Source organism: Mus caroli, unplaced genomic scaffold, assembly GCF_978045245.1.
Source record: "Mus caroli unplaced genomic scaffold, Mus_caroli_1 scaffold_4, whole genome shotgun sequence".
Taxonomy (NCBI): domain Eukaryota; kingdom Metazoa; phylum Chordata; class Mammalia; order Rodentia; family Muridae; genus Mus; species Mus caroli.
This window is the reverse complement of record NW_028227259.1, coordinates 95674890-95742206: the sequence shown is the minus strand read 5'-3', so window position 1 is coordinate 95742206 and position 67317 is coordinate 95674890. Positions and strand designations below refer to the sequence as shown.

Here is a 67317-nt window from a genome sequence, read left to right as displayed (position 1 = left end):
TTACAATTAAGAGATTAAAAATCATTTCTTAAGTCCTTATTGATATCTGAAGATCATATTTTGTTAGACCTTGGTGAGGAACTAAAGAAGTCGATGCTGTTCAGATGAAGTCTCTAGGTACTAAGCTAACATGTTCTCTTTTATCAATGCGCAGTATTTAGTCTCTTCTTACAAGAATGTCATTTATGTAAACATGCTAATGTGAAATCAATTTATGTACTTTTGGAGACCATGGGCTTGCTGTGCCCACCTGTGTTTTAAAATGAATAAATATTGTCTAACTAAGCACGATATATGGTTTTAATTCATATTAAGAGATTATAAATAATATACATACCAGTGTATGGTATTAATAAATAAAATTGAAATCGTTTTTTCCTCTCCCTTTTTGTAAAGATTCCAGATATAGGGGTGGCAAATTAATTTTTCTTGTACGGTTGTTGCTATATGTAGACAGTATTGTAGCAAAATAACATTTTATAACAACTATCTAGCAAGAGGAGGGTTAGAGCCTGGGTTTTGTGTGTGTGTTTGGAACTTCAGGCTTCCCACTGAAGAGGGAACATGGAAACATTTTCTTAGGTGACTCTAAGTTCTGCTTGTTTGTAATCTTAGTGCCATATATGGCTGGATCTGTATTAAGCTGTTGGTTGGACTATACTGAAAAATGTGCTTGAATATTTTTAAGGCCTTCTCATGCAACCAGGGAACAGGGAAGCAGTGGCCACTGGAGTCCCATTCCAGGGTTTAGGCTTATCTAGTGAGTTCAAATAACATTCTCTGATATTGGGGTTTTTTGTTTTTTTGTTTTTTTTGAGACAGGGTTTCTCTGTATAGCTCTGGCTGTCCTGGAACTCACTTTGTAGACCAGGCTGGTCTCGAACTCAGAAATCCGCCTGCCTCTGCCTCCTGAGTGCTGGGATTAAAGGCATGCGCCATCACACCTGGCTCTCCGATATTGTTTTTGTTGAGTGTGTTTACCTCAGAAAGAAACCCTTAACTCTTCTACTTGTATAAAAAGTTATGTTCCCATATTTCTTTTTAATAGTATGATGTTTCCCCTCTTCTTAGCATCAGGCATGAAGTAACTTGAGACTGCCTTACCCCAGCTCCTCTCCTTGTAACATTAGTTTTGGACACCTGATACATTACACACTGCAAACTTTCTTCAAAACAAAAATATCATTTTACTTTGGTTTTTGTGAAAACTTGTCTCCCCCCACACCCTGCCCCATTTTGGAGCCTTCTCTGATTCTTTCATTATTTACTTTGCCACGCAAGATCATTTCTTGTAGAAGTAAGATAGATTCCAGTAACATTCTGGGAAAGCTATGTCAGCAAGATAGGATCAGGGAAATGAAAACATTGTATCTCAAGTCTCCACATTTTCCCCATCTCTACACTAGGGCGAGGCCTCCAGTCAGTGGACAAGAATATCCTAGTGTCACGGCCGTGGTGACTTTTCCTTGTCCCCCAAGATTGGGAAGCAGGGCTTATTAATGTGTTTCTCTACTAGAGTAGCAACAGGAATAGCAGCTGAAGGCCGAGATATCATCCATAGTCTCTATGTAGATAGGTTAGACAGCTTAAAGAGGTTGCTATTGATAAGAAAGCCAAGTGGTATTTGTGACATAAATTATGGTTATGATTATTGACAGCAGAAAACAATTTGTAAAACATTTATTTAGATAGATGAAGGCCCAGTGGCTACAAGTTCCGGCTGATTTCCCAGAAGACTTGTCAGCTCACAATTGTCTATAACTCTAGTTTCAGTGGATCTGATGCCCTCTTTTGGCAAAATACCCATACACATAAAACACGAAGTTTTACTAGCTTATGTGAGCTTTTGGTGTATAGACTCCTGGTATGACTTGCTTGCTTATCCACTTCTAAAGGAAGAAATGAGAAGTTTCCTTAGTCATTAAGCAAAGCTTCAGTCAATGGCTACTGTACTGATTTTCTGCTAAATTCTATTCCCTTAATTATCAGAACTAAGAGGAAATGGGATTATGCTGAGTGGGTTGTGTTAGCAGCACCATATCTGCAGAAGTGCATAGCCTTTACACTGTGGTGAAGGCGAGGGCAGATGCTGGAGGGACGGTCATGGTGGTCTCCAGAAGGCAGCATTTGAAGCTAAGAAGCTTTGCAGGAGAGTTCTGTGAGTTCAAGGTCAGCCTACATGACATGGTTTCACCATGTCCAAAAAAAAAAAAAAAAAGTATGCTTCATTTTAGTTTTGAGTAATTCTGCCAAATTTTACTTCAAAAAGACTCTAGGTAATTAGATTTTTTTTTTTACATTACATATTATTATTTTTGGTATCTTAATTTTATGTGGTGAGCTGGCGCGTAGGTGCTGGTAACCAAACCCAGGTCTAGGAGAGCAGTCAGTGCTCCTTACCACTGAACCATCTCTCCAGTCCCTAGCTAAGATTAATATATTTTCTTTATTATATAATTTATAATTTGTAATACATTATAATTTATTATATGTTAGTAAATTTTATTTCAGTTTATCTGATCTCTTTGATTTACACTTTCTTGGCTATTGCTCATGTTAGCAGTATTTTTACATCTTTAAAATCTTTTTTTTGTATGTTCAGTGGCTACTCTGTATAGCCCTGGCTGTCCTGGCTCTCACTTTGTAGACCAGGCTGGCCTTGAACTCAGAAATCCGCCTGCCTCTGCCTCCCAAGTGCTGGGATTAAAGGCGTGCACCACCACGCCTGGCCGGCTATTTAAATTCTTATAAGTTAAATATATAAAAGGCTTTGAAAACGAAGAGATCAAAGCATATTTGGTCTTGAATATTGGAGAGTTTTCTCTGTAGATATTTTTTCCTACCCCTAAAAATAAAGGGAAATGTCAAATGCAGGTAATATTTGTATATAATATGATTACATCAGATTGTTATGGGTCAAATATTAATACGGAGAAATGCAGTCTAGTCAGAAGAAAGAAAGGACAGAGCCCAATGCCTCTCTTGGGTCTTGGGCAGAAAATAGGATGAGAATAAGCACTTCTCGACTGAAGGATGATGTCACTGCTGCACTGAAGAGATGATGTCACTGCTGCAGGACTGGGCAGAAGTTACTGAAGAAGAGTTAATTACTGCAGCTGGCTCTGTCCCGGACAGCTGTATTCTGCCAAAGCATATTCCAGGAGGTGGCAGTAAAGTTCTACTCCCAGAAGCCATCTCCACCCAAGGGGGAAAGTTACAATTTGTGATGAGTTTTATACAAGTGCTAGTGTCTGTTCCCTTTTGTCCACGCATCAGAAAAAATGGTCAGTTTCTATTTTGAATTATATTTAATCACGTGTGTATGTACACGTGTGTGAGTCTGTGTGTGGGTATATACATGTGTATGTGTGTGTGTGCCTGTGGACACGAGTGGCATCAGATTCTCTTCGGTTGGAGTTAGAGGCACTGGGAACCTAACTCACTGGGCTATCTCTGCAGAACTCTTTTCAGTATGTCGATGTTTTTCATTTTCTCAGGGCACAGTGTGGTAAGGTGAAGTTAACCACCTGAGTCATGGGATGGTCCAGGGGACACTGTAATGGCATCAGAAAGAACCACCAGTGCAGGGGTGCTCCCTGGCAAGCACTGAGAGCACACTTCATCCAGGCTCAAGAGTTCTGAGTACAAGATGAAGGGTTGGCACGGTTAGGAAAGTCGATTCCTTCCCAAAATGAAGCTGCGGGGGGAGGGGGCGGTGCCTGAAGGCAGAGTGACAGGGATGCTGAACAGACCATGTGAGAGTACCAGTCTTACCAGGCTGTGAACATCTTCAGACCTGACTAGAGACATGGAAAGCAGAGGTAGAGTGTAAGTTGGTCCTTACAGTGAATGGACACTGGAAAGAGAATCCACGCTGACCACGGCTCTCTCCCTGGATTGTTAGTTTGCACAATATAGCCTCAACTTTGAAGGCAGTTAGCAAATACAGCTGTCACCTGTCCACCAAGACTCAATTTTAAAAATGCACAGCAGAAGTTTTTTTTCCATGTCCTAAAACAAAAGTCTGAAAAAACAAGACACTGATGACACCTGGATGGGGGTGTGGGGTGGAAAAGGAGGGAAGTGTCTGTAATATGGAGACTGGAGGGTTTTAAACCATGGTTAAAACATATTTCTACTACTGTGCTCCTGACAGCTACTCCTGTCCCAAGCAGAAGAGTGTCTGATCCTTTGAGTGAAGGAAAGTGCAAAAGGCATTTCCGAAGTTAAAATGTTCATTATGTGTAGACTATACAGGGAACGACTGTCTCTTGTGCACTGGCTCTTGGATGTCCTGATACTTCAGGGAGGACTCTGACACTAAGCCACACTCCTCACCTGTAGACATATATCTTGACCTGGCCTTGCAGAGGGGTTTTGCAAAGAGGATTTGACTCAGAGTTTTAAGAAATACTTGTTTTTAGTTTTTGTATATGGGTGCTGTGCCTGCACGTGTGTATGTGTGCCATATTCACACCTGGGGTCCACAGAGCCCAGAAGAGGGCGTTAGATCCCTTGAGACTGGAGCTATAGACAGTTGTTGGTTATCACACGGTGCTGGAAATTGAACCCAAGTCCTCTGTAAGAACAACAAGCCATCTCTCCAGTCCCCACCCCACCCCATTTTAAAAAAGTGATTAATGTTGCTAGGAAAAGCCTGAAAAACTTTAAAGTTGTGTGCTTATTAGACATGGGCTTCTTTGTCTCTAGCTACCATTCCAGCTTCTCCTCTAAAACCACGGAAGGGGAAACTGAATCTGCACTGAAACGGAGAAAGGTTCCTTTTAAGCCTCCTGAAGGGTTGAAAGCCCTTGCCAGCGATCCCTGACTATTTTATTTGGAAGGAATGTGTGTGTCTTCCCTTTCTCACAAAAGATGTTCTTTGTTTTCTGCGTGAAGACTTGAGACGTGGCCAGGTAATATATAAATTGATGAAAACTCTAATAGGGTTCGACGTCAAATGAATCTTTAGATTCATTTGCTTAAAAACATAATTGACTGCATTCTTATTGTGTTCGGGAGTTGTTCAAAGCTTAAAGGAGAAAAGAATGAACAAGATTGACAAAGTTCCCCTTAAATAACAAGACTATAGATGCCTGAATATGTGTGTGTGTGTGTTTGTATGAATGAATGAATGAATGAATGAATGAAATAACACTTGCTCGTAGGAGTAACAGAGAGAACACATACAAGGAGTGGAAGTTAGCCTGTGCTTGCCCATCTCAGTTGGGGTCAGGGAACTATCCAGTGGCATTCTATGGACATCACAATGGAAGCTTTCAAAGCAGGGAGTGTGGGCACATCTTAGAGCCTTAGAGAGTCCAGCTAGAGAGCAGGCCCTGAGGAGGAAGTGGGTGTGGGCTGCTGTGGCCTCCCTTCCCCCAGCCTGGAACCTGCTTGCTCAAGGGTGGAGCTACCGGCTCATTCGTCCTGCCACGCCCACTGCTGGAACCTGCCTTTGCTGCCTGGAGGCACACACGTGTTCGTCCTGCTACTGGACCCTGAGTTACTTGGCGAGATATTGGGTTCTCTCCCCCCTATTAATTAAGTTTAAATAGGCAATGCTTAACAGAGGTGATCAAATGATTTTTTTTTTTCATCCATAGATGAGTGGGCCTTTAACCTTGACTTGGGTGGACATTGACCTGATTCCTCCCGTGAGCATTATAACAACTCACATCTGTGGCTCTTGGTATCTTTTGGGGAGGGGAGGCAGAGCCTTAAGTATTTTTGGTTTTTAGCTGGAGTCAGATACCAACCTCTTTCAAATCAGGTGTGTCGCACAGGGAACTCAGAAACGGTCAAGCTGGACCTTCCCTCCGCAGTAATCTCCTGCACCAAGCGGTACCCATACTGTATTCATATGATTATGAATCAGTAGCGCAGTTCTGAGTTTATGCGCGGTCTCTATATGAGACTTGTCAACCTCAGATTTAACAAGGCCTAGACAAGAATTATGTCAGTATTAACACCATTAATTTTGGTTAAACTAGGAGCTGAAAGTCTTTCCTCTTCATCTCTGTTATTTCCAATAGCCTGAGAAACTAAGGACACCTTGCAGTAACAGCAAGGGTGAAAAGCCAGAGGCCAGCTAAGGGACTAAGCCCATCTCTATCAAAATAAGAACTAATTTCTGTAAATATATATGAAATTTCTACTTCCCTAGCTCTCCTGGTAAATCTAAATGTGGCCTCCCTTCCCCCAGCCTGGAACCTGCTTGCTCAAGGGTGGAGCTACCGGCTCATTTGTCCTGCCACGCCCACTGCTGGAACCTGCCTTTGCTGCCTGGAGGCACACACGTGTTTGTCCTGCTACTGGACCCTGAGTTACTTGGCGGGATATTGGGTTCCCTCCCCCTTCCTTTATAACTGAGTGTCTGGAAATAGTAAAATTGAGCTTTGATCAGGATTTGTCTTAGCTCCATTGTTTCTTCCGCCCCGTCTAGATTCCTCTCTTTTCAGCGAACTGCCATTCTCAGTTGAACCGTTCGTGTTGTGGACTGCGGGCAGGCCGCAACAGTTGGCGCCAGAACTGGGACCTGAAGAATGGCAGAGGGATGCTAAGAGAAACGACTGCTGTGTGGAGCTCCACAAGAAAGGAAAGGATCTTCGTATCGGAGGAGCATCGGAGCAACGGACAGGTACACATGCTAGCGCTAGCCTAAAATTTCAGTTTTGTAAAGTGTTGCTGAGGATGCGGTAGGATACGAATCAAGTTTGAATCAGTGCTGACCCAACACTGTTTCTGCTTGGGGTCAGTAGTTCGTTAATCGGAACTAGATACGGAGACAGGCGGTGTGCCGCAGCTTTTTAGAAAGCTGCTTAGGTGGAAGAAGGAAGGGTTCAAAGTCATGGATCTTTTAGATAAGATAGATAGCTGTTGTCCATGGTTCAAAGAAGAAGAAACGATAGATTGTGGAACCTGGGAGAAAGTTGGTGAGGCCCTGAATATCGCTCAGACAGATAATTTTACCCTAGGTCTCTGGGCGCTTGTAAATGATGCTATAAAAGATGCAACTTTTCCAGGGCTAAATCGCCCTCAGGCGGAGCTTGTGATATCTCAGGAGGAGTGCCTATCAGAGAAGGCCTCCTCAGAAAAAGATCTTCTTAACTCAAAAATTGATAAATGTGGAAACTCTGATGATGGACTAAATTTTAACAAAAATCACTCAGATAGAGGAATTGCACATTACCTTAATGAGAATTGGTCCTCTTGCGAATCTCCCACTTCACCTATAGTCACCACTTCGGGAGGTGCTACGCATAGGGACACACTGCTAAGCGAGTCAGAGTTTGAGATTAAGCTTCAGAGGCTGAGTCTCTTAAGATATTTCTAGTTTATATAATGATTAATGTGGTTCCTATCCTAAATAGTAAAATTTAAGATAAGATATAAAGCAATGCCTCTTTATTAAAGCGTTAAAGCTTGCTTTAATAGGTATTCATAGGTATTAATTGATATCCAAACTTCGTAATATGATAGTAATGCTTCTAATATTGATTTTAACAGTGATAAATTGTTTTAAACATAGGTTTTGCTTTCCCAAAGTTGTAGATATTATCCTAACCTTGCACAAAAACTTAAAAATTATGGTTAAAACTGCCATTGTTCCATTGACTGCAGCTTGCAGTTTGATTGCAAATTTAAGATTAATGCTCAGATTAAAAGGTATTTTACCTTTGAGTCAATACAGGGCTCTGGGCAGCCCCAGAGCGGCTTGTGGCTCTTTCTTTTGTTTTGCAAACAATGCCTAAAAAAGTTTTTCCCTGTGTTCAAAAAAATTTCTTTTTAACAGTGTTACAGATCTATTCAGATGTTTAAAATAATGCTTAAATTCAAAGATTTTTGCTTCTAGTAAACTGGTAATCACTAAAAAATTTTGCCTCTACGTATGGCTAATATAGCTTTACATTATGTAAGAAAAATGTTTATTGTTTCTGCTTCTTTACAAGAAGCCAAAAGTTTTAATCTTTCAGTATATATTGTTTCCTAAGTAGAAAGTATTTTATTAACTAATGCTTCTCAAGGGAAGTTTACCTTAAATCCTTGCTTGTCATTTTTCCAGTTTAGACTAGCTTCTAGCCTTTTAACTTTATGGCAATAGTACATCAGAGACTGTATATTCAGACTTAGTAAAGTTAGTCATTTAATAGAGTCATGATGATTTTTCACTCTTCTTCAGTGTGACCAGCCATTCTAACTCAATCTTAGACTGGTCTAATATTCAGTTCAATTATTAGAGATTCCTATATTCTAAATTACCTAGCAAAGTTAATTCAGAGCATTTCCCCCAAGGTCACCAAAGGCTCATCTTGCCTTCACCTTATTTGTCCTAAACTTTTTGCAAACTGACATTAAAGGTCAGTCTGCAGCGGAACGCCACTGGCACCCAGTTACTTCTAATTCTTATGCATTGGTAAAATGGAAGGACGCCCTGACTAATAAATAGAAGGGTCCAGATCCAGTTCTAATCTGGGGAAGAGGCTCGGTTTGTGTTTTTTCACGAGATGAAGATGAAGCACGGTGGCTACCAGAGAGATTAATTCGTCAGGTAAACACAGATTCTGTCTCTTCTCGTAAGTATCATTCTAAAGACTAAAATTCCTCTTGTGCTTAGATTTCAGCTGGGAGTGGAAGCTCTCAAAAAGAAAAACTGTTTTCCTCTGAGCCAAATCCCCTACAAGAGGCCAGATTAACTTTAGCTTTACAATTTGCATCTAAATAAAGTACCTTGACTTCTCCAAACAAAACATTTACATTGCTACACTCTCATTGTTTAGAATTCTTCCTTTTCTCAAGCAGGTCAATCTACATTCTCCAGTTCTCCGCCCCTAAGAGCAAACAGGTGGTACTGCTAATCTCCCTTTCAAGGACATCCCAGCATGTGGTTTTCAGTCTAAGATAAGATTTAGATTTACCAGGAGAGCTACGGAAGTAGAAATTTCATATATATTTACAGAGATTAGTTCTTATTTTGATAGAGATGGGCTTAGTCCCTTAGCTGGCCTCTGGCTTTTCACCCTTGCTGTTACTGCAAGGTGTCCTTAGTTTCTCAGGCTATTGGAAATAACAGAGATGAAGAGGAAAGACTTTCAGCTCCTAGTTTAACCAAAATTAATGGTGTTAATACTGACATAATTCTTGTCTAGGCCTTGTTAAATCTGAGGTTGACAAGTCTCATATAGAGACCGCGCATAAACTCAGAACTGCGCTACTGATTCATAATCATATGAATACAGTATGGGTACCGCTTGGTGCAGGAGATTACTGCGGAGGGAAGGTCCAGCTTGACCGTTTCTGAGTTCCCTGTGCGACACACCTGATTTGAAAGAGGTTGGTATCTGACTCCAGCTAAAAACCAAAAATACTTAAGGCTCTGCCTCCCCTCCCCAAAAGATACCAAGAGCCACAGATGTGAGTTGTTATAATGCTCACGGGAGGAATCAGGTCAATGTCCACCCAAGTCAAGGTTAAAGGCCCACTCATCTATGGATGAAAAAAAAAATCATTTGATCACCTCTGTTAAGCATTGCCTATTTAAACTTAATTAATAGGGGGGAGAGAGGTTGGAGACCTTGCTGTCGTAAGGGCAGGCCCTTCACTGCCTCCCACCCAAATAAAAAAGCCAACTGGCCTTGTACTAAAGAGCTGGTCTTGCCCCTTCACACTGTTTCCCCTGCCTGTCACCCAAAATTGCGGAGGATTATCAGCTCAGTGTTATTCTAAATTTGTTTAGTTAAACTCAGCCAGGGTTCCAACGCCCTACTTAAAATGCAAACAGGTAGCTACCTATTCAGCACTAATTAGCATTATAAAGTCAGAGCCTACAGCCCAGCGCTGCTATTCTGTCAGTGCTTTAAAGACAGTCTTAGCCAGATACAGTTTACCATTAGAAAAGTTAGGGAATCCCACGGAAACAGGTTTTTTCTTTAGCCCTAAGAACTCAGGCAGAACTATTGAACATAGATAATTTTTCTGCCTCAGGCCACCCCCTTTTTTATTTTTGTTTTGTTAACTAATGGGAGGAAATGTGGCCTCCCTTCCCCCAGCCTGGAACCTGCTTGCTCAAGGGTGGAGCTACCGGCTCATTTGTCCTGCCACGCCCACTGCTGGAACCTGCCTTTGCTGCCTGGAGGCACACACGTGTTTGTCCTGCTACTGGACCCTGAGTTACTTGGCGGGATATTGGGTTCCCTCCCCCTTCCTTTATAACGGAGTGTCTGGAAATAGTAAAATTGAGCTTTGATCAGGATTTGTCTTAGCTCCATTGTTTCTTCCGCCCCATCTAGATTCCTCTCTTTTCAGCGAACTGCCATTCTCAGTTGAACCGTTCGTGTTGTGGACTACGGGCAGGCCGCAACAGGCTGCAGAGCAGCAGCAGTGACAGTGTGGAGTGCTGTGAAACAGGAAGAGAGTCCAGTGTTGGAGGGACAGGGAGGAAGTGTGGGAGGGACAGGAAGGAGGTGTGGGAGGGACAGGAAGGAAGTGTGGAGGTGGTCTATGGGTCGCTGGAATTATCTCTGAGGGATCTTCTAGAATGTGTGTGATGGTTACCCTTTATAGTCACATCATTTAATTGCTGCACCTTAATCTACATGTACCCTAATATTCCAGTGTTGAAAGTGAGGGAGGCACTTTCTGCTTGACCCATGTGTCTCTGTTCATGGGGCTTTCAGCTCGTCAGATATATGAAGTATAGAGTTAGATTTAAAACTATGAGAAATGTAGTTGAGTGAGGTGGGTGCAGTGGCAAACGCCCAGAGGCAGAAGCTAAAGGAGTTCTGCGTTCCCGGCCAGCCTGGTCTACAAATCTCATGCCAGGCCCTCCAAGGCTACATAGTGAGACCCTGTCTTAAAACAAACAACAACAATAACGGAGAGAGAGAGAGAGAGAGAGAGAGAGAGAGAGAGAGAGAGAGAGAGAGAGAGAGGGCGCAAGCAAAACTCTACCACCACCATTGTAGTTCAAATCTGCCTTAGTAGGGGAAGGCATCTTTCTCCTCTCTCTCTCTCTGTCTCTCTCTCTCTCTGTCTCTCTCTCTCTCTTTCTCTCCTTCCTTCCTTCCTTTCTTTTTTTCATTCATTCATTCTTTTTGAGGCAAAGACTCACTATGTAGCTCTGGCTGGCCTGAAATTGTTATCCAGAGGCAACTGATCTGGACTCAGAGTGCCTGCCTCTACCTCCCAAGAACTTGGATAAAAGGCATGTGCCACCACACCTGTCAGGGAAGGGAGATGGTATTGGTTCACACTAAGACTATGCTAGGGGAATTCTATTTAGTCTATTCTTGCTAGCTGCTGGTCAATGGACTATTCAAATGCTTATTTGATAAACAAAAGCTACCACTATAATTAGTGTGCATATACCGATTTCCTTTATATTGTAGTAGTTTTAAAAAAAGAAAACTCCATTGATGGGTTGGCGAGATGGTCAGTGGTTAAGATTGATTGCCCTTCCAGAGGAAGTAGCTGAGGTGGTCATCAGATGACTCAAAAGGTAAGGGCCTGCCACAAGCCTGCCTGACAGCCTGAGTTGGATTCCTCCCCCCCCCCTCTCGTGTGTGTGTGTGTGTGTGTGTGTGTGTGTGTGTGTGTGTGTGTGTATGGATGGATTCAGTGTGTCACAAACCAGTTATTTAGTAGCAGACAGTCTCAGACCACACACATCCTTCCTCCAGCCTAGATGCCCATCTCTTGTTGGCCACTTGCAGCCTACAACATTTTTCTTCCTCCCTACTGAGGTGGATTCCCTTTGTGATGAAGCCAGTGTCCAGTGTGAGGCTGAGCAGTTTCCCAGGTGTAAATGTTGCTGTATTTTGACTGGGAAGGGTGCAAGCAAGAATGATTTCTGTGTGGAGATGAAGGTGGTTCCTGCCCCCTTCCCCCAGTCTGTGTCATCTTTGGCCTCTTGGCCCACAAGCAGCTCTGTTACGGTCAGAGGTTCTAAAATCTTAAAGATATTTTTTCACGTCTAGTATTCATCACCAACAGTGGAAGCTCAAATGTAACCCAAATGGGCCTAGCTGCTATTGGTGGTTATGGGTCAATATGATCTCTCACCCCCTACTTTTCCCTTTGAGAACTGTGCTTCCAGGCAAACCTCCCCTTCCCCCAATTAAAAAGTAGCTTCTCTGACATAAATGCTCACCATGTCTCACTTCAGGCAATCTAGACTACGTGTTCTCAACCTGTGGGTCATGACCCACTTGGGGGTTGTAAGACTCTGAGGAGATTTAACTACTGAGAACTCCCTGTGTGAACCACGGGAGCCAGGGATCGATGCAAAAGCAAGAGGAATTTATTGTTCCAGTGCGCTGGGGCTGTCCTGCACCTGAAGGAAAGGCAAGGACCTCCGGCTGCCTATTCTGCGAGTTTTTATACACTTTTCAGGGGCAGAATAGAGCATCAGCAACTAGGCACAACATGATTGGTGGAACAGTGTACCCTCTAAACTGTTTGGTGTTTAGGGAATGAGGTAGTAGGGGCTTCCCATATCTGCAGGCAGCCAACAGTCAGTCTGTCCTGCAGTTTTTCTGAGGAATATAATCAGCCCCTCCCTTCCAGAGGGGAGGGGTGCCTATGTGCTCCATGACCTCTCTCTTCCAGGAGGGGAGGGGCCTTCATGTTCTGGGGCCTGGTGGAATTTTCCAAAGGCCCTGAGCTGACCTCTTTAGGGTCAAATATCTAATATGTGGGTCACATTAGATATTCTGCATTTCAGATATTTGTATTATGAGTCACAACAGTAGCAAAATGACTTAGAAACAATTATGATTGGGTGTCACCACAACACAAGGCTACGCTGAAGGGTTGCAGTGTTAGGAAGGTTGAGAACCATTGGTCTGGATGTTCAGAACTCTTACAGCTAATGTGAGAATCATTAAGAGGCTGGCAGTGAGATCTGTGGGGGTGAGGTTTTATTTTTTCACTTCTCTTTAAGGCAAGGATAAATATAAGAGTAACTTTTATGTGTGTGTGTGTTTTAAAAAGATTTAAAAATTTTTTAATTATGTGTATATGTGTGTTCTTGTGTATGTGTGCACACTCGAATGCTGGAGCCTTTGAGGTCTGGAAAAGGGCATCAGATACCCTGGAAGTGGAGTTACAGGTGGTTGTGAGCAGCCTGATAAGGGTGCTAGGAAGCAAATTCAGGTCGCTGCTGTGTATGCTTAACTGCTGAGCCATCGACCCAGCCTCTCTGTGTTATCTTTAAGAATGCTTCTAGGCTCAGCGGTTAAGAGCACTGACTGCTCTTCCAGAGGTCCTGAGTTCAATTCCCAGAAACCACATGGTGGCTCACAACCATCTGTAATGGAATCCGATGCCCTCTTCTGGTGTGTCTGAATACAGCTACAGTGTATGCACATACATGAAATAAATAAATAAATCTTAAAACAAACAAACACATGAAAAAGACTTAACTGGCATTAGATTTCTATGAGTTGGAGACCAGCCTGATCTAAGAGTGAGTTCCAGGACAGCCAAAGCTGCTACACACAGAGAGACACCTTGTCTCGAAAAACAAAAAAAACAAAAACCAAACCAAAACAAAAAGAATGCTTCTAAATTATCATTTTGAAATGATGTCACAATATAGAAGAACAGCAAGAATTTCATATGGCCTTTACTTTCAGGCGTATCAATTGTAAAAACATTTTATTATCTACCCACTTAACCATCTACCTACCTACCTATTGTGCATCTATCAAGTTCATTTTTTTTTCCCTTGAATGATCTGAGATTGAATTCTTGAAATTAGGCTCTCATTCTCCATCAAATGCCCTAGAATCTCTTCTCTGAGAACATGATATTCTCTTCCAGAATTGCAAATTTAGAAACTGAACTGGTATAACAGCATTACTAAATATATTGTTCATATTCTAAGTTTGCCAGATCATTTATGGCCACCCTCCAACCCCCAGCCCTTACTGCCAGCCTTCCCATCTCAGGATCCCACACTACATTATCTGGCAAGACATGCTCGTTCATTTTCTTTAACCTTCTCCTTTCATGGGGTCAGCATTTTTGAAGATGCTAATTTTGAGCATATCCCTCCCTTTGAGTTTATTGTAGGATTAAACTGAGCTTATCTATATGGGATATAGTTAGAACTGTAGACTTACCTGGTTATTCACACCTCAAAGCCAAAAATACATGACAGAATGCTCATATCCCTCTGAAAGACCCCTTTGCTCCCAAACCAGCTTCATGTTAAAAAGAATGCACATCGGAATGCCCTGGAGAAGCTAGATCCCTAGAAGGCATTGGTGGCTGGAGACACTCCAACACAACACACTTGTCTGGAGTCACCATATTTTAGAAGCAAAATTCATGAAGCCAGAAGAATGATAGAAATGTGTTTAAGTCATAAGAGCTCAAAGGTTTGAGTGCAAGTGTGTGCTGCCTAGCATAGAGGCATCTTTACCCATTACAGGGAGTGGGGCAGTGTTATCTCACTTTACCTAAAGAAGATTCTGTCAAGCCTGGAAGAATTAGCCAGCTTTCAGCAACAAACACAGTGACTGATACACCAAACCTGCCATCCATTATTACTATGTAATCTGAGGTTTACACACCACCTAACAGGGCCTCGTAAGGGGTTAGACTTTAATTGTTAACTTGTATTTACATTTATTATTATGTGTGAGAGGTGTCCATGGAGAGGGGAGGCACAGGTGTCTCGGTGTCAGTGTGGAGGTCAGAAGATCACTGGTAACCGGTTCTCTCCACTACCTTCTATGCCCAGAACTATTAATTTTTTTAAAAAAGATTTTATTTCTTTATTTTATATATATGATGAATACACTGTTCCTGTCTTCAGACACACACCAGAAGAGGGCATCAGATTCCATTACAGATGGTTGTGAACCACCATGTGGTTGTTGGGATTTGAACTCAGAACCTCTGGAAAAGCAGTTAGTGCTCTCAACCGCTGAGCCATCTCTCCAGCCCTTAATTTTTTTGTTTTGTTTTGGTTTTTGTTTTTTACGAATCAGGGTTTCTCTGTGTAGCCCTGGCTGTCCTGGAACTCACTCTGTAGACCAGGCTGGTTAATTTTTTTTTTTTTAATAGCAAAAGTTCTAATATTTGGAAAGGAAATGCCCCAATCAAACTTAGGGTTGGTTTGAGACAGCAAGGTTCTTGGAGACTGCCAAGCACATAGGTGTGCTGTGAAGAGCCAGGGAGAGACATGAGATTAAAATCCAAATCTTTATCTTTCTTCATGTTTGTCTTTTTCTGGTTTGTTTTTCCTCCCCACCAAACAAACAGAGAATGTGTAAAGTTCATTTCAAAATATATTTTCAGGATTCAAATAGGCTTTAATTTAAGCGTCTAAATTTGAAGGAAGTATCCCTTCTTACACTACTGGCTACCATGGCTTAAGTTTTATCCTTTCCCATTTGACACGGGAAAGAAGCATGCCGGCATGACCATCTGTCTTCTTTTCCTGGATGTCCATTCCCAGAATTCTCACGCATTTGTGTTTTTCTGAGTTTTCTTTCTTTGTTTGTCACAGCAATGACAGCAGCAGCGTTTGCACATAATTCTTGAGAACAAGAAGGAGTCACTGGCCTCATGCATAGAACCCCGGTTCCCACATCATGGCAAAGTGAGTGGCACAAGCGAGAGGCAGGGTTTGCTAGAGAGGCCAAATGGACAAGGCCTTGTCTCTCACTCCCCTGAGAGCACAAGGCCCTCATCTTGAGATGCAGTCAACTAATGTCCAGGTAATTTTAAAGCCCAGTTTTTGATTCGAGCCATGTTGAAAGTTTGAAGAGAAGTATGTGTCTATGTGACAATCACAGGAGAAACAATGACGCATTTGTCTAATTAATATGAGTAAATAGTAATACTAAAAATAAGTTAGGATATGACAGGTAAAATATTTTGAGTTGGGTAGTTCCCCGTAAAATTAGAGTATTACTTAGAACCATTTTCTCTAGATGGCTTTTTGCTTTAATCTTTATAGTTTCTTTTAAAGCTCTTTGTAGATCCATCTGCTCTCTAAGATTCCCGTTGAGTACGAAGAGTGTCACTAATGGTTGCATTTGGCTCATAACGGTCTCGTTAAAATGCCCTTCACTCTAATTGCAAGTGGAGGTTGATTAATACTGCTGGTGTCCAAGTACGGATAAAAATTATTAGAACAGCCCACTAAAAGACTTTATTTGCACTAATATCCTGTGGAATAAAACCGATGCCGTTACGGCCAGATTTTGTAAGCAAAAATGTGTAATCCAAACTCTTTGTTGTTGATTAAAAAAAAGAAAGAAAAAGAAAAAAAATCTCGTCACTGTCATTGAGGGTACTTAATCTTCCAATGCAGGGATTTTAGGTTGGCGAGAGAAACAGTTTCATCACCCTTTCCAGAGGCGTCGATTCTTGGGCTTCTCAGTTCTCCCTGCTCTCCTCAGATGAGCTTCCGCTCTGGTGCTGTCTTCTAAGGAACAATCTCCAAGGGATCAGTCTACCTCGCGGCCAGTAGAAAGGCCAGAACTGGAAGCGACGGGTGTTTGGAAGGAGGAAAGGGAACCTCGGGTAGAAGCCGGGCCCCCTTGGTGGAAAAGAAAACGTGGGTGTTCTTGGGATGGGCTGGGCCCTTGTTACCAGATTCCTTGTGGTGGGCGGAGGAGTGAGTGTGAAGATCTGGCAGTCTGTAGGCTTTGCGTTATTTTGTGAGCCGCCAGGAGGGGTGACTACATCTTGTCCTGTGGAAATGAAAATGTAGGTCAGGAAATGGGCCTAGCAGCAGAAGCAAAAGACAGTTAGATCCCTCAGGGTGAGGCTTGGAGAGAGATAAGAATCAAACAGAGACATTTTAAAGTATGACTGAACTGCAGTGACTCAAGGAGATGACGTATGGACACAGCTAATGATCCACATTTCTATCTGGGGAACTGATCCAAAAGAAATAAATACATATTTATCAAAGACACTCGTAGCCTAAATAGGTTACAGTAACCTAAACAATCCAAATGCCCCCATCAATAGGAGGATGGCTAAATAAACCATAGACTTCATACAATGAAACAGTCCCCGGAATGAAAAGCAAAACCAGCCAGGACCTAGACACCCAGATGAATCCAAGCTACAATAAACAACGGAAATTAAACACAAAAAGGTGTACAGTGTTCATGAATAAGCAAAGTGGAGCTAAGGTAAGAAGTCAGAATGAGGATCAGCACAAATGTGATTTCATGGAGGAGTTAACCAAGAACTCTGTAGCAATGCTCTACACTTTGATCTCAGTACTCATTAAGTAGATTTGGATATGTGTAATATGCATACACATATGTATACCAGTATAAAATGTGGTGAAGCCGTACCTTTAAGACTTAGGGTTTTTTTGTTTCTTGGGGGGGGGGTTGTTGTTGTTGTTTTGTATATCATTTAAGACTCCGTACTGGCTGGTTTTGTGTCAACTTGGAGTTATCACAGAGAAAGGAGGTTCAGGTAAGGAAATGCCTCCTTGAGATCCAGCTGTGGGTCATTTTCTCAATTAGTGATCAAGGTGGGAGGGCCCATTATGGGTGGTATCATCTCTGGGCTAAGCAAGCCAGAAAGTAACATCCTTCCATGGCCTCTGCATCAGCTCCTGCTTCCTGACCTGCTTGAGTTCCCAGTCCTGACTTCCTTTGGTGATGAACAGCAACATGGAAGTGTAAGCTGAATAAACCCTTTCCTCCCCAACTTGCTTCTTGATCATGCTGCTTGTGCTGGAATAGAAACCCTGACTAAGAGAGACTCACTGAAATAAAACAAAATTTATTTACTATCGAGAAAATAAAAAATAAAGAAAATAGTGCCAAAGACCAGTGCACACATCTTGATTTTGAGAAGAAATTTGGATGTAGCCAAGGGTTAGTTGTTCCCGTGCATGAATTACCCAATTGAGTTGGTCTTGCAAAAGTAAGTTCTGCTGTGCAGAGTTCTGTGGCCTAGAACATATCAGTCTAGACATGAGAAGACTGAACAGATGTGAATGCTGGAAACATGAACATCCTCCAGGAAGCTGAGCGTTCTGGTGAATTGAAAACCAAAACCCAAACCCAAACCAAACCAAACCCAAGCAAGCAAGCAACCAATCAAAAACCCCTCTTCTTCTCCCAGGACAGTTGATTTGAATTTCTTGGCCACACTGGATATAATTATCTAGCTGCCAGAGACCTTAGTTCCTTTTTTTTTTTTTTTTAAGAATTTGTTTATTATATGTAAGTACATTGTAGCTGTCTTTAGACACCAGAAGAGGGTGTCATATGTCACTACAGATGGTTGTGAGCCACCATGTGGTTGCTGGGATTTGAACTCAGGACCTCCTGAAGAGCAGTCAGTGCTCTTACCCGCTGAGCCATTTCACTAGCCCCTTAGTTCCTTTTTAAACCCACAACTCTTAGATATGTCAGCTTTGAACACCTGGCTGTGGCTGATTGGGCTATTGCTAGATACTCAACACAGTCACCAGCTAGTCACTGAGGAATTAAATTCTCACTTGAGAATTACTGTGAAGACACAGTGGGAGATGTTAGTAGGAGGTGTAGGACAGTGGCTATGTGTGACTTTTTGGCCAGTTGAAATTTGATGGAGAGGTCAGCCTCCATGTAATAGTATGGTAAGCAGCCTTCTTTCCCCTCTCCCTCCCCTGCCCCCCCAAGATAGTATGTGTATGCATGTTCACATACATGTGTGCCTGTGTGGGCATGACTATGTATACACATGTGTGGAGACCAGAGATTGATGTTGGGCATCTCTATAACTTGATCTCTACTTTATTTATTGAGGCAGGACCTCTCACGGAACCCAGCACTCTCTGATTCAGCTGGTATAAATTAGTCAGGTTGTCAGTGACTGCTGGAGAGGAAGTCACTGTCTTCAGTGATGGAGCCACCAACCTATGCTCTAGTGGAGACCTTCACACCCACATCTACTTGGTTGGCCTTGGTTAAATCCGACAAAACAAGCACAAAGCAAAACCAAAACGAGACTTGAAAGTGGGATGGAGATTTGTGGGAGCACCTGAGAGGGGTTGGTAGTTGATAGTGGGAGATGGTAAAAGAAGGTAAAAGGATGGCTGTGGTTAGACCTGTATGTAGTTGTATACACTGTCATACTTGTAAGATAATCATTTTATAAGGTTGGTAATTTTCCCCACACCTATCCAGACTACTGAATATTGAAACGATATGACTGAAATTAGGTCGAGAAACATCAAATTATAGAAGATAACTAAATCCCACAATGTTCATTCTTTCTGATAAATTCCTAACTTTTGTAACATGAAAACTTTATATACTCAGAATCTAGCCACTAGGAGAGAAGTTAGCTTTGCTGGGAAGTTTCATCCTGATAGCTGGCTAATAGGTCAGGCTCAGCAAGGCCTTGAGCTCTGCCATCCAGTGAACTATCCTGCTTTATAAACATCCTGACCACCACTTGCTGCATAGGCTCATCTTGTTTCTTGATGCCCTGAAGCTGACCTCTAAATCCCATAGTGGTTGGTGCTAGAGCATGCAGAAGACTTTTCTACCAGGCTGAGGTGTTTAACTTCGTGCTGTCTTCTGGGAATCCACAAGCAGCTTCCCTCTATCACCTACCCAGGACAGTCGACGAGACCATGTTTTGATATTTTCCCAGCAAGCTAATCACATGATGATTACAGTGGGTTACTACTTACAAGTTATTACTACAAGTGTCCTCAAACGTAAGAACTGGAGCTGGAGCACTGGCGCAGTGGTTAAGAGCCCTGGCTACTCAGCCAGAGGACTCAGTGTGATTCCCAGTACACACATGGTGTCTTACAACTATCAGTCTGGTTCCAGGGGATCTAACACCCTCTTTTAGACCCCTAGGGCACCAGGCATGCAGGTGGTGTGCAGGCAAAACACTCCTACATATAAAGTGAAAATAAAGTGTGGGAGCCCTAGGACTTGGTTTGGCAGTCTGTCTCAACAAGGTCAAGACTATCTATGTGAATTGATGCTATCTGGCTTCTTCCCCTCGCTCAGCTGACTCCGCCTACCTATCTCTTTAACCTCTCTCACTTCCTGACATCATTATCTTTGTTTTCTCCTCAAACTGCCTTGAAAATACCATCTCGATTTATTTGAAGAATTCTACCTCTCTAAGTTTACCTAATGTCACATTTCAGAGTGAAAACTTGGGCAATCTCTAATAACATCTTAGGTTCTTCTTTTGTTAAAGAGGGCTGTAAGCTTTGTACCCATTCAAACAGTTAAACAGTGCTGTCCCCTCTACCCCAAAATGCTGCTTTGGCAAAAGTCCTTAATATTTTTGGGCTTAAATTTTGGCTTCCGGTGCCTAGAGTTCCTCTTGTCCTGGATCTCTCATGTAGTGCCCAAGTCAGACCTCCTTAGGGAGATCTTCCCTGCCTGGACGCCAGGTGATGGGAACTTGCAAAACTTCCATAGCAGTCTTGGCCCACCAGCATTGAACTTATGAACCATGTCCTTAGCATTCCTGAAATGCCCATCAGACCATCTTACAGACTGGCCCTACACCCAGGGCCTGTGGAAGAATTAAACCGATGGAGAGAAAGCTTCATTTCTATAACAGCATAAGTTTCTATGTTCCTACCTATTAAGGACAGTGTGAAGATTAACATGTATTTCCCACACTGACACACCAGCAAGGGCACTGTACATCAAAGCTAAGCATCCTGAAAACTTAATAAGACCAAAGTAGGTCACACATTTGAATGTTGATTAAAGAACATCTGCCAGGCAGTTGTGGTGCATGCCTTTAATCCCAGCACTTAGGAGGCAGAGGCAGGCAGATCTCTGAGTTCAAGGCCAGCCTGGTCTATAGAGTGAGTTTCAGGACAGCCAGGGCTACACAGAGAAACCCTGTCTCAAAACAAACAAACAAACAAACAAACAAACATCTGGAAAGGCAGGGCAGTGTGATATTCCAGAGGCAGGGTCCCTGCTTCTAATACTGTGACTAAGGACAGATCACCTCACCCCTGAGGGTTTTTTTTTTTTTCCTTATTTGAAAGATGTAAGAATAGTGTGGTCTAGCCAATGGGCTTATGAAATTATCCAAGATAAGATATTAATGGTTCTGGGAGATTCCCTTTGCATAGTACACATTTATTAAGTTAGCAGTTGTTATTGTTAATTGTTAAGGTTGTGAATGTTATACAAGGATTTTTAGCAGCACAAGCTTCACTTCTTAGGTTTATCTGTTTATCTTTTATATAAGATCTGTGTGCATCAAGGTAAGGGTAGGACTAAAGTACATCATAAGTCTAGGAACTCTGTGAAGATGAGGAATTATTGATTCTGTTGGTCATTGCTGGAACACTCCCTGGATGACAGTGTTATCCTTGAAGACTTGGTGTATCTCTGAATGACTAGGCAGACACTGGATGTTCTTCTCGGTGTTTTTGTGGTACTCAGCGAGAATTTAATTCCAGCCTTAGAGTGTTTTAAATAATAATTTATATTTAAAATTATAGTATTGTATAATACAAGCCAAAATATTGTTTGAAGTTTGGATATCAATCTTAAATGGGCTTATTATAGTCTAGACGTGAAATCTGTAACATACCCCCAAACTAGCTCGATTTTTAAAAAAAGAGGTAATGATGAGAAGATCTTTTTATAATTACCTGTGCTCTGTGGTTTATCTGGGCAGTCAAGAGCTGTTTTGTAGAGAGCTGTAGTGATTTTTATAGCAGCAAGCCTGGGTCTACCCACGCCATTCTTCCTTACAGAGCAAGCACCTGGAATCTTAGATTTCCCGTGCCCATTCAGACTTCAACCACAAAGAAATACCAATGCTGTGGTTAACTGACTCATAATAACTGTAACTCAATTCATTTTGTGGACACCAAGAATGATTGGCTATTTTTGTAAAATTCATCACTTGAAAGATAAAGAATTTAGAGCCCAGAAAATGTGCTTAAGCCCCCCTCCCTCCCTTCAGGATGTTCTATGTCGGGTCAGCAGTGTGCACATCCCATATCACATACTGAATTAAACGCTGTGAGGACAAAGACACAGTGCCTGCTCTGAGGATTGGAAAGAGATTAGATACAGACAGATCTGCCAGACAGGCATGGAACATACACTGGAGGTGAGGTACAGACTGCTTTGACAATCCAAAGATGTCAGAGAAAAACGATCTATTTTACAATAAAGTGCCTCCAGAAAGATTTGTAAGTGTGATATTACAGTAGCATTTAATTGCTGTTACTCGAAGCAGAATTGCAGAGAGCAGATGTGAGGCAGGAAAGGAGCAGGTGCTCTTGGAGGGTGAAGGGCACAGGGACCATGTGAGCCTTCCTGCTGGGCAGTCAGTCCCAGAGGACAAGTAGAAATGAGTGATGACCTAGAACCTGTGCTGCCAAGCTCAGAGACCAAATCTCACCTTTCTTTTTTTGTTTTGGTTTTTTTTTTGTTTTTGGAGACAGGGTTTCTCTGTGTAGCCTTGGCTGTCCTGGCACTCACTTTGTAGACCAGGCTGGCCTCGAACTCAGAAATCCGCCTGCCTCTGCCTCCCAAGTGCTGGGATTAAAGGCGTGCGCCACCACGCCCGGCAAATCTCACCTTTCAAACGACATTTTTATTTGTTTGTCTGGGGACATTGTCTTACTATGTAACCCTGGCTTTCCATTCTGAAACTTGCTACATAGACTAGGCTGGCCTTGAACTCACAGATATCTTTCAGCTTCTGCCTCTGAGTGTCAGGATCAGAGGCACACACCACTGTGTTCAGCCCTCAAAGGATAGTTTTAGATATAATTGAAATCTCTAATCTCGTTATAACCTATTTAGCCATTTCCAAAGCTTCGAGAGAACAAAACAAGAGATGTCAACAACATTTGTTCTGTGACTATATGCTCCCCATAAACTGGAAAGAAGGTGGCCTCTTTTTCAGCAGATGTCCATAACCTTGGGAATTGCTGTAGTCTGTGCAGAGGATGGGTTAGGGGATCTCTGGGTATCTAACAATAAGTTCTGATGCCTCTCTCTTTCTCCAGTCTGTCTCAAACATTGTGTGAACAACTGCAGAGAAAATGTTGGAAGATGAATGAAGTCTCACTGAACCCCTTGAATTCCCCTAGGTCAGGAATGTAAGTAAGGCGAGAGGCTCTGTCTGACACTGGATCCCTCCTCACTGAACAGCACCTAGTTCTGCATTTAAAGTCAATTACAGAAACAAATACTAGATGCAGGGCCCCCAGGTTCTCCTTCCTATTTCTTTTCTCCTATCTTCCATATCTTCCCTTGGGTAGGGACTTGAAATCCAATGTCAATGCTCAGAGCATCTGCAGGTTCAGTGGAGAGCAAAGGGGAGGCGTGCAGGGTTGGGGGGGGGATAGGGGGCAAGAATAGGAGCAGGGGAGAAATTAGCCTCAGGAAATCTGCTCACCTTGGTAGAGCCAAGACACAGCTCATCAGGTATGATTCATTAAAGCAATAAACAAAGACTCAGCCTGAACAGCTGGCTGCTGGGGATGAAAGGAGGCGGACAGTGCTGTAATTCCACATTAACACTGTTAGCTCCATAACCAGTAACTGTAGTAACAACAGTAACGTTGATGCAGTGCTTTTAATGTGAGGCTTTTGCATATAGCTCAGTTGTCCTCTCCAGCCCCACAACAATGCATAATCATATATAATGCTCAAGTATACCCTAAAATCACAGAGGTAACACTAAGACTGGGATCCAGGTCTTCAGGTGAGCCACCCCAGCCTTTCATTTCATTCACACAGGCTGATGGTAGCAAAGAAACATTTCCAACGTATGGAAATCTGTAACCATGGAAGACACCTTTGTTTTCCCGTATGGTATTATTTATCTAACCCACACACAGTAGGTAAAAACTCAGACTCTTACCTTCTGCTGTAGTTACCACCAACCAGCTGACCAGTAACCAGGAGACATGGAAAGCTGGAGCCATGGCTTCTGTCCTGAGCACTCACTGCTCTGGGCCCCAGGCTGCTTTAAAGGAGAGTGAGTGAGTTGGCAGCAACCTGAGTCAGGCAATTTGCATTTGCATAGTGGACCACAACCACCGGGACCTGTGGTGGGAGAGTAAGAAACTCTCAAGGAAATACCAGACAGTCTTTGTCAACCTAAAGCTTCTGGTAATGCCAGGCAGGCGTCACGCACCTCTCCTTCGCTCTGGACTGAAGGAAGCCACCTTACCTTCACTGTCCTGCCAGTTCCAAACACTCCCCACCTCAGTGCCTTCTCTTTCCTTGTAACCATGGCTCTCCAGCTGCAAGGGAAGGTATTTTGGTTTCTTTTCTACTGCTATGACAAAACACTATGACCTGACCAAGGCAGCTTATAGAACAGGGGTTCTCACCCTTCTAATGCTGCAACCCTTTAATACAGCTCCTCATGTTGTGGTAACTCCCCCTTTCCCCAACCATAACTTTATTGCATTGCTACTTCATAACTAATTTTGCCACTATTGTGAATCCTAATGTAAATATCTGATATGCAGGATATCTGATATGCGACCCCCATGAAAGGGTCTTTTATCCCCTAAAGGGGTCGTAACCCATGGGGTCGAGAGCCACTTTTATAAAAGAGTTCATTTGGGCTGACAGTTTCAGATGCTGAGCCCATGGCCACCATAGTGGGGAATCATGGCAGCAGACAGGCAGGCATGGTGCTGGAGCAGTATCTGAGAACTTATATCTTATCCACAGGCCTGAGACAGAGAGAGACCTAATGTGAAGTGGTATGGGTTTTTGAAGCTTCAAAGTCTACCCCTATGCCTCCTAATTCTTCCCAAATAGTTCCACCAACTTCAGATCAAGCATTCAAATGCATGAGCCTATTAGAGCCATTTTCATTCAAACTCCCCACAGAAAAGAACTCCTTTAGCTCCTCACCACATAGCTTGACTTCCTGGAGCAAATCATGAGGGAAGAGGAGATTTCCTGATCCAGGTGTTTGAAGAAGCTGCTGTTAGATTCTGACCCAAGTGTATGGTTCTTCTCTGCCCTATGTCTGCCCATGAGGGAAGGGCCTTGGTTAGAAAAGTGTCTTTCCTTGTGGCCATTATGGTCATTGTTTAAACAAAAATGAAGAAACTTGGAGCATAACTTAATAAGTCTACTTTCTAGACTTAGATAACTTAATAAGTCTACTTTCTAGACTTTCTTCTGAGTCACCAACTTGCTTGTAAGATGAACATGTGCCTTGGTCACTGTTATAGTGCTGGGAAGACACGCCAAGACTAAGGCAACTCTTACAGAGAAAGCATTAATGGGGGCTGGCTTACAGTATTAGAGGGTTATTCCATCATCATCGTCATGACAGGAAGCCTGTCCTTGTGCAGGTAGACACTGGGGCAGTACCTGAGAACCACATACTGATCTGTAAGCAGAGATGTCTGGGCTCCACATGGGCTTCTGAAACCTCAAAGCCCACCCCCAGTGACACACTTCCTCCAACAAGGCCACACCTCCTAATCCCTTTAATCCTTTTAAATAGTGCTACTCCCTGGTGACTATTCACATTCATGAGCATATGGAGGCCGTTCTTATTCAAACCACCACAGCCTGACACACTGGTGCTTGGCTGGTCTCCCAAGAGGATTCTTTCAGTTGTGAGAGTAACAGGAAGTGGTCACAAGAATTAAGAGGCTGGTTCTCGTTAGAAAAAAGAAAAAGGAAAAACCCCAAACTTTCTAATATCATTTTCTTTTCTCACTTGCCATTTGATTATCTGTTTTAGCCAGCATGGTGACACTAGTCAATTATTGCAGGTATTTCAGAGGCTGATGTGGAAGGAAGGCTTGACCTATGAATTCTAAACTAGCCTAGTGAGTCAGATGCTGTCTCAAAAAAAAAATTGTATTTTTTATCAGTTTGGAGGCATGATCTTTGACATGGCATTTGTATTAGTTGGCGTTCTGTCACCATGATGAGATACTTGAAAATCAATTTATAAGGTAGAAAGATTTATTTTGGCTCATAGTTTAAAAGTTCTTGTCCTTGGCCAGCTATTTCTGCTGCTTTTGGACTGTGGTGAAAACATTATTGTAGGGGCACAGGCTACTCATCTCATGGTGACCAGGAAGCTGAGGGGGAGGGCTAAGGGTCCCAGTAGTCCCTTTAAGGGTGCCATCCTCAATGACCTAACTTCCATTCACTAGTCTTCATCTGGTAGAGCTTCTACCACCTGCCAGTGGTGCTCCAGGCTGGAGACCAAGGCTTTTTAACACATGGGCATTTAAGGACTGTACTGGCTAGTTTTGTGTCAACTTGACACAAGCTGGAGTTATCACAGAGAAAGGAGCTTCAGTTGAGGAAATGCCTCCATGAGATCCAGCTGTAAGGCATTTTGTCAATTAGTGATCAAGGGGGAAGGGCCCCCTTGTGGGTGGGACCATCCCTGGGCTAGTAGTCTTGGGTTCTATAAGAGAGCAGGCTGATCAAGCCAGGGGAAGCAAACCAGTAAAGAACATCCCTCCATGGCCTCTGCATCAGCTCCTGCTTTCTAACCTGCTTGAGTTCCAGTTCTGATTTCCTTTGGTGATGAACAGCAGTATAGAAGTGTAAGCTGAATAAACCCTTTCTTCCCCAACTTGTTTCTTGATCATGATGTTTGTGCAGGAATAGAAACCCTGACTAAGACAGGGACATTTGAAATCTGAACTATAGTAAGTACCTCCCCCAGAGGAGCATTGAATAGAGGTGTTGACACAAAGCTCAAACTATCATGATAGTCTCTAAAGGGCATATTTGCCTTTCTTTCTTTCTTTCTTTCTTTCTTTCTTTCTTTCTTTCTTTCTTTCTTTCTTTCTTTCTTTCTTTCTTTCTTTCTTCTCTCTCTCTCTCTCTCCCTCCCTCCCTCCCTCCCTCCCTCCCTCCCTCCCTCCCTCCCTTCCTTTTTTTATTAAATTATCAGAACTTCAATTCAGAATGTTTTCTCTTAGGAGGTTGTATTTGCCAAAACATCCCATCACTCAAAGGACTGCTTTGACCAGTGATTTCATCAGGAGTTTAGGAAGAACAGAATTAATCATAGTCTTGGGATTTAAAGAGTGTCAATCTAGAGTGATGTCACCTGAGGTTCAAGAAGTCCAATAGACACAAACGAGACCAATAGACACAAATCAGGAAGTAGTAAATTCCTTAGGCTTGATTTTATTCCTTGACAAAGTTCTAGAACAATTTTTGTTTTGGAGCAATAGGGTCCTTGGTTAGGCTGGTCTTGAACTTGTGGGCTCAAGCCATAATCCTGCCTCTTGAGTAACTGAAATAAAGGTTACCATGTTGCATGCCCAGGATGTGCCAGACAGTATTCCAGAGGATCAGAATGCAGACAAAAATACCTTCCCCAAAGTTTATATCCCAGTGCGGTAAAATAACACAGGAATAAAGTATTTGGTGTACTATAATGTGTTAGAATATTCTATAATATGTGCTACTGAAAAATGAAAATGTTCAACATAAGGAATACGGGGAGGTTGGAATTTTGATTCCAAGATGATATTTGATGTCATGCATGTGGATGTTGGGACAGATGGTACAGCCAGTTCAAAGGCCCTGGAGCAGGAGTAGGGTTGCAATATAATATCTGCCAGCATGGATGCTACTGTAGTTGGGCAGGGTACACTCATCAGGGAGAGCTAAGGGAGGACTGGGAGGCTGGCTCGATTTATTGGGTAGAGTGGGGATTGACTAGAGGGTTTCACAGAGAGACACAACATGATCCTACTTATGTGTTAAAAAGATGACTCTGGCTCTTGACTGGAGAACAGATGGTTGGAGGCAGGATGGTCTGGTTATAACAAACGACTACTTGAGTGGAAACAGTGCTCACTCCAACTGGGGTGGTAGCAGAGGACGTGTGGGAGATTCAAGGCTTGTGTTGGAGGCCAAGAAAATTGGATTTCCCCAAAAATTGTACGTTGGGTCTGAGAAACACCGAGAAGTAGTACACTATGTTTTTTGGTCTGAGGGGTTAGGTGATGAAAAATATAGCTGAGTTAAACAACAATGTCATGATAATGTGTTCATAAGTAAAAACTTGGAAGATAAAAATACCTTGGCCAGACATGGCAGCTTAAATCTCTAAGTCCAGCACTTAAGAGGTTCAGGTAAACAAATTGCCATGAGTTCAAAGTCAGCTTAGCCTACTTAGTGAATTCAAGACTTGAATGAGCTGCAGTGTAAAACCTTGTCTTAAAACAATAGTAACAAAACCAAAAATGCCCTTTTCTGCAGAATACAATAGTACTTAAGAGAGTAAACACTGAGAGTATTGCTCTTGGGACAGTTATTAAAGTCTCCAGAGGAGTACCTAGGGGCAAGTGTGTAGAAACTGCAGCACCAGAGAAGCAAAGTTTGGGCCCTAGTGAGGATGCAGATTGTTGCCCAATTGGATCCAGGACAGCTTCAGAGGGCCTCTGCCTCAGGTGATGACCATTTTGCAGACTTTTCTCTGGATCTCCAGTCTTCAAAGACTACCCTGTGGACTTTAAACTTGTCAGCTCTTAAAATTTTTTGAGGTGACTTCTTAAAACCAAGCCCTCCTGACATACACGTCTTATTGATTCTCCCTCGCTAGAGAGAACTTACATACATGGCACTGTTCCTCTGTGTTCATATATACGCATGCTGCTTCTGAGGCTAAGTGGAGAGGCACTGTTTTGTTGGTCCAGAGAATAATTTACAGTAACAATATTTTTAGTTTTGAGTGAGTGAGTTTATTAAATAAGGCAGCCAGCTGGAGTTTCCCAGTAGAGACAGTCTGGGGCAGAGCAGGTAAGGCTTCCAAGTTTTGATATCTTTGGGATTTTTGTTTGTTTGTTTTTAAAAAGCCAGCAGAGGGCCGGGCGTGGTGGCGCACACCTTTAATCCCAGCACTTGGGAGGCAGAGGCAGGCGGATTTCTGAGTTCGAGGCCAGCCTGGTCTACAAAGTGAGTGCCAGGACAGCCAGGGCTATACAGAGAAACCCTGTCTCGAAAAACCAAAAAAAAAAAAAAAAAAAAAAAAAAAAAAAAAAAAAAAAGCCAGCAGAAAGGTAATGTTATTGATTTGGGGACTTAGAAATGTCTAGCAAAAATTCAGGGGAGAAGTTGAGGCAGTCAGCTGGAGTTCTCAAGTAAGATTTGGCCAAACTTTCAGTTTTTCTTTCTCATAGTAGGCACAATATTATGAGATAAATATTATTAAGACCCATTGCAAATAGCTCACCTTCTGCTGGTCCTCAAGGACACCAAGTTTTAACTTTCTATTGTTTTCAGAGCTTCTCCCACTTACGACAGGGAAAGCAGGGCAGTCCATCCCCAGACTTTGAAACATGAAGCAGGTGGACAACTCCTCCTGTGGAACTAGCTTCTCACTGAGTTCCAATAACATATGACAGCTTGTTAATAGAATACATGCAGGCACACAGGAAGGCATTTAATAAGCCAGTTGCTCCTAAAAAAAAAACCCTGATATTTATAGATAACAAAGGCAGGCCACCACCAAGTGCCTCTTTGCCAGTGATATCATGTCTGGGACAGCTCACACTTTCTTTGGTGGATTTGGGTTAGGGGTAGTCTGTCCCTATCCCCTTGGGTGCACACCCTTCTAAGGAGGCCAGACTTGCATTATGGGTAGAATCTCACAGTGAATTCCCTGCTTCACCCCTCTCAGTCTTTCCCTCTCCCCTGGTAGTTTAAAAATGTGTTTGGACTTTCTTTTTTTTTTTTTTTTTAAGATTTATTTATTTATTATTTGTAAGTACACTGTAGCTGTCCTCAGATACTCCAGAAGAGGGCATCAGATTTCGTTATGGATGGTTGTGAGCCACCATGTGGCTGCTGGGATTTGAACTCGGGACCTTCGGAAGAGCAGTCGGCGCTCTTAACCACCGAGCCATCTTGCCAGCCCATGTTTGGACTTTCAAGAAATTCAAAAGATTCCTGAAGCGGGCTGGTGAGATGGCTCAGTGGGTAAGAGCACCCGACTGCTCTCCCGAAGGTCTAGAGTTCAAATCCCAGCAACCACATGGTGGCTCACAACCATCCGTAACAAGATCTGACTCCCTCTTCTGGAGTGTCTGAAGACAGCTACAGTGTACTTACATATAATCAATAAATAAATATTTAAAAAAAAAAAAAGATTCCTGAAGGTACTTAGGTTGACTACCACATGGTTTTGGTGAATTGGTTGGTTATTTTTTAATTGATAAGAGTTAATTAGTTTTAATTTTTTTTTATGGGGCTGGGGAGGTGGCTCAGGGGTTGAGAGTGCACAGTGCTTTTGCAGAGGACCTGGGATCGATTCCTAGCACCTTTATCAGGGGGCTCACAACCTCCTATAACTTAAATGTCAGAGGATCCAATGTTGTTTTTGTTCTCTATGTATACCTACATTCATATATACATACATATAATTAAAATTATTAAAATAAAATCTTAAAATGTTATCTATCTATCTATCTATCTATCTATCTATCTATCTACCTATCTATCTATGGTGTGTGTGTGTATGTGTGTGTATTTGACTGTGTGGAGGTCAGAAGGCAACTTGTGAGAATTATTCTCTTGTTCTGTCATGTGGATTCCTGGAATCAGACTCTGGTAGTCAGGCTTGATGGCAGTATCTTTACCCATGGAATCATCCCTCTGGCCCACGTAGTTTATTTTTGAGACTCAAGTAGAAAATGAATTTAAATGGGAACTAGAATGTTGATGGGGTGAGGTGGGAGATGTTCAGGACTTAACTGTTCTGTCCTGTAGCTTTGGGGGGCATTTGAGGATTCAGATCTTCTGAGGACAGATCCACTTCTCCCTGCAGAGAGGCCCACTCTGTAGCCTGACTGTAGAGCTGCAAAGGTGACCCACCCTGCACCAAGATCAGGCTGAAAGTGCTGCTCCTGCCTGGGAGTAATGGTGAGTAATGGCAGAAGCTGCGGTGAGGATCAGGATGGCTGTGCCAGGGAGCATGGGAGTGGTGGATGCATGAGAGTCAACCTAAGGAGGCTTTGAGTGGATGGCCTCTGAGGGGATATAAAGGCCCTGTGGTTGGTGGTGACTTTATCTGAAGCTCTGACTTCCCTATATGGCCTGTCAGGGCATACTCCACTGCAGTTGTTGCTGGAGTGTTCGTTGGCACTACAGGTTAATGAAGGAGAGAGATAAGGTGTGCAAGGGAAAGAGGTGACTTTATTTGAAAACTCCATTGGGTTGTGAGCTGATCTAGGAGCGTATGGTTTATGGAAGGGATGATAGGCGCTAGCACGCTGGTGGATATTTCCTCATCGGCACAAGGTTCCAGGGCTGTGAACGAATGTTGTCCGTCTCAATTGTTTAATTACAAGAACTCTCCAGTTCTGCACATATCAGCAAATAAACAATGATTGCTTTGGTTTTTTTGATCAAACTGCCTACATACCTGACATGGTATGATGGGCAGGCTAATAGGAGAAGCTGCCCAGAGTAGAAAGACAAGCGCTAGGTTGTGTTAAAAATAGAGTGCTTAATTCTTGGCTTTGGGATTTCTACTAAAGGAGGTTCAGTCATCTTTGCTACAACTCCAGTTCTCCCATTTTGTGGTGTGGGAGACTGAGGTCTGTAGAAACTTCCTGAGGTCGCCTCAGAGATCTAACCAAGGGATGGCAGTAACAACCTGGCCATGACAAGTAAGTGTTAGACCAATGGAATAAATCAAGGTTCTAGCTCAGGCCAGGTCACCAAGTATCTGTGCGAGCTTGGGCCAGTCAGTCTTGTTATCTCTCAATTTTCTCATTTCTGTTTTGTTTACTCTAGTCTATGCATTGGACATACATGAAGTCTCTTTATTAAACAACTCACTGAGTGTAGCTGTCAACCCCATTTTTTTTTTTTTTTTTTTTTTTTGAGACAGGGTTTCTCTGTAGACCTGGCTGTCCTGGAACTTACTTTGTAGACCAGGCTGGCCTCGAACTCAGAAATCCGCCTGCCTCTGCCTCCCAAGTGCTGGGATTAAAGGCATGCGCCACCACGCCCGGTGTCACCCCCATTTTAAAGATGAAAAAGTGGAGGTACAGAGTGAAGACATGCAACAAACCCAAGCAGTTTGATCCCCCAATTTTGGCCTTTCATCATCGTGCTTGGTCGCTTTGATACACTGGCTTTCAATTTTGGTAAAGGGTCCACCAGAGTTTCCTTAAAACTCGTCCTTGTACTAGGCCACAAAGATTTGCTGATTTGTTTTTATGAGAAAAAAAGGAAAAACTAGAAAGAAAGAGGGAAGGACTCTGTGATGGTCAGCTTTAAGTGTCAACTTGACAGAACCTAGACTCTCCTGGGAAGTGACAGTCAGGGTGGTGGTTTGAATAGGAAAGGCCCCCATGAACATGTATTTGAATGTTTAGGGAGTAGCTTTAGGAGGCATGGCCTTGTTGGAGCCCTCTTGGGGGTGGGCTTTGAGGTCCAGCTGCTCAAGACAGGCTAACTGGCTCTCTCTGCTGCTGTCTGTAGATCACGATGTAGAACCCAGGGCTCCTCCAGCATCATGTCTGCCTGCCTGCCTCCACGCTTCCTGCCGTGATGATAATGGACTAAATCTCTGAACCTGTCAGCCAGTCCTAATTAAATGTTTTCCGTCATAAGAGATCATGGTGTCTCTTCATAGCAATAAAATTCTAACTAAGACAGTCAGCGAGAGATTGTCTACCTAGGGGTTGGCCTGTGGGCACATCTGTGGTAGATTGTCTCAATGAAGTTCATTGATATGGGATGATATGGCCTGCTGTGAGCAACGCCATTTCTCAGGCAGGGGGGTCCTGAAACGTTTAAGAGTGGCAGGATCCAGCTGAGGGCAGGAGAGCAAGTGAGTAGATATGCAGTTCTCTCTCTGCTCTTGAATGTGTTGTGACCTGCTGCCTTGAGTTCCTGCTTTGACTTCTCTGCCGTGGTGGACTATAACCAAGAATTGTAAGTTAGATAAACTCTATGTCCCTTAAGTTTCTTTTTTGTCAGAATATTTTGTCACAGCAACAGGAATGAAACTAGAACAGAAACTACAGAGTGAATGGCATGAGAAATTTCATTGACCAATTACAATGCACGGCTTCATTTGGGTTCTGTTTCAAACAAAGATCCTTCTCTCTGCTGTGACCCCACTCTGGCTCTCAGGGAACCTCTGCTCTCACCTCCACCACCGCTGGCTGTGTTTGCCCAGCCCTGCGCCTGGCTCCTTCTATGAAAGCATCGTTTCTCTATTCTTCTGACTCTACAATTCTGGAGTAACCTGTGCTCACCAGCCATAGCACAGCATTTTAATAGCCAGAGGAGTTGATTTAGGAACAGGTGCTGGACTCAAGCCAAGTCCATCAGCGCCAGAAAAGAACTTGTTCTAAAGCTGGATCTGCTGGCAGGAGCATGTAATACCAGCTACTTGGGAGGCTGAGACATGAGGATCCCAAGTTCAGGCCCAGTGTAGGCCACAGTGTGAGCTTAAGGCTAGCCTGGGCAACTTAGTGAGATTCTGTCTCAAAATTAACACACACACACACACACATACACACACACTTTGGGGTGTTGCTCAGTAGCAGAGTGCTTGACTAACATGCGTAAGACTCTGGCCTCAATCCTTAGTACCACAAAACCAAGTCTTGGTATTGTTGTGTGAGTGACTGGAAAGGAAGCATGCATTTTGCCTTTGGACTTGAAAGTGATCAGGAGACACGGAAAGGAGAGACAGCTTGATTGACAAGTGGAGGGATGCTAGATCCTGATGCTTGAACATCTACATCCAGCCGTACTTGAAGCTATCCTCACTGTACTGTGTGTGTTTTACTGAAGCAGGTTGAAAAACATCACCGTGGAAGTCTGTAGTAGCGAGTAACCAAGAGTGAGACTCAGCTGTTGAAAGGCAGAAAAGAGAAGATGCAAGCTTATATTTCGGTATTTCTAGATCATGGATATTTTATTGTTCCCTGCATCCCTTCAGAGAGCTCAGAGAAGCTACGGCCGAGACAGACGCCCCAATAGCATGCCTGTAAGGTGGCGAGGTGACATCACCCGGTGCTCAGACAGATACAGATTGTGGTAATGAGTAACTGTGGGCTTTCTTCCTCCTCCTCACGCCAGGATGACAGCACATTCCTTTTCACAGGAATAGAATGGCTGAAGTTTGGCCTGTAGGACATCGAGAACATTCATTCAACAACTCAATCTCTCAAACCTCTGGGTCTAGCATTGTAGATCAGAGCAGACAATAATGAGATTTTTCTTTACTATTTTTGTTCTGCCAGCTGTGAGGCCCTGAGGCAGGTTACTATTTTTTCCTGTTCAGTTTTCTTAGCCATGGAATCTGAGTGAGTGATGGCAGGCCCCATCTTACAGGGTTATTGTGAGGTAAGTGAGTAGATGTGCTGAATCAGAGACTGGCATCTTGTAACTGTTAGCTGTCATTACTACTGAACTCTCTCTCAAACAAGCATTTCCTCTTGATCATAGGTGTCTGATGGAAATTACAGGAAGGGCAGAAACGTAAGGATTTTCAGAAATGGCGATCCGTTCTATGAAGCAAGAACAGGCAATGCTGGTCAATGACTGAGACTTTACGGTCGTTTTCTGGGTTGTCTGCGACATTGAGCAGGCTGAAAGCTGTGTGTGAATGTTCTGCACAGGGTTGGGTTCTCTTAGGTGACTAGTTAAAACCTTATGGCACAGACATTGGTTGCTGAAAAATCTCAATAGTTAAGCCGGTACTGCTTTGGGAAAGCCCCTTGAAATTTCCAGGTGTCACTGGAAATAGTAATTCAGGACTTGAATGCCACACCCTGGGGTCATGGTAAAGGAAATGACCATAAGTAACCCCCATTTTTTCCACAGATAAAATGATTTAGATTTTAGTGTGTAGAACGCTTTTCTCAGTCTGTTTTCTGTTACTATAACAGAATGCATGGAACCGGATAATTTCATAAAGAAAAGAGGTTTTACTAAGTTCATGGTTCTGGACTGGAGAGTTCAAAATCTGGTAGTGTCAGGGTTTCTATTCCTGCACAAACATCATGACCAAGAAGCAAGTTGGGGAGGAAAGGGTTTATTCAACTTACACTTCCACATTGCTGTTCATCACCAAAGGACGTCAGGACTGAAACTCAAGCAGGTCAGGAAGCAGGAGCTGATGCAGAGGCCATGGAGGGATGTTCCTTACTGGCTTGCTTCCCCTGGCTTGCTCAGCTTGTTTTCTTATAGAACCCAAGACTACCAGCCCAAAGATGGCACCACCCACAATGGGCTGGGCTCTCTCCCCCCTCTTGATCACTAATTGAGGAAATGTCCCACAGCTGGATCTCATGGAGGCATTTCCTCAACTGAAGCTCCTTTCTCTGTGATAACTCCAGCTTGTGTCAAGTTGACACACAAAATCAGCCAGTACAGGTAGCTAGCTGCATTCTGGGGAGAGCCTTATGCTGTACCATTCCAGCTGTGTAGCCCAGCAGTACTTCACAGTGTTAAAACATCTACAATTGAAATAATCCCCAGCAGGCTTCATTTTTATTGAATTATGTATTGAGTATACTTTATTTCTATGCCTGTCTCGCAAGGTATTCATTATGGATTTCTGTGGTTGGCATCTTGTATAGACTATATACCTCATTCTTTATTGAATAAAAATACCGTCTTATGAAGCACAGGCCTTTACCTGTTGAGTCAGATGTGATGTCACCTTTCAAATGCATATGGTCGGCCACAAGGATCTGTGGGAGTTCTCTGACACAGATCTGTCGGGAACTCCTCTGCTGTCAACTGACCACAAACCACAGGTCTGGTTGGTTGTTTAGCAAGTGACTCAATACTCTTGAGTGCTCCAAGGAGCCAGACTATGAGCTGCCACTGTTCCAGAGTGAGATACGGCACTTCTTTCAGAACGACAATTCTTACACTGCTCCATTCACGAGAAAATCCATCACTGACTGAATCAAACTGTGCTTCGTGACATCGTTGATCTACATTCTGCTGAGAGTTCACTTGAAAACCAGTCTGCGAGCCACATTTTGAGCAGCGTTATTTATATTTTATGAGATTGGATGAGTGAAACAATTATATCCAAAATGAATTTAAACGGCATGTAAGAGTTGGGGTGGAAGGATGGAGGAAAGATTCTCCACAAAAACAAAGTAAAATCCTCTTTAAGTGGGACCATATTCTTCGCCCACTTTCAGTTGCCACAAGACGGGGAAGATGTTTTTAAGGTACAATCTCCCTGATCATGTTTCTCAAGACTGCTATCAGTCCTCAATACTGCCATCAGCTCCTGCATGTGTTTCCTCCTCTTGTTTTTTTCCTCTGGTTCTGGTCTTTTCCAGTATTTCTGTGATGGAATTTAAAAGAGAAAAACATTATGTGGAAAGTGCATTGTATGTTTTGGGCTTTACACAGCTTTCTCTTGTATTGTCTGCTTTGTCGATGCTCAGAGAACTTCAGGTTGGTGGGAAGAGGTAATTCATTGTAAATCACTGTCTCTCATCACATCTCTATTTAATCCCTCACTTGGACCCCTGAAAAGGTGTGATCGGTCTTGCAGGTAATAGATTAAGACAAATGGAATCAAACACGTGCCCTGTGAGGGGCTGGAGGACTGAATACTCTATCTTTGCTAGAGGTAATAACACAGCTATATGTGCTATGCAATTATTTGGCGGTGCATGTTTTCCCATCCCCATTAAGAATCAGAAATGTTCATATGGAATGAAGAATAATATATACAGTCTTACCCTGAGGCTATTCATACTGTCGCTTGTTACAATGTTACAATGAAAAGATTTACACTGTGAATTCTAAACAAAATTATATAATTGAGAATATGGACGAGGTGAATCTAATGAGATAAACAAGGAATATAAACTTCATATGCTAGTGCATGCCTATAATCTTAGTACTCAGAAGGCTGAGGCAGGAGGGTCACATGTTCTAGGCCAGCATGGGCCACATAGTGAGCCTTGCCTTAAAAGAAGGCTGAGGTATGGCTCAGTGGATAAGAACACATATGGCTCTTGTAGCATCTGAATCAGGCAGCTCACCACTGCCTGTAACTTCAGTTCTCGAGGCTCTGCCATCCTCTTCTGGATTCCACAGACACCTGCGCTTATGTGCGCTCCCTCTGTCACAAACACATAAATGTTTTCTAACAAAGCATCAAGTAAACTCTCTTCAAGGCATCCATTAAGTATAAGTGCTATAAAGGGTGAGGCAGAGCCATGTTACACTCAAGAGGCACCGTGATCTGGGGCATGCCAGGACATCTCCCTGAAGTAAAAGACAAACTGTTACATTTGCACACTCTTGCTATTCTTGGCTCAAAGGCAGTGTCTTTCACATCTAGTAATACTGTTCCTTCCCAAATATCGGGGAACTGAAGAGCTGACAGTTTTGAGATGCCAGAAAGCAAGCCAGTTTACACTGTGCTAAAAGCCAGGCTGATACAAGGTCTTTTTATTTTTCCCAGGCCATTTTGCTGAATCAAGGTATAAAAAAACCCACAACACATTATTAGACAAAATTTTTATTTTTCAAATAAATGGCTTTCATTTTTCAATTATTTCTGTTAAGAATTTTACTTTTAAAAACTAAAACTGTATTCAATATTTTCATCTTTTCTCAAATTACGACTTATATAATTATAGCTACCTTTAGCAACAAAGTTTATTTTCTGAAGTTTAAACTTGATATGGAGAAGAAAATGCCACATCAAGTCCTTCGTACCTTCTTTGGCATTCAAGGGTGTTTCAGGGTCTAGAGACCAGTCTATGTTTAAAAACTAGAGCTCTTGGGTCAGCTTTGTTTGCCTGAGGACTTCTAGATAGGTCATGATTTAGCTTTACGTCGTCGTCGTCATCATCATCATCTTTGATTTTTCAGGACAGGATTTCTCTGTGTAGCCCTGACTGTCTCATAGAGATCTACCTGCCTGTGCCTCTAAGCCCTGGAGTGCTGGGATCAAAGGCATTCACCATCACCACCCAGGGTAGCTTTACTATATAAGCAGCTGTTCTTCCCTGGAAGACCTAGGCTGCAATCTCTGAGTGGAGGACTGAGGTAGGGACTATGTTTAGGCATTTAGGTGTCAGGTGGCAGGGATCCTATCCTAAGTCTGATTTCTACTGGTTCTCTGGAGGAGTAAAGAGCAAATGGGTTCTTACTGATATTTCTCCCAGTTACCAGTTTCTCAGTGATACTAGACCTAGTGAAAGAGAGGACAAAGACTTGAGCTCAGCAAGATGGAAGCAGCAGAGTGACTGTAACTGTAACTGGGCAGAATCTGGACCCTTCCTTTGGAGAGTCTTGCAGGGGTGCTCTATCGCAGGCAGCCAGGGGAGGGCGAGTCTGCAGACTCTGCTGCAGCCTTCCCTTTCAGTTACTCCATCACCAACTTTAATGTCCACACTCACAGAGGGGCTGGGGGCTTAGAATCTACCCTTACTTCCTGTGGGAAGTATAGAGTACCCTGTGACTTAGGCATTACATAGGGAAAAGAAATGACAGGCAGGCAATTAAAATCAAAGTCTCTTTTAGAGGGAAGATTTACAGTCCCACATGAAAATTAAATATCCTTAACACAAAAATCTTCAACTAACCATATAGGTATGACACTAACATGAAACAAAGTTACAAAACATGAAAGTGATTTAATAAAACGATGACACAATTGCTACACATATTCTGGTGACTATGCACAGGTCTCTGAACAAGGTTCATTCACAGACCTGTGCTTGGCATGGGGTGGGGCTTTGGGCAATTTTTTTTTTTTTTTTTTTTGGTTTTTCGAGACAGGGTTTCTCTGTATAGCCCTGGCTGTATAGTCCTGGAACTCACTTTGTAGACCAGGCTGGCCTTGAACTCAGAAATCCCCCTGCCTCTGCTTCCCGAGTGCTGGGATTAAAGGTGTGTGTCACCATGCCCGGCTTGGGCAATACTTTTTAAGACAGTATTTATGATTCTTAACTTCAGTTAATTTTTCACATTTGGCTCAATCAGTAAATAGCTAAGACTTTTCTTTTATCTATTTGGTAAGAAGTTTCAAAGCATCTCTTTTGAATGTCTGTTTCTCTAGGAAGTTAATTACTGCCATGGGACAATTCTCTGCTTCTATTTCTATGGCAAGGCCTGTACATTTAAAAAACTTTTCCTTATGTTTTCTTACATTTTATATTCCTTGTTTTACACACTCCTACTCTGGCGCTTACAGCTGTTTTTTATGGTTTACATCAGACTGGTCCCGGTGTGGAGGAATGGCACACTGTACCCGACAACCAGCACCCTGTCAGCAGTCTCCTTTAATTGCCTCTTAACTTAAAAGGCAGTACGTCTTTACCGTGCGTTATTCTCAGGGCCAGTGCTACCGAGGGCCTTATTAAAAAGAATGCTCTGTAGTATGACTAATAACTAAAGCACCTTGGGGTGGGTACAAGATGAACATGTGTTGTAAACAAATTCTGCTTTATAGTAAGATATTTACAATTAGAATCACAAGCTACTGTAAAGCATATACAAGTAAACATGCGTTGTTCTTTCTAATTGCCAGAACTTAATGTGGCCAACTTGATATAGTTCCTTACTTTTGTGAGATTTAACTACCTTGGAGTAGTGACCCAGCACTGGTTTAGGTCTGTAAAAGCATAATTGTCACAAGTCACACAAGAGCATGACCACACCAGCTTTCTGCACATCTTTAACACGCTTTTGGCTTCCATAATGCTGTCGGTGCTGACCTGCTTGAGTGGCGGTGTGGGAGAATCTTCTAAGAAGCACTGCCATGTCAACTGCAGATGAAGCATATAAGAAATGACTTCACAAACTACAGCCTCCTGCTGTGCTTTCATGACAGCACTCCCAACAGAAAGCACCCAGCCTATTGGCTGTTTCCTGGCTGATCAGACTTTCATCCTTTAGTTCCATGATTGTCTTCCTCAGTGACTTTTGAAAGTGTTTTTCTCGGTCCAAAACATTCCGTAGGCTTTCCTTGGTATTTTCCAGCTCGATGATCACACGGTCTAGCTTATGCTTAAGCTTCTTTGGGCTGTCCATAACACTGTAGCTATGTTCCTGAAGTAGAAGCGCCAGGGTTTGAATAAGTTAAGTGGTCAGACAGAAGCTTAGCATGAAGTTTCAGCTATTTCTTCATTTACAATTCTTAGAGGAGATCATTAGAGGGTTAACAAACACAGGACAAGATAGCAAGTGGAAGGGATATTACGGTGCCCGAGGCTCAGCCTGAGTGAGGAGCGTGGAGCACTGCTCATGGGGAACACTTCTCATTTGGCCGTTCCTGCCTGCTATGAGCACTGCACTTGCAAAACCCACACGGCTTTCGCTCCTTAAGTACAGCACTGACAAAAAGTTTATATCTATCAAATTCATTTTACTTTTTTTCTCCCAACACAGGGTCTCATGTCAAGAATGTTTGGAAAGGACTCTACGGACTGAGCTACATCCCCGGCTCCAAGACAGACAATGTGCTTTTTACATGTTCATATGAAAATAGGGAAAATAACACTGACCTAGAAAGAGCCTATAAACTATTTTTATAAAGTGACTCAATATTAAAATTACTGCAGAGGACTTTTGCTTCTAGGCAAGTTGAAGTAAAAGACTGGATTGATACTACATGAACCAATGTGTGGTCCAAAGACCTAAAACATGTTTGAGGATAATGTCTGTGAGAGAAAGCTTCACAGACAGATGGGAGGAGACAGAGTGAGTCCTGGGACCACCCTAGTTTATGAGCTTGGAAGAGCTTGTAGACCCTACTGCAAGGATGAGAAAGCAATGCGGAGTGTGGTATTAAAGAGCAAGGAGATTATGCAAAACACGTGGGAAACCAAGGAGGCCGTTTTGTTTTTCTAATTTTATGTATGTGTGCAATGTGTGTGTGCATGCGGGGACTGACGTCCAGAATCATCCTCTATTGCTGGTCTCTTTTTTTACTGAGGCAAGGTCTGTCCATCAAATCCAGAGCATGCTGACTGACATGGCTAATGCTGCTCGCCAGCTTGCTCTGGGGATCTTGTGTCTGCCTTGTGAAGATGGGATGACCACATTTATAACCACTGGGCCATCTCCCCTACCCTGAATAATAAACTAAATAACCCAAGGGTTGAAAACCAAACTGAACAGAATCTGAAAATATGAAAGACAAAAAAAAAAAAAAAATAGAACTTATTGTGGAATGTAATACTTAGAGAGTAATTAATACCATTGAATGCCTAGCCTAGAAAGATAAAAGTCTTAACAATGGCATCAGCTCTCACCTTAACTAGAAAAGAATATTTGACTCAAATAAGTAGAAAAATTATAACATATGAGCACAACTTAGGGAAGCATAAAAGAAAACGAATAAAAGCTGCATGCTATAACAAGATCAAGAAACTTGTTAACCCTTCAGGCATACTAACTGGCAATGTAAACGACCAGAAACAAAGGAGAAGCAAGGAGTCTGCAAAAGGATCGACGAGGAGATGGGGTTAAATGCCTTATGCTAATAAATATTCTAACTGTGAAGAAATGGACAAATTCCTTGGAAGATGGAAGCTACTATTTTTTCCTTCAACAAACAACAAACCACAGAACTTCACTAAAGTCTATCAAATATTTATAAAAGAAATTTATCATTCTACATAAACCATTTCCCAGAAAAGTGGAATGTCAGCAATACTTTCTTACTTTTTTTTTTTTTTCTGTTTTTTTTTTTTTTTTTTTTTCCGAGACGGGATTTCTTACTTTGTAGACCAGGCTGGCCTAGAACTCAGAAATCCTCCTGCCTCTGCCTCCAGAGTGCTGGGATTAAAGGCGTGCGCCACCACTCCTGGCCTTACTTTTTTTTTTTTAAATGTTAGTATTATTCTGATGTTGATGCCAGACAAATGAAACATTAAAGAAGGGGTGGGGGTACCCTATAGGCGAAATATAACCCTCAAGCATCCAAAGAAAGATTAAACAAAAATTTGCAAAAATACATAAAAAGGAGGATGCGTTATAAAGCAAGGGTCATTCCTGGAATAAAAGGTTAGCTGAGCAGTTGAGAAGTCATAGACATATTAACTTATACAAGAAACATAGCACTGGTAGATAGAACAAAGCCTGGCTATCGGCTCTCAGTACTTCTCTCCATCCTGCTCTGGAGGTTCAAGGTAGTTCAGTAAAGCAAGGAAAGCCATGGAAGACCTTTACAGTAGGAAGGAAGAATTAGAACTGTCCTTAAGCACGATGTTCTATGTGGAAAATCTGATGGCCTTAAAAATTAAAGCCATCATAATTAATATTTGAGTTCAGCATGTTGGTCAGATGAGTGACATTTCCATCTTCTAGGAGCAGATGAAGTAAGAGCATTTATAACAGCCAGCACACAGGTAAAATTTAGGGGGACAAACCTGACCAAGCACTACCCGAGTGCTGAAATCTATAAAGCAATGCTGAGAACTGAAACACATGGAAACACTCAAGTTCATGTTCAAAGGCTTCGTGTCATCCTTGAAATCTCAGTAGTTCCCAAGGGTGTCTACAGAGGCAACAGCAAACTGGTGAAAAGTCAGCATGGTTTTTGGTAGAATTTTACAAAGTGATTTTAAATTCATATAGAAATGCAAGGACTCTATAATAGCCAAAACACCTTGAAAAACTAAAAGAGTAGACTAATAGTCCTTGACTTTAACAATTATTCCAAAGCTGCAGGAAAACAGTTTCCTTTCAATACCTGGTATTATATGAACAAGCAATTTATGAATAAGAAAATACAAGCTTCAGTACTCTGTATTATATGTGATTGTTTTTCAAGAAAACCTAAAGATACAGCCAATTTTTAGTTACATATTTCCATGTAGAAAATATAATACTTAAAGGGAAGAATTATTTTATGGGCAGAGTAATTCTTGCAAAAGCATTCTTCAAATGAAGTATGTAACCAAGTGATTACCTGCTCCTATACTGCTCCTGCATGAATTCAAATGACAGTGTCACGGGAAGCACACTGATTTGGAAACATAATTCTATATTAAAGAACCTCCCACCAACGAGCCTACATTTTGTTTTTCATTGTGATTCTTACACATTTAACCCTAGTGGAGAGTCCATATTTACCTTAAAATAACGAACTCAGCATTTAGCTCAGTAAATACTTTTACTTACAAAAACGAACTGGGGTTGGAATTCTTCAGTGCAGGAGGCACCAACAAGCTGGTGGCCACGGTGGGTGATGGGAAGGGTTTTGAGAAGGAAGTTTTTTCTACAGTGAAGTTTTTCTCTTTTCTCCTGTTAGGGACAGTTAATAAAAACCATTCATTACTATATCTGCTCTTACAGTTCCATTCCTTCCTAACTCTGTGAAGCACCATGCTTCTGGTCATGGGGACTGCTGCAGTAGTCAGTAGCTTCCACTCTCTTTACTTTAACAGAGCATCCATCCCTAGGGCTCGTCTATAAACATAACATTTCCTTAAGAAGGAGAAGAGGAGTGAAAACCAGACAGGCCACTCACTACCAGCTGAGAAAAAAATGGCAGGAGAGGACCTGACTAGTCACACTCCACAGCTCCTGATGAAAATGCACTCTCAGATATAATACACCATGAGAGCCACCAAGGGCAAAGGAGCCAGGTCCCTGCATCGTCACTAACAGAGCAGAGCCCAGCTGGGTCTGCTACGCAGCCCTTCTGTTTTCCTTTTCTAACCTCATCTCTCTCATTCTTTTTCTGTTCTTATCCTTTTTTTTTTTTTGGTTTTTATTTTTGCGGCTTTACTTGGTCCTGTTTGCAGTTTGCTCTTGAGTTTGTTTTGTTTTGAGACAGGGTTTCTCTGTGCAGCCCTGGCTATGCTGGATCTCGATCTGTAGACCAGGCTGGTCTTGAACTCAGAGAGCTGCCTGCCTCTGCCTCCCAAGTGCTGGGATTAAAGGTGTGCGTCACCACTGCCCAACTTGAGCTCTTGAGTTCTTAACAACTACCAATTTGATAACTTCAGTTCAATCTGTTTTTTAGATACCAGCTCTTGAGTTAAAACAAATTTTCTACACCGGTCTACTTACCTGAACCCTGGTAATGTATATTTATGAGAGGCTATTGGCCAAATTCTCCTGCTATGCATCATGAAAGCTAAAGCTAGTTTATGAAAACTCACAGAAGCCGGGCAGTGGTGGCACATGCCTTTAATCCCAGCACTTGGGAGGCAGAGGCAGGAGGATTTCTGAGTTCAAGGCTAGCCTGGTCTACAGAGTGAGTTCCAGGGCAGCCAGGGCTACACAGAGAAACCCTGTCTTGAAAAACAAACAAACAAACAAACAAACAAACAAACAAAAAACCCTCACAGAACATGCTTCAAACGAAGCAAGCAGCACACTCGAATGATCACATGGGTGCTGAAGGGGCTTCAGAATTGTCACGGGAATGAGTGCTCATAGCTCTTAACAAACCTGTAAGTGATATGGAGATTCAAAGATAGAAGGGATGGCTCCTGCTTTCAGCTTAGTGTTTGGAGTGCTTCTGTCAAAGTCTGTCTTCTTGAAGTGTCTTGAACACAGCACATCTCCTTTTTTAGGCTTCCAAATGCTTGCAGTATTCACATCTAGTCTTTTCATGGCTAATACCCACTTTCTTTTGATGTTTTCATCTGTGGGGAATCTACAAAACAGTAAGAATATATTTTAAAACTATATATGTGTGTGTATGTATATATATATAGTATATGTTTTAAATACTATTGATATATTCAAACTGAAATATTTCAGAAATCATGATTCCTGCTTATATAACAAATTAAAAAAAACTACATGTTTATGTATCTGTGTGTGTGTATGGACATGCACAAAAGCATTCGACAGCATCTGTAGTATAGATTAGAGGGCAATTTTTGGGAATTCACTCTCTTTCTGTCATATGGTTCCTGGTTATTGACCTTAGGTCATTAGGCTTTGTGACAACTGCCTTTACCCGCTAAGACATTCTGTTGGCCTCATAGCTCAGTTTTAATACCCAGATTTTTCTGCCAACATTCTTCATACATATGGCCTTTATTTAAATTTTTATAGTAGCACCTGAATGTTTCAGTGGACATTTAGCCTGTAGCAAGATTTGCAATTACAGGTTTTTCTTTCTCTACAGAAGTTGAAGAATACCTTTGGCCTTTCCCTTTCTGAGGTGATACCCAGAATCTGTCTTCAATCAATAGGAGGGCCTCTTATACTTCCTCCTTTCTGTCAAACCTGAAAATAACTTGCATAGCAACTCATACTAGCAGATCTAAAAATGCTTTATGAACTCATGCAGAGAACAGCTGGCGTGTCTACGGTTCTGGAGCTACAATTATTTTGACATATACAGGAGGCAATAATCAGACTTCTCAACATTTCTAAGCTAGGTCAATATTGTTTTGGGATATGGTAGCACATAGGTTCTTTTTATTTCCCTGCCTAGTAAAGTAACTAGATCTTTCCCTAATAACAGTGCTTCACAAAAGCTGCGGAAGTCCTAAGTATGCTTATTAAATCCCATTAGACCCTTCCTAGGGTGTCACAGGAATGGCTAAACACTAAATTAGAATCCTCAAACTTACACAGCTAAATAATCCTTGGTCTGAATATGTAGTTTACAGTGAATCACTCTGCCTCATCTATTTCTAAAAAGAAGGTATGGGTATTTGGACAGAGAGCCCTCAGTTAGATGGTGATGGACATATGAACAGTAGTGACCGTAACAGAGATTGCAAACATTAGCAAAGACGAGCCTGACAATTTGTGCGTGGGGGTATTTTATTTTTGGTGGTGGTGCCATCTGGTCTTTCATTCCTTGGCACTTGAAACTTGCACATTATAAAGGGACCATTGTCAGTTCAAATTTAACAAGGTTATTTTAAAAAGACTGGGAACAAAAGCTTGTAACCACAGACTCAGGTAGAATCATTTTTAGTAAAAAGTTAAAAGTATCTGGCTTGAGTACAGCAAAGTCTTACACATGAAATGTCAGTCCTTTTAACTTGGAATTTGGTAAACAGCGAGAGGCACATCCAATGGCCGAGCAACCTTTCACCATGATTTTAGCAACTCCTAACAGAACTGGAAGAGAATTAAAACGAGTTAGTAACTCCAGGGCTAAGCTAAAGGCATCTCCTCCCGGACAATTGCCCTCCCTCTCCCGGATCCCAACACCTGAAGTTTTGCTGATAAAATGCTCTAAGTCTTGGTATTTTGTAAGAGTAGACATAAAGTTATGCACCTTGAGGTCTGAGATTCCAACTCTGCAGGCTTCTTTATTTCTCTCATGTTCTTACGGGCCAGATATTTCTCTCCCACAGGTCTGGTGCACACAAACTCCTGCTGGCGTACTGTTTGTTATTCAACTTTCAGCTCGAGCGTCTCCTTCCCCAGGGACACCACACACGACTGTCCTTCCAGGATCGCTCCAAGTTGTGACCTCATCTACTGCCGTGGCGTTCTCCCCCTCCCCATCTGTGAGTTCCACGGGGGCGTGGCGTGGCTGCTTGTTTTTCACTTTGCGTTCTCAAGTCCTGGGTGGGTGACAGTGCAATCTCTTCTAAAGGAGAGACCAGGACAGCCGCCGACACTCGGAGCTGCGCGCGCAGCCGCCGAGCCCCGCCCCCTATCGGAGCAGCCGCGGGAGGGGCCGCTCCTCACCGGCGGCCCAGGGCGGCTCGCAGCAGCGCCCGCCAGATGTCGCAGCGATCCCCTTCGCCCCGCAATCAGGGCTGGCAGCGATGCCGGGGCTGGGGAAGAAGAGCCAGCCTAAGACTTATTACCGTTAGCAGTGACGACAGCGATTAACGTCGACGACGGACTAAGCGTCTCACTTGGCTTTCACCCCTTACACCAGGGACCGGAAATCCGGTTGCTGCAAATCACGTGATCCCCCCCCCCCATCCTGACTGTGGTGGTGGCTGCTCCGAGGAGGCGCGGGTGTCCGACGGACTGTGCTTCCTTAAGGCGTGGCTTCCAAGCTGGAGGGAAGGTTCAGTGGATTGTGAGGGGGAGGTGGAGGAGGAGGAGGAGATGGCGGCGACGGCGCGGGAAGATGGCGTCCGCAACCTGGCGCAGGGGCCGCGGGGCTGCGAGCACTATGACAGAGCCTGTCTCCTCAAGGTGATGACTTTAAAGGGTTCCTCCTCGATGAGCTGCGGTCGGGTCAGGCTGGGACAGGTTGGGCAGAAGCTTCAGACCGAGCTGCTTGTCAGGATACCTGCCATCTGGAGTTGGGCTCTCCTTGCAGGAAACGTTTTGGCAAGGCGAGCTCTGTACTCGATCGCCGCTGCAAGCCAAGTTCTTGTTTGTAAAGACCTGGCCCTTGCACAAAGTCACCTCCCTCGTGGGTTTATCCGTCATTTGCGGCTGACAGTAGAATGAGGAAGTGAAAGGGCCTGGCCTATTTCTGTCAAGTGTGTATGATGCAGTGATGAAAGCATAAGCAAGGGGAGGATCAGAATATAATTTCTGTACGTGTAGGAAGTTTATAGTATGGCTTGTCAGCTTCATTTTGTTGTCTAGGAATATGCCCAGACCTGTCCAGGAGAAAATGTCTGTGTGAAATGAGAGGTGGGTGATTGCCATTAAGTTGGATATTGAAGGAGTGCCTAATACATATATGCTATCATTTTTCCTGCTTGAGACGTTCTAGTCATCTAGAGTTTTTAAAAATGACTCTCACACAGTTAAGACTTAACCTGATTTTTTTTTTTAAAGAAGCAGTATTAATATTTTGTTGAGAAAGCCTGAGATTTGAGCTGGGGTTATAACTTCAGCCTTAGAATTGAGTTTAAAATGCTGAAGGCCTTGGCTTCAGTCTTGAAGTCGCCTCCCACTGAGAAGAAACTTTGACTCTTGGAATTCTTATAGCTTTCCCCTCATAGTTTAGATTGTCCTTAACTTGCTGTGTAATTTGGAGCAAGCTACTTTTTAAAGAGCTTGCATATAAATACATAAGTTTGGAAGCTAGTCTTAGTGGTAAAGGCCTGTAGCTCCAGGAGATGCATACTTCCAGCTATTTGTGAAGCAGAGGCAGAAGGAATACCAGCCAGGAGATGCTAATGCAAATAAGAAAAAAAAAAAAGGTGATGGGGCTGGGGGTATATATAGGTCATTGCTAGAGTACTGGCCTCACCAGAGAGTCTCTAGGTTCAGTCTTCTCTGCCAACAGGGAAAGTCCGTCTTTTATAAACCGTGTGACGATTGTATACTAGAGTGCACATGTGGTGTTTTAAGAGGTGTGTCCCCAGAAATGACTAGGAGAAAATATTAACTAGCACCCACAGGGGTCCTCAGCTCCTCCGCTGCCACCTTCACAAGCAGCTCTGCTGGTCACGGACCTTATCGGTTAGGACTAAGTGATAGGCTTAGATCTGCAAGACAACTTAAACCCTTTTCTGTAGGCCATGCTTGGTGAGCATTCATAGCATTGGATGAATTTTTTCAGACTGGTCAGTTATCTAATGTTGTATAAAGAGCTAAATATTCTTTTGGTTACATTTCTACTGAAATATTTTTACAGTTTCAAAGTGGTATGAAACTGAATTTAATACCTGGCCTTCCCCTTCCACCCCTGCAAAGAAATTGCACAACCAAATTTGTGTTTCGCAACACTTAAAATCTTTTTCTCTGAGTGTCAAGCATTGTTTTTCTGTCCCCTCTTCCTCTTTCTTACTAGGAGAGGCAGGCTGAGGTGTTTCAAGGAGCAAGTCATCTACCAGATCAAGTGTAGCTGTTCAAGCAAGATAAGGAGTGACAGCTGGCTTTTGATTTGGCCAGGGGAAGGTCTCTGTTGATCTTGACAAGAAAGGTGTCAATGGAAGTATCCAGGATAAAGCTTCCTTGGAGTGGATACTGAAAATAGCATAGAGGATTTTTGGATTTTTATTGCCAAGGAGAGCAAAAATGTGGCTGTTTTGCTGAAAGCTGTGTTACAGCATGTTTCTGTACACTGGGAAATGATCCAACAGGACATTTTGTAATGCAGCAAGAAAAGGGAGAACCATTGAGTAGTCACAGTGGGAAGACCCAGCATCCGAGTAAGGCTGCTCTTAGCTGGCAAGGCAGAGCATGGGGGTTTGCTTCTCCTGCGCTGTAATAAGCACCACAGCCAAAAAGGGTTTATTGTTTGGCCTTGCTGTGACAGTTTGTTATTAGGGGAAAGCAAGGCAGGAGCTCCTGCAGGGCAGGTACTGGAGGTAGGAACTCTGAAGCTGAGGCCATGGAGGAATGCTGCTTACTGCTTGCTGGCTTGTACTCCGTGGCTTGCTAAGTGGCTTTGCTCTCCTTCCTTCTGTTTGCCCTCCCTCCCTCCCTTCCTTCCTTCTTTTCTTGCACTAAAATTAATATTTACTAAATCTTAGCTCTTACTTATAAACATTTTTAATAACTTGTTCTTCAAATAGAAAACTTATCAAGCACTTTGGTTTTCTTGAAGAAAAGTTCTTAGCCAGTTAGTTGTCTTGTGAAGTAAGTTAATTGCTTTGTTCATGGAACATTTGACTTGAAAAAACAATTGGTCATTCAAACATAAGTATATGGCAGACATTTTCTATAAAGGGGGAATGAGTCAAACTCATGAAAGAGAAACAATTGGCAGTGCTCTAAAAACATTGGTAACTTTGGTATGAGATGGTGTAGCTATAATCCATATCATCAAAAAGTCTTTGATTTCCTTAAGAGCTTTAGAGTATAACAAGATCCTGAGTTGGTGAACTGCTGTGGCCTAAGTATAAGACTGTGTCAGAGGAGGGTTGGAATACAAGGCCACATAAAGTGAGAAAATTTAGGTATCGAAAGGATTATTGGAGCCGGGCGTCCCAGCACTTGGGAGGCAGAGGCAGGCGGATTTCAGAGTTTGAGGCCAGCCTAGTCTACAAAGTGAGCTCCAGGACAGCCAGGGCTACACAGAGAAACCCTGTCTCGAAAAACCAGGAAAAAAAAAGTAATATTGGGGATGTATTCATTTTTAGGTTAGAGAAATGTTGAGAAAAAAAGCCAATGACATGTTTCAGAATAAAAGATGAACTATGTTATGGCTCACTTATAGCATAGGAAACCATCAGTAATGTGTAGATTTGCAAAGTAATTGCATTAGGCTACCCTACTGGCCTAGGATTTTTTTCTTTTTTTTAAATTTAATTCTTAGTTAGGGTTTCTATTGGTGAGACTAAACACTATGACCAAAAAGCAAGTTTATGCGGCTTATACTTCCATATCACAGTCCATCATTGGGGTGTCAGGACAGAAATGCAAGCAGGGCTGGGACCTAGAGGCTGGAGATAAAGCAGAGGCCATGGAGGGCTGTTGCTTGTTGACTTGCTTCCCATGGCTTCCTTAGTCTGCTTTCTCATAGAATCCAGGACCACCAGCCCACAGATGGTACCACCTACAATACCCATATGGCCCTCTTCCATTGATCACTATTGCAAAAATGTCTTATAGCTGGATCCCATGAAGGCATTTCCTCAACTGAGGCACCTTTCTCTCTGATGACTCTAGTTTGTGTCAGCTTGATACACAAAACCAGCCAGTCCAACTTTTTTTGTTTCTCTGAGAGTGCCTTAAGTTTGGTTACCCCCTATGCCCCCCAAATTTATATTTACTGCATCCTATGCAATATTAGGTATATGCATCATGATTAGTAAATATTAGTGAAGTTAAAACATTTTGTGTTTAGATGTTGTCTTAGTCAGGGTTTGTATTCCTGCACAAGAACATCATGACCAAGAAGCAAGTTGTGGAAGAAAGGGTTTATTCAGCCTCAACTCCTTTGCATGACCCTTTCAGTCCTGGACCATCAGTTGCAACTGAGGCTGCACCTTCACCAATGGCCTTCCATGGCCTCTCACAGTGCCGAGCCTCAGCTGCTCTGCATGACCCCTTCATGCCTTCAAAACCAGTACCACCTGGGTGACTCTTACACATTACCAAGTCCTGCTGCAGCAGGAGTACAACCTTGGCTATCTCTGGAAGACAGCTTCTTTGTAATCTCAGAAAACTTTTCCCAGAAGATGTCACCTCAATTTACTAGTCTCTTCTTAATCACCACTAAGTTCTTAGCTCCAGCTAACCAGCATCCATAGTCCCAGTAATGCAAAGGTTTCGCTTTAGTAGTTCTGATATCTTGTTAATCACAGCGGATTGTTCAGTCCCAGCTAACCAGAACTACAGAATCTTCAAAATAAAAACAGCAACGGCCTGGATAAGAAGAGTCTTTAATCTTCCCTCTGAAATTTCACAAGCCAGGCCTCCATCTTTTGCACTGTTCTCAACATTATCTTCCAAGCTCCTACAGAACATCCCAAAGAGCTCTTAATATCTAATGACTCTTCTAGCCCAAAGTTCCAAAGTCCTTCCACAGTCCTCCTCCAAACATGGTCAGGTTGTCACAGGAATACCCCACTGGCTGGTACCAATTTGTCTTAGTTTCTATTTCTGCACAGAACATCATGACCAAGAAGCAAGTTGGGGAGGAAAGGGTTTATTCAGCTTACACTTCCACACTGCTGTTCATCACCAAAGAAAGTCAGGACTGGAACTCAAGCAGGTCAGGCCATGGAGGGATGCTGCTTACTGTCTTGCTTTCCCTAGCTTGCTCAGCCTCCTTATAGAATCCAGGACCACCAGCCTGAGGATGGCACCACCCACAGTGGGCTGGCCCCTCCCCCCTTGATCACTAATTGAGAAAATGCCTTACAGCTGCATCTCATGGAGGCATTTCCTCAAGGGAGGCTCCTTTCTCTTGGATAACTCCAGCTTGGGTCAAGCAGACACACAAAACCAGCTAGTAGAGATGTTAAGGTATATGATTTTTTTCCTGACTTTACTGTTTTGAATGCTGAGATTAGGTGATGACATTCGCACCTTGTTAGGCAAATAACTTCCATTAAGCTACATCCCAAGCCTGGGCATTTCTTGATATAGCAGGGTAAAAATTAAATACTTAAAATGAAATGACCTAACAATAATGATGTTTAAATAATTAAGAATACATTTCTGTGTATTTCTTTCCATGTAACAATTCTCAAGTGATCCAGATGGGTAAAAAGCCTCTGTTTCATCTCGTTATTTTAGAGTCAAGGTTTTGTTTTGTTTTCCCTGTTGTATCATTTTGATGCATTTTAAGGCATATGATCATGTGTGGGATCCAACTGTAGAATAATTGGGTAACGTGTTCAGGAAGTAAGGGACAGATTTCAGTAGACAACTGGCAGTTATCAACATTCTCAAAATGGTGAGGCTGGAGGTGGTGATGCATGGTTTTACTCCTAGCACTTGGGAGGCAGAGATAATCCGACTTTAAGGCCAGCCTGTTTTACATAGTTTCCAGGACAGCCAGGGCTTTCTAGAGAGACTCTATCTAAAAAACCGTGACTGTCTCTTGTTTTTTATATTTACTGCATCCAATGCAATGTTAGCAGTATGTACCATGATTAGTGAAAATTTTGTGTTTAAATGTCAAGGTATATAAGTGATTTTTCCCCCTTCTCTGGCAATGTCTCAGAAAGGTGTTTACCTATATTCTGTTAGGCTGAGAACAAGAGTTGAGTGTTATTTTATTTTTTTTTTGTCTAGTGATTTCTATCTTTCAAAATTTTTGTGTTTGAAAGTTGTATTTAGAGTCATTCAAACATATTGAAGGGGAAGATTATTAGTATCAAATGTGCCAAGGAATGAATGCTACCACGTATCCACTGGTTGTAATTTGTGAGCTTGTAGGACATCCTTTATTTGTAATTAACTTGTCTTCTTCTCTTCTCTTCCCTTTGTTCCCCCGGGTGTTAGGCACCTTGTTGTGACAAGCTTTATACTTGCCGGCTGTGTCATGATACCAATGAAGATCATCAGCTAGATCGCTTCAAAGTCAAGGAAGTGCAGTGCATCAACTGTGAAAAACTCCAACATGTAAGGCCTTATGGCATCTGCCCCATCTCGTTTTAAAGGTTTAAGATGGGTTGAAATAATTTAATCAAAAGTTGGAAATAAGACTTAATTCTCTGAGGAAGCAACATTGTTGAGTTAGATGTTTAAAAACATAAAAAATAGGCTAAACACACTTTAACATAAATTCTGGATATTTAAATAGTTTTGATAAATTTACTCGAGTTTTTAATTACTGTGTCCTTTTCAGGCCCAGCAGACTTGTGAAGACTGTAGCACATTGTTTGGAGAATATTACTGCAATATTTGCCACCTGTTTGACAAAGACAAAAAGCAGTATCACTGTGAGAACTGTGGGATTTGTAGGTACTGTACATAAAATGTCCTCTTTGAATTATTTCCAGTACATTTGGGTAATGGTGTATTTGCTGCGATAAAACATTATGACCAAGGCAACTTAGAAGAGAGTTTATTTGAACTGTGGTTCCCAAGGGTTAGAGTCTGATGGTGGGGACAGTTTGGCAGCAGGTGACAGGCATGGTGGTTGGATCATCAAGCTTGAGGGCTCATGTCTTGAACTGTAAGCAGGAGGCAGAGAATGAGAAGTAGCAATCACCTTAGTCTCGGAGGTCATCTTCAGTGACACACTTCCTCTAGCAAGGCCAGACCTCTTAAACCACCCCAGACATCACCACCAACAGGAGACCCAGTATGCAGACCTGGAGCTCGTGGGGCACATTTCCATTCAAACAAGTACATCTCACTGCTCACTATATACTCCATGCTGACCTTGAACTCAGAGCCACCTCCCTCTGCCTCCTGAGTGCTGGGTTTAAAGGCGTGTGCACCATTGCCCAGTTTCACTTTCTTTTGTTTTAAGGGAGATCATTCATCTAAGATACAGTCACCTGAAAGTCATAATCTGATTTATTGCCTGTAAGCTCATTATTGGAGTTCAGTGCAGTGATTCTTTCTGTTTCTGTTTATATTTGAGATTGTAATTTAATTACAACATTTCTTCCCTCCGAACCCCCTTCTCTCCTTATTCCTTAAAACAGAATTTGTTTGCTTGTTTGTTTTTTGAGACAGGCTTTCTTTGTATAGCTTTGGCTGTCCTGGAACTAGCTCTGTAGACCAGGCTGGCCTCAAATACACAGAGATTCTCCTGCCTCTGCTTCCTGAGTACTGGGATTAAAGCATACACCACCATTGCTTGATTTAATTAAAAAGGAATTGGACTAGGGGGCAGTATATGCATTGGCTAAAGAGTTCGTAAATACTCGGTTTAATCTTCATTCTTTCTCAGGACTTTGAACTTGCTAATTTTGCTTGTAAATCTTTAAGAATGTTGTATCGTGTTTTTAAGTTTGATCATAGTCTTTATCATATGAGAACAAAATTGTGAAAAGCTAAGTAGTATTGAAGATTTAGGGTTTTTTGTTTTGTTTTTTTTGTTTTTTGTTTTTTGTTTTTGTTTTTTTAGTTATTTGAGACAAAGTTTCTCTGTTTATAACCTTGGTTGTCCTGGAACTCACTTTGTAGACAACAGACTGGAGAATTAATCCTAACATACATAAATGAAAAAGATGAATATCCAGGATGTATAAAGATTTCTTTTAAATTGATAAAAGACAAATAACCAGGTAGAAAAATAAGCAGAGCATATCAACAGAAGATTCATAAAAATATAAACAATTCTTTAGTATCAAAGAATAGTCCTTGTCATTTGAGAAATGAAAGTTAAAGTGATGTGTTTTTTCTGTTGTACATGTGTTGATGTGCATGTTGTGAGGAACACGGATCGGGCCCTGTCTGTGGGGATGTAGGCTAGCGGTCTTTGGAGGCTCAGGTTGCCAGTATTACCATCTGGATGATCCAGTACCATCTGGATTGTATCAATAAGGAAATACCGTTGAACATGGTACATCTATACCCCATCCTATTAAGAAGAAAGAAGAGGTCTCCTATGGGCAGACATAGTAATCCTTGGGATATATTAGCAAGTTTAGATAAGTTGCAGAACAGCACATTGGAATTGTGTACCCGTCCTCTGCGTCTGTTTCCCTCTTTAGAGAAGAAGTCTGGAAGAGTGTCCCTCTGCTTGTGGTGCTTACCTTTGGCACCGGAGAGACAGTACTCTCTCCATAGTCTTAGTGTGGTTGGAACATTTCTACAGTAGGCCTAAGTTTGGGCATTATATAGTGAACAAATTATCGGGTAATAAAAAAATAATCTTTTGACCTTCATGTTATATTTTGTTAGGATTGGTCCAAAGGAAGATTTTTTCCATTGCTTGAAATGTAATTTATGCCTAGCCATGAATCTTCGAGGAAAACACAAGGTACATTATTCAGTTTGCATAATTTAAAAAATGCTAATGTTTTTGAAAACCAGATTAAATATTAATAAGTTTTGGAAACATGCTATTTTTCATATATTGCCAACTTCAACTATATTTTTTGCTTTCCAAAAGAGCAGAATTCAGTAGTTAATATAAAATATATGCCTAAGAATCTTGGATCCACTGTTTGTTCTTTGTAATGTAAGAGTGTCTTTTACAGCAGCTATTAGCATGTTGCTTCGTAGTTAGGGTTTCTATGGCTGTGCCAAAATACCATGATCAAAAAGCACCTTGGGGAAAGAGAGGTTTATTTGGCTTGCATTTCTGTATTATTACATTTCCATATTGCTGTTCATTATTCAAGGAAGTGAGAACAGGAACTCAAATAGGGCAGAATCTTGGAGGTGACGTAGAAGTCATGAAGGGGTGCTGCTTACTGGCTTTTTCCTTCCAGTTTGCTCATTCTGCTTTCTTATAGATTCCAGGATGGGACCACCCACCATGGGCTGGGCCCTCCTCCTTTAATCATTAATTGAGAAAATGTCTTACATCTGGATCTCATGCAAGCTTTTCCTCAACTGATTCTCCTTCCTCATTGATGACTTTAACTTGTGCCAAGTTGACATAAACCAGCCAGTACAGCTTCTCAGTTGGTTTATTGATGCTTATCATTGATATTGCTTCTAAGATTAATTTTAAAAGGAAAAATGTTAAGTGATACCTATTTACATCGTGTCCTAAGAATAATTCTTTGTATTTCCTTTCATGATTAAGACTTATAAATGTGGATATAGGAATTTTATTGTAATTCCAGACCCTCTCCCTACTTAAAAACAATCTATAGTACTGATTCTATCTACTGTAAGAATTTAAAGAATGGAGGATCAGCCAAGCAAAGTATAAAAGTACAGGACATTCCAGTACAGAGACTAATAATGACTTCTGTCTGAAGATGAGACAGGCAGACAGACACAGACAGACGGAGGTGGGGGAATGGAGAGAAAGAATACACAGACACAGAAAGAATATTTGAAATAATTTAATAATCACCATGTTCTGTAGAAGATAAAGGTAAAAGATTCTTGTAGAAATACAATGTTAGGTAGGACTTGACCTAAAATTGTATTTTAGCAAAGAAGTCAGGGTGAATAGTGAACACTGGCTGAGAACTAGAGTGAGGTAAGAAAAATAATTTCCAAGATTCCCTGTCTTAGCTTAAAGGAACCTGATGAGCAGAATGTGAGTTTGTTAAAGACTGAGTCTCACTTTAAAAACTTGGGGTGCTAGCCAAGTAAGCTGGCAGAGGCTGTGGCACATGCTTGCATCTTAGCAGTCGGCAGGCTGAGGCAGAGGTGCTGTAAGTTCATGGATCATCTGAGTTAACAGAGACACCTCTTCTCACGATGAAAATTAAAGACAGGCTAATGATGATAACCTGGAGTCATAGCCTCTTGGATTATATTTCTCTGGCTCTGTTCTGGTTTCCAGAGCATATATAGAATACATTTGTGTTCACACATGCACATGTGTGTATACACACAGCCATTTCATCACATGTCATTCACTCAGCAATGCTGTGGACTGTCAGAAACATCCTAATTACATAGATGCTAAGGTAGGTGGGTTTGTGTATATATGGAGTGTACTCGGGAGCAAAAAGGAAATACACGTTAGTTTTATTTTATAAATGGAGAAAATTAGAATCAAGAAGTGTTGACTTTTCTAAAATCTTAAAGATTCATAAATGGCAGGGCTGAGATTATAATCTAGAATTTTCAATTCAGTTTTTGAAGGAGTTTTCTCTGCATTAATCTCTTTTATTTTAGAAAGCTATATATGTTCTCTTATTATTTTTAAAAATTGTTCGGCTACTATTCACTGTTTAAATGTTAGTAAGGGATCCTGACTTGTACTGAAAACAAGAGACTCATCTGTGGCTTAGTGTTTTCCCTTATCTCCTTGTATATATTGCCACGATAAAAACTTCCTACTGCTGGGATTCTAATTTAGTTCTTCACCTGTGGAAGTCAGAGGACAACTTGTTGCAGTGGGGTTTCTCCTTCCAGCATGTCAGTTCCAGGGATTGAACTCAGGTCCTCAGGCCTGGTGGCAAGTCTTTACCCACTGAGTCATCTCATTGGCTCTTTTAGTCAGTTTATTTTATTGTATTTATATATTTTATTAATGCTGTTATAGTTGACATTTTTATTTTTTGATGCTTTTGTTGATGTAAGATTCTCCTTTAAACAGTGTATTGAAAATGTTTCCCGGCAGAATTGTCCAATATGCTTGGAGGTGAGTGTGGAATATTTTTTCACTTTGGAAATGTCCTGTTTTGAATTTGAAGTACTTTGTTAGTGTCTTTATGTAAGCACGAATAACTTTCTTTCCTCGTAGGACATTCACACCTCCCGTGTTGTTGCTCACGTCTTGCCGTGTGGGCATCTCCTACATAGGTAAGCAGATGTTGTTCTTCCTGCTCCAGGTGTGTGCACATCATGGAACTTTCCTTTTACTAAAATGTGCTCTGTTTTCTTTCAGAACGTGTTATGAAGAAATGTTGAAAGAGTGAGTTTTTGATGGATTTAAAAGCTTACAGTTTAAGATTTGTTTTTTGTGAGAGGGTGGTGGGGTGGGCAGACATGCTGGCCAGGTACACTGTTTGGGTGTGGTAGGTACACAGATGGTGGTGAGGAGAGTCGGTGACTGCTGTTTAGTTGGGCGTGGGGTCTTGGGGAACAGGACTGCACTCTGCTCCCATGTCCCTATTGTGCCTTCTGCCTCCCACAGCTCGAGGCAGCAAACCCTCTTGTTTTCCATCCACATATACTGGGAAAGCGCAGAGGAATAGGGTCCAAATTTTATCAGTTCAGTATATTGATCCAGCAGGGAACAGCAAAGAAAACCAGTCAATTTTCTTTAAAACTGGAACTACAATAACATGAGAAATAGGAAAGAGTAGAAAGGTGCTTTGATTCTACTGATGAATGAACAGAAAATTAATTCCTAGACAGGGAGCAACTTTTGAAAAATTTTAGAGAGGAAGTAGTACTATGATTGGGATAAGTTTTAGGAAAACCATTTCTTTGCATCAGTGTCCTAAAAAATTAAATTGCTTAGCTAATGAATAGTTTTATTGATAATTTTAGGCAAAGACATAGTCCTACAAAGAATATTGCCTACTTCTCTATTTTAGAGAGTTAGGGATAAAGACGTGCCGGGTGTTGGTGGTGCACGCCTTTAATCCCAGAACTCGGGAGGCAGAGGCAGGAGGACTTCTGATTTTGAGGCCAGCCTGGTCTACAGAGTGAGTTCCAGGACAGCCAGGGTTACACAGAGAAACCCTGTCTCGAAAAAAACCAAAGCGGGGGGGAAATAAAGACATATGATTTAAAAGTATCATAAGATGCTAAATGTAATATTTGTTTTTTAGGATAGATTTTTCAGTTTCCTGAGACAGTAACTTGAACTGTAGACTAATACTCCGGAGACTTATGTGCTAGTGAGCTGTGTCTTCTGTGTGCCCGAGCTGATGCAGACCCCACTTCCTATCTCTTGTAGAGGTTACAGATGCCCATTGTGTATGCATTCTGCCTTAGACATGACTCGGTACTGGAGACAACTAGATAATGAGGTAGCACAGACTCCCATGCCATCGGAATACCAGAATGTGACTGTTGATGTAAGTAGAATCCATGTTGAGAACTTTTTAGGTTTCTTGGTGATATCCTTTCTTACTTTTGCCTCTTTGCTTAGATTCTAAAAATTACTGCTTTGACCTAGTGCCATTTTAATTAACTAAAGCAGGGAGAAATGATTTAAATAAATTTTTTTATATTGATATCAGACCAGGGTAGGAAAAGCCCTAAAAATACCTTTGTGTGGTTTCTCTCAACACTAGGTGGCAGGCAAATGCTTCATTATGAATTTTTGGCAGCTTACTTGCTAGAGTCAGAAGTGGATCATTGATGTTTTATTTTATTTGGCCTCATTTAAATTTTCAAAATTCTCTTTCAAGAGACTGTATTTGTTGTGTTTTGAAAACTACCTTTGGGTTTTAATGTTTACTGCCCTTTATATTTTGTTGCAAACTTCATTTGTTCTCAATTAGATTATCCTTTGACATACAGAAAAATGACAGGGTTGCTATAGCTTATTTTCAGCATAGTATTGAGTTTAAATCAGAGTTGGAAAATAATAGCTTTTGGATGTCTGAATAACATTTGGACATACAAATGTTCTAAATGTCTACAAATACTTCAGAACACAAGGATGAAACAAAGCCAAATAATTATTCTAATGTTGGATATGTACCTCAGTAGGAGGTAGTGAGTGCAAGGGCCTAGATTTGATCCTAGCACCATAAAACAAAACCAGAAACCTTTCTGGCTTATTTACTCTGGAAACTTCCAAAATTAAAGTTGAATTGTTACTAAGGACAATGGAAGATTCCCTTAGATACTATCTGATAATTGTGATGTTTACTGGAGGCTGAAGTTTACTGTGTTCCTGTAGATGCTTTCTTTGAAATAATAGCTTTATGAAGGTATACCTCACATACACTGGAGCTCATTCCTTAAAAGTGTACAATTCACGGACTTAGTATATTTATGGAGTGTACAAACAGCACCACAATATTAGAATATTTTTGTCATTTATAAAGAAACCCTATGCTAAGGAGTGAGACGGTGGCTCATTTGGTAATGTGTCTGACCTCCAAGCCCAATGACCTGAGTTTGGATGTCCAGAATGCATGGACAAAGCGAAGCATGGTCATGCATGCCCATAACCTGTCCTTTAGAAGGATAAGGTAGACAGACTCCTTCCTGAAAGGCACTGACAGCCACCCGGGTTGAACCTTTGTGTTCAGTGAGAGACTCTGTCTCAAAAAATGAAGGTAGAGAGCAATGAAGGAAAGGCATCCAATACTGACCTCAGGTCTCCATGTACACCCACACATGCACACAAACCACCTACACACACACATACACACACCAAACCCAAACAACAACAGAAACTTCAACAACTCTGTACCTGAAACACTGTACCTGATGGAGGTCACTTCTCATACAATCTCTAATGTCTGCCTTTAAGAGTCCTTTTTTTTTTTTTTTTTTTTTTTAAAGATTTATTAATGTGTATGAGTACACTGTAGCTGTACAGATGGTTGTGAGCCTTCATGTGGTTGTTGGGCTCAGGTCAACCTTGCTCACTCTGGTTGGCCCAGCTCACTCTGGCCCAAAGATTTAAATAAGTACACTGTAGCTGTCTTCAGACGCTCCAGAAGAGGGCGTCAGGTCTCATTATGGATGGGATTTGAACTCAGGACCTTCAGAAGAGAAGTCAGTGCTCTTACCTGCTGAGCCATCTCGCCAGCCCCAAGAGTCCTTTTCTAAATTATGCTAAGACTGCTGCATAGTTATATATTGATCTATTTGCAGATGAACAATTGCCTTCTGGGAATCTTAGCACCAGAAAAGATTGAGTCCTTGTTATCTTAGGGATATACAATAGACTCTGACTTCAGAACTTTGATTTAGAAAGTTTTGTTTTTGAATTCATTGCTGAGGCATAGTAAGCCTAAAAATTAAGCAAAATATTCCAATTTGTAGAAATTTCAGTTTTATTAGTTAAGGTAAATTCTGAGTGCCAGTGAAAATAATGAAATCATCGTGTGTTATTTTGTTTTTTACATATTAAGTGTTTGCCTAATAAATATATCCATGTTAATTTGCTTGCTTGTATTATGGATACTTTTAGGAGCTATTTTAAATTGAGGTTCTGGGGTTCATAAAATTTTCATTTTATGAATTCAAAGCCTTCCATCCTAATAACCTTTAAAATTCTCACTGGAGAAGAGACAGTTTCCCTTCAAAAATGCTTAGACAGACGTGCATTTTCACATCTTTTATATGACTTTCAAGTGATTGCTAATCAGGCAGTGTCACTTGTAGTTACAAGGCTTAAAACTTTTCCTCTTCATTTTTCAGATTCTCTGCAATGACTGTAATGGACGATCCACAGTCCAGTTCCATATCTTAGGCATGAAATGTAAGTTTTGTGACTCCTACAATACTGCCCAAGCTGGAGGCCGCAGAGTGTCAGTGGATCAGCAGTGAGAAGCCTGTCCTTGGCTAGAGAACAGCTCTGTGATGGAGATGAAGCTCTGTAAAAGATCCCAATGTTCCGATCTGACTGTCCATCTGCATTAGAGATGTTTCATACCACTGTCACAACAGTGGGTCACAGTGTGAACACCTGAGGATTCAAGATCTCTGGATGGAAATGTAATAGAGCTTACTGGGTGATTGTAATAGCGATTACTGGGCGAAGCCTCTGAGCGTGTGTAGATTGGAAATTCCTTTAGTGTCAAGTTTTGAAGCCAATGATGTTTGTCCCAGATATAGTCACATTCATCGAAATACTTTATATTTTCATGGAACTTTAAGTGATGCTATGCACGCAGAGTTAATTTTTTGTTCTTGATAGAACTACATTCAATTTTAACTAGTCTTTGATTTTAAGGGCCGTACTGTAATTTTTAAGTTCTTATTAAAATCTAATTATGTGTGCTTTTTTTTTTTTAATTTTTTTTATTAGGTATTTTCCTCAATTACATTTCCAATGCTATCCAAAAAGTCCCCAATACACTCCCCCCCCACCCCAGTCCCCTACCCACCCACTCCTACTTTTTGGCCCTGGCATTCCCCTATACTGGGGTATATAAAGTTTGCAAGTCCAATGGGCCTCTCTTTCCAGTGATGGCCGACTAGGCCATCTTTTGATACAAATGCAGTTAGAGTCAAGAGCTCCGGGGTACTGGTTAGTTCATCATGTTGTTCCACCTATGGGGTTGCAGTTCCCTTTAGCTCCTTGGGTACTTTCTCTAGCTCCTCCATTGGGGGCCCTGTGATCCATCCAATAGCTGACTGTGATACGTGTGCTTTTTAATTTTTTCTTTTCTTTCTTTTTTTTTTTGGTTCTTCCAGACAGGGTTTCTCTGTATAGCCCTGGCTGACCTGAAGCACACTCTGTAGACCAGGCTGGCCTCGAACTCAGAAATCTGCTTGCCTCTGCCTCCTGAGTGCTAGGATTAAATGCGTGCGCCACCACCCAGGCTGCTTTTTAATTTTCTAAGACAGTCCTTTGAATACTATAATACAATTTTATGTAATAAATTACTAATGAAATTGTACTGAAATATTGTTTTACAGACTTTTTTCCCTCAAGGTTGTTAATTTTTGGCTCTTGTGACAACATAAGCCATCTTATGTAAAAAACATTCCCTTTTTTCCTTTGAGATGCTTTTATGGATGAATGATTTGGGAAAGTAGTGTATAAAGTAATGACGCTCTTCCAATGCTTTAAGTCTACTGTTATTGTTGCAAGTTCTTCCAGTCTGCCAGAATTACTTCTCCACAGAGTAATTTATTCAGTCGGTATTTTTGTAAGCAGTTGTAAGCCAGTTGTGGTTCTAGATGCTTTAAAAAAGTCAATGAAAAGTTCCTTGTAGTGGTACATTCTGCCATTCCTCATATTTGGTCAACATATTCTGTTTTATTAATGCAAGCAGTATGTGTCGTCAGTGTAGACATGGATTATTTTCTAAATTCTCAGAAGTAGGAGATAAATAGGATGAAATAGTCCTGGGAAGGGCTCTCAATTTACACTTTTCTGTGCTTACCTAAAAGAATTAAATATACCTCAATGAATGTGCCGAGCATAGATGGGTCATCTGTATCAACCCCTATTCCCAAGGCTCAGGGAACAACATGGTGGGTGTGGATGGGAAGGACATGAGAGCTGGAAGATGAAGAAGACGGCTGGAAAACACTGGGTTTTGACATGACAAGGTTGTCGCATGTGAACTTAGAGCAGCCACGGTTGCCTGCTGAGACCTTTATGAGATCAAACCTGTGAAAAATCCTGCAAGGATAAAGTGAGCCCTGAGCCCTGCTTGTAGCTGAAGAGCAGATAACGCTCCCGTGAAGGGAGAAGCATTGCGTTTCTTAGGGGCTGTGGGTTGTCCACACCCCAGTGGATGGCTGCACCTGTGGGTACGTGGAAAGCACTAGTTGGACTCACTGGGTTATTAAAAAAAGAAAGGGTCATCTGGAAAGGCGGGTCAGTGGTTCAGAGCACTTGCTTTTCTTTCAAAGGACATGAGCTGGGTCCACGGGACCCAGGTCAGAATTTCAGGGTATACACATAAATTAAAAAAAAAAAAAAAAAAAAAAAGACGGGCTAGGCATGGTGTTCTGTATTTTTAATCCTAGCACTTGGGAGGTCTAAGTTCAAGGCCATCCTGGGCTACATAGAAAGACCCTCTGTAAGAGAAAAAGAAATTAGTGATATGTGATGTGTTTGGAAGTCTTGATGGGAACTGGAGGGAAGCCGTGGGAGTGGATATGACCTAAGTACATGTATGAATTTCTGATGGAGTCTTTAGGGCTTTTTTTTTTTTTTTTTGATATGATGCTTGAATACTGTGACAGCTGCTTTCATGTCAAGTCATCAGAGAATGGGGAGCCTCAGTTGAGAGAATGCTTTTGTAAGACTGGGCTGCAGTCCTATAAAGGATTTTCTTAATTAGTGATCAACCGGAGGGCCCAGTCCATAGTGGGTGATGCCGTCCCTGGGCTGGTGGTCAGGGTTCTATAAGAAAGCAGGCTGAGCAAGCCACAGGGAGCAAGCCAGTAAGCAGCACCCCTCTGTGTCTTCTGTGTCAGCTCCTGCCTCCAGATCCCTGCCCTGCTTTAGTTACTGACCTGGCTTCTTCAGTGATTTGGAAGTGTAAGCCAACTGTTTACCCTTTTCTTTCCCAAGTGGCTTTGGTCATGGTGTTTCAGCACAGCAATAGTAACCCTAATTAGAACAGAAATCTTATTCTTTCTTTGCTGTTGCTAACTTCTCTGATATCCTGTTGGGGGTGGGGGAAGTGGTGAGACCAGCCATCCTTTTGTTACTTAGAGGAAGGAAGGACTTTAACCTTTTTACTGTAATACTGATATTAGCTGGGGCTTTTTTTATTAAGTGTGGTATATTTATTATCTGTGCTCATCAGTAGCATTGGTTTGTAATTTTTCTTTTGGTCTTCCTGGCATTGCAATGTATTACTGTGATGCTGACTTGTAAAGTAGGTTAATAAGTGGTGGGGTTGCTCTGTGCACTGTGGATTCAGAGACTGAGTTCTGTGCTCCAGGATCAGGTTGCAGTCTGGACATGGGCAGTGTGTTGACCACTGCGCTGTAAAGAATGGTCCCCAGTATTCCCTGATTGGACAATAAAAGCCTAGAGCCTGTGACTAGGCAGGAGAGAGAGAAAGTCAGGACTTGAGGTCAAGTAGGGGCCATGAGGGGAAGGAAAAGGAGGTCTTGGCTTGCTTTATCCACAGAGTTAGACTAAATCATTACAAAACGTTTTGATCATCATACAAAGAAAACCTTTTTTTCTTTGTTGTGACAGTTGTTCTCTGTGTAACTCTGACTTCCCCAGAAATCACTGTAGACCAGGTTGGCCTCGAACTCACAGAGATCTGCCTACCTCCGCTTTCCAAGCACTGGGATTAAAGGTGTGTGCCCTGGTAAAAAAGAAGGTAACTGTGAAGCAGGATGGATGTATAAGGATGGACCACGAGCTCATGGCATAGAGGAAATCCGCCCTGAGGACACACATGCAGTGGAACAAACAGAGCAAGACTCCGTTGGCAAATAGCACAGGGCCTGTGACTGGGAGTTAGTTTAAACTCGCTCGGATTCTGCCCAGTCTGTTTACAGCTTGTAATAGAAATGCCAGGTTTTTGTGTCTTTTCTTTGGGAGCTATATAGGCTAGAGTGGGGCAGGGGCAGAAATTCCCATAACATCACTGCCAGAAGTACCATCATCATCATCTCCTCTCCCCACCCCCTTCAGAAGACTTAAGAAAGATTGGGGTTAGTTCTTAAATATTTAGTAGAATTCTGCTGCGAAGCCATTTTTTTCTTGATGGGAGATCTTTTTTTTTTTTTTTTTTTGTAAATTATGTGTCTTATCTGTGTGTCTTAGTTAGGGTTTTACTGCTGTGAATAGACACCACTGACCAAGGCAACTTTCAGGACAACATTTAATTGGGGCTGCCTTAAAGGTTCAGAGGTTCAGTCTATTATCATCAAGGCAGGCATGGTGCAGGAGGAGCTGAGAGTTCTACATCTTCATCTGAATGCTGCTAGCAGAATACTGACTTCCAGGTAGCTAAAATGAAGGTTTTAAAGCCCACACCCACAGTGACATACTTATTCCAACAAGGCCACACCCACTCCAACAGGGCCAGACCCAATAGTGCCACTCCCTGGGCCAAGCTAATACACTGTGGGGGGTGTGTGTGTGGGGTGTATCTGCATGTGAATGCAGGTTCCTACTGAGGCCAGAGGCGTGGGCTCCAATCCTGGAACTGGGGTTACAGGCAGTTGTGAGCTCTCTGATGCAAACCTTAGGGACCCTCTTGGGGCCTTGGGCCAGTATTGTGGGAGCCCTTGCCTGCTGAGCAGTTTCTGCAGTTTCTGATGGGAGTTCTTATATTTTTGATTTACTCTCCTTGCTTTTGGTCTCTTCAGCCTTCTATTTCTTTCTGGTTTCAGTCTTGATAGATTATAGGTTCTTAAGAATTCATCCATGAACCCACACACCTATGGTCACTTGATCTTTGACAAGGGAGCAAAAACCATCCAGTGGAAAAAAGACAGCATTTTCAACAAATGGTGCTGGCACAACTGGCGGTTATCATGTAGAAGAATGCGAATTGATCCATTCCTATCTCCTTGTACTAAGGTCAAATCTAAGTGGATTAAGGAACTCCACATAAAACCAGAGATACTGATACTTAAAGAGGAGAAAGTAGGGAAAAGCCTCGAAGATATGGGTACAGGGGAAAAATTCCTGAATAGAACAGCAATGGCCTGTGCTGTAAGATCGAGAATCGACAAATGGGACCTCATAAAATTGCAAAGCTTCTGCAAGGCAAAAGACACCGTCAATAAGACAAAAAGGCCACCAACAGATTGGGAAAGGATCTTTACCTATTCTAAATCAGATAGGGGACTAATATCCAATATATATAAAGAACTCAAGAAGGTGGACTCCAGAAAATCAAATAACCCCATTAAAAATGGGGCTCAGAGCTGAACAAAGAATTCTCACCTGAGGAATACCAAAAGGCTGAGAAACACCTGAAAAAATGTTCAACATCCTTAATCATCAGGGAAATGCAAATCAAAACAACCCTGAGATTCCATTTCACACCAGTCAGAATGACTAAGATCAAAAATTCAGGTGACAGCAGATGCTGGCGAGGATGTGGAGAAAGAGGAACACTCCTCCATTGTTGGTGGGATTGCAAGCTTGTACAACCACTCTGGAAATCAGTCTGGCGGTTCCTCAAAAAATTGGACATAGTACTACCAGAGGATCCCGCACTACCTCTCCTGGGCATATATCCAGAAGATGTCCCAACCAGTAAGAAGGACACATGCTCCACTATGTTCATAGCAGCCTTATTTATAATAGCCAGAAGCTGGAAAGAACCCAGATGCCCCTCAACAGAGGAATGGATACAGAAAATGTGGTACATTTACACAATGGAGTACTACTCAGCAATTAAAAAGAATGAATTTATGAAATTCCTAGGCAAATGGTTGGACCTGGAGGGTATCATCCTGAGTGAGGTAACCCAATCACAAAAGAACTTGCACAATATGTACTCACTGATAAGTGGATATTAGCCCAGAATTTCAGAATACCCAAGATAGAAGATACAATTTGCTAAACGCATGAAACTGAAGAATAACGAAGACCAAAGTGTGGACACTTTGCCCCTTCTCAGAATTGGGAACAAAACAACCATGGAAGGAGTTACAGAGACAAAGTTTGGAGCTGAGATGAAAGGATGGACCAAATAGAGACTGCCATATCCCGGGATCCATCCCATAATCAGCTTCCAAACGCTGACACCACTGCATACACTAGCAAGATTTTGCTGAAAGGACCCAGATATGGCTGGCTGTCTCTTGTGAGACTGTGGCGGGGCCTGGCAAACACAGAAGTGGATGCTCACAGTCAGCTATTGGATGTATCACAGGGCCCCCAATGGAAGAGCTAGAGAAAGTACCCAAGGAGCTG

At 42.1% G+C, this 67317-nt stretch overlaps 3 protein-coding genes across 8 annotated transcripts; 1 reads left to right on the top strand and 2 right to left on the bottom strand.

The window, feature by feature from the left end:
- Positions 1-15339: 15339 nt before the first annotated feature.
- Positions 15340-23926, bottom strand: Odaph (odontogenesis associated phosphoprotein). Its single transcript, XM_021164010.2, has 2 exons — positions 23863-23926; positions 15340-16709 (listed from the first exon to the last, which is right to left on the bottom strand). Exons 1-2 carry the CDS (start codon positions 23924-23926, stop codon positions 16393-16395), a joined length of 381 nt encoding a protein of 126 aa, XP_021019669.1. The 3' UTR covers positions 15340-16392.
- A 9695-nt stretch (positions 23927-33621) lies between these two features.
- On the bottom strand, positions 33622-46804 carry Thap6 (THAP domain containing 6). 5 transcript variants are annotated; one of them, XR_003836708.2, is made up of 6 exons: positions 46180-46804; positions 45917-46019; positions 44382-44589; positions 43104-43226; positions 35626-36294; positions 33622-34109 (listed from the first exon to the last, which is right to left on the bottom strand). XR_003836708.2 is itself a non-coding variant. In XM_021162503.1 (5 exons), exons 2-5 carry the CDS (start codon positions 45994-45996, stop codon positions 36142-36144), a joined length of 564 nt encoding a protein of 187 aa, XP_021018162.1. In that variant the 5' UTR covers positions 45997-46019; positions 46180-46804; the 3' UTR covers positions 35413-36141. The 5 variants fall into 5 exon arrangements, 3 of the variants coding, with proteins under 3 accessions (XP_021018162.1, XP_021018160.1, XP_029333306.1); XR_002377934.3 differs by lacking the exon at positions 33622-34109 and adding an exon at positions 39692-40025 and having other exon boundaries at positions 36162-36294; XM_021162503.1 differs by lacking the exon at positions 33622-34109 and having other exon boundaries at positions 35413-36294.
- A 46-nt stretch (positions 46805-46850) lies between these two features.
- Rchy1 (ring finger and CHY zinc finger domain containing 1) lies at positions 46851-61737 on the top strand. Of its 2 annotated transcripts, XM_021162506.3 has the most exons (9): positions 46851-47060; positions 52728-52847; positions 53074-53189; positions 55086-55164; positions 57415-57459; positions 57562-57620; positions 57706-57732; positions 58726-58846; positions 61155-61737. In XM_021162506.3, the coding sequence occupies exons 1-9, from the start codon at positions 46971-46973 to the stop codon at positions 61281-61283; spliced, it is 786 nt and encodes a 261-aa protein (XP_021018165.1). In that variant the 5' UTR covers positions 46851-46970; the 3' UTR covers positions 61284-61737. The 2 variants fall into 2 exon arrangements, with proteins under 2 accessions (XP_021018165.1, XP_085692975.1); XM_085836849.1 differs by lacking the exons at positions 52728-52847; positions 53074-53189.
- Positions 61738-67317: the final 5580 nt, after the last annotated feature.

What these genes read in the sequence shown, in the direction of transcription:
- Rchy1 (XM_021162506.3), top strand. Translation starts at nt 46,971, where the DNA reads ATGGCGGCGACGGCGCGGGAAGATGGCGTCCGCAACCTGGCGCAGGGG. An exon ending in ACTGTGAAAAACTCCAACAT is followed by an intron (nt 52,848 to 53,073) that starts GTAAGGCCTTAT and finishes TGTCCTTTTCAG; the next exon opens with GCCCAGCAGACTTGTGAAGA. An exon ending in ACCAGAATGTGACTGTTGAT is followed by an intron (nt 58,847 to 61,154) that starts GTAAGTAGAATC and finishes TTCATTTTTCAG; the next exon opens with ATTCTCTGCAATGACTGTAA.
- Thap6 (XM_021162501.2), bottom strand. Translation starts at nt 45,996, where the DNA reads ATGGTGAAAGGTTGCTCGGCCATTGGATGTGCCTCTCGCTGTTTACCA. An exon ending in AAAGGACTGACATTTCATGT is followed by an intron (nt 44,590 to 45,916) that starts GTAAGACTTTGC and finishes ACTGTTTTGTAG; the next exon opens with ATTCCCCACAGATGAAAACA. An exon ending in TCCAACCCCAGTTCGTTTTT is followed by an intron (nt 40,026 to 43,103) that starts GTAAGTAAAAGT and finishes CTTCTACTTCAG; the next exon opens with GAACATAGCTACAGTGTTAT.
- Odaph (XM_021164010.2), bottom strand. Translation starts at nt 23,926, where the DNA reads ATGGCTCCAGCTTTCCATGTCTCCTGGTTACTGGTCAGCTGGTTGGTG. An exon ending in GGTGGTAACTACAGCAGAAG is followed by an intron (nt 16,710 to 23,862) that starts GTAAGAGTCTGA and finishes TCATTTCCACAG; the next exon opens with GACAAGATGTAGTCACCCCT.